General features: G+C 43.1%; 4 protein-coding genes across 8 annotated transcripts in view; 3 read left to right on the forward strand and 1 right to left on the reverse strand.

Annotated features, from left to right (window-relative positions):
- Positions 1–2,624: 2,624 nt before the first annotated feature.
- LRIT1 (leucine rich repeat, Ig-like and transmembrane domains 1) lies at positions 2,625–10,827 on the reverse strand. 2 transcript variants are annotated; one of them, XM_039343342.1, is made up of 4 exons: positions 10,507–10,827; positions 7,455–7,921; positions 5,673–5,978; positions 2,625–4,225 (listed from the first exon to the last, which is right to left on the reverse strand). In XM_039343342.1, the coding sequence occupies exons 1-4, from the start codon at positions 10,629–10,631 to the stop codon at positions 3,225–3,227; spliced, it is 1,899 nt and encodes a 632-aa protein (XP_039199276.1). In that variant the 5' UTR covers positions 10,632–10,827; the 3' UTR covers positions 2,625–3,224. The 2 variants fall into 2 exon arrangements, with proteins under 2 accessions (XP_039199276.1, XP_039199275.1); XM_039343341.1 differs by having other exon boundaries at positions 7,455–7,924.
- A 4,887-nt stretch (positions 10,828–15,714) lies between these two features.
- On the forward strand, positions 15,715–29,839 carry RGR (retinal G protein coupled receptor). 2 transcript variants are annotated; one of them, XM_039343343.1, is made up of 7 exons: positions 15,715–15,924; positions 20,937–21,093; positions 22,584–22,705; positions 24,084–24,237; positions 25,881–25,998; positions 27,685–27,798; positions 28,985–29,839. In XM_039343343.1, exons 1-7 carry the CDS (start codon positions 15,843–15,845, stop codon positions 29,126–29,128), a joined length of 891 nt encoding a protein of 296 aa, XP_039199277.1. In that variant the 5' UTR covers positions 15,715–15,842; the 3' UTR covers positions 29,129–29,839. The 2 variants fall into 2 exon arrangements, with proteins under 2 accessions (XP_039199277.1, XP_039199278.1); XM_039343344.1 differs by lacking the exon at positions 15,715–15,924 and adding an exon at positions 20,335–20,475.
- Positions 29,840–45,473: 15,634 nt separating this feature from the next.
- Positions 45,474–47,402, forward strand: SLC18A3 (solute carrier family 18 member A3). The gene has a single exon (XM_039343345.1). The coding sequence runs from the start codon at positions 45,607–45,609 to the stop codon at positions 47,212–47,214; it is 1,608 nt and encodes a 535-aa protein (XP_039199279.1). The 5' UTR covers positions 45,474–45,606; the 3' UTR covers positions 47,215–47,402.
- A 7,158-nt stretch (positions 47,403–54,560) lies between these two features.
- Positions 54,561–70,906, forward strand: part of CHAT (choline O-acetyltransferase) — a 50,136-nt gene continuing 33,790 nt past the window's right edge. Inside the window, exon 1 of one of the 3 annotated variants that reach the window (XM_039343352.1) lies at positions 54,561–54,972. The gene's annotated coding sequence lies outside the window, so the exon portion shown is untranslated. Of the gene's footprint in view, positions 54,973–56,016; positions 56,182–70,906 lie in introns of those variants that run through there. The other 2 variants (XM_039343354.1, XM_039343353.1) reach the window with 2 other exon arrangements.

A 70,906-nucleotide genomic window follows, 5' to 3' on the forward strand; every position in this document is an offset into this window, starting at 1 on the left:
GAGGATATGTGGTTTTTTTTCGAATATCTCTATCGAAAGAGCATCAAAGGTGTATGTGTCCATGGTCTCCACCTCCAATGGGTACCTCCACAGCAATCTTTTTATGAGAGAATCTCTGATGCTTACCCAGAACTTCAAATGTATCTGTTGTGTTTCCTCGCCAGCCCATGGATCCGGCAGCTGAGTCTAAGGACTCAGAGGAGGAGGAGGGGCCTGGAGTGACATCAGAGTCAGAGGAAGGCTCTGAGGAGCTCCAAGACTTATAGTCTGACAAGGACCCTGGCCCCTCTACTCGTGCTCAGGCTGAGACACAGCTGTGCTGGGAGTCTGAGTTGGACAGTGATGAAGAACAGCTGGGACAAATCCAGGATGCTTATAAATGCCAGCAGAAAAAGAGAGCATGACAAAGGAATGCAGTGGGGCAGCTCCAAAGGCAAAGGAGCAGGTGTTAGGAAGCCACGCCTTGGCTGCATAATAAAAGGGAAGGTGTGGGAGGTGCTGGTTGCTGAAGGCAACCGTTCGCGTGAACTGTGTTTGATTCAGGTCTGTGAATTAAAAAAGGGAGCTGGATTTTTCCTGCTGTTTCTGCCTGCTTGATTGGAAGAGGGGTTTCTCCTTGTGAGCATAGCAAGGACTCACGTGGGCTTGGACAGAACAGTATCCACCAGCCAAGGTCCTGTACATTAGAACTGTCTACCATAAATTCTCTACCTATTCATAACAAAGTGCTGACATTCATAAGAAATTCAGTCATGCCATGAGCAAAATCTTAAAGGGGTATCACTGTTTCATAAAAGGTCAGCTAGAATTCCAATTTCGTAAGCCGTTTTTATTACAAGGTATATGCGCCAGATTCAGTGAAACTCCATGTTCTATTTAATTTCTTTTTCTAAAAAAAATGTTCTTATATTATTCCATCACTCGTCAATTAGTAAAGGAAAACCACATGCATAAATAGAGCTAATCAAATAGTAGTGCATCAAAATGATACAATAGCGTTCCAAGCCTTCTGTCCACACTGCTAACATTGGATGTGCTTGCTTTGACAACATATGGAGATGCAGCCTTTTTCTTTCTTATGCTTTACTCTTAGAATTAGATGATAGTGAGGGAGGAGGAGGAATGTGATGGGAGTTAGTTAGACAACAATATTGTAATAGTGCGTGAACTCAGGATTCTTGAAATAAGAGCTGATAAGAAATGGCAGGTTGGAGTATAGGAGGGAAAGCCTGCATTTCGAACTAATTGGAGAATGTGATTTATGACTGTTAATTAGAGGAGGGAATTGTGCTTTGATACTACGTGCTAAGGGGAGGGGAATCGAATTTTGGCTTCGACTATGTACGTGCCAAAGCTATGCCACTCGAATAAAGATTCTTTAAGGTAAACAATGCCTTGAAGTTCTTTGAAGAGTTTCATCTGTCGGAACCATGACACCTTCAAAAGAAGGGGAGCACACCAGGGAGCGAGCAATGTCATCCATCCCAGTGAATGGTTGCAATGTTTCGTTAACAAAAACCAAGGTTGGTCGATGTTGTCAAGGAAGCCAACGAACATTCTTTAGCTAGACCAAAATGATGTCTGCCCAAGAACCAGAGGAATGTTTTCCTTTACCACTGACAGATAAATTGTTGAACAGGGTATGTCGAAGCAGAGCCACAAGAGATATGGCTGCTTGATCTCTCATCTTCCCTGAGGGATTGATAAGGCACTCAATTTTTTTATCGTTATTCTTATTTTCAGGTCGGAAACAGCCAACATGTCCATGAATCCTGGTGTAAAAGAAGAAGCAAATGGCCCTGAAGGACATCAAGAAGAACCATTACCAAGCTGTGATAAACAGGCTGGTCTGAGGACATATCTCAGATGGGACCTATCCAACTTTACACCAAAATCAAGCAAGGAAGAGAGGGAAGCACGTTGGGATTAGCAAGGTTCTGTTATTGTAGTTATGACAATATAAGTATTTTTCAACTAGATGGCATTGGATTCTTACTCTGGTCTATTTAATAGGGGTGACACCTGGTTTATAAGAAAGAAAATAAACTGAGTTGTCTAAATTTTGGCCTCGTCTTTAGACATCTTGGCTCGGTAACATCATCAGTGCATTAACCAATCTGGTAACAACCATCTGTTGGAAAATATTTTTTTGATTTATCTATGGAGATTCTCAACCATCCAGGTCATGGTTATTCCAAAGCTGCTTTTTCAAAAGTCTCCTGGACTTTCTTCTTGTTTTTTTTTCTTTTGTCTTCTTTTGCTTCTCATCATTTGCTTCTTGGATGAGGAGCAAAATGTGTTCAAAGGAAAAGAAGAAGGAAGTCCAGTTGCCTTTTGGAAAAACACCTCTGGGACAATTTTGGGTTTCTTTCTCTTTTTTTTGTCTTTAATATTTTGGTTTTGACCTCTTTGATTGTCATATTTTTATTGGGTATACCTGGGGTTTTATCTCTCGGTTGTGAGAAGTCCAAAGTTTGGTGCAAGAAGGGTGGCTATAAATAAACAGTTTCTGGAACACCTAGATCCAAAAGTTCATGTCTGAGCTAAAGAGATTCTCTACTGTCATGTAATGGACTTCAAAACTGGGCAAGGACGGGACACCACAATATACATCAGCATCATCATATATATGATCTGAATTTATTTTGTCAAAAGAAAAAAAAATCAGTCTAAGATGCCTGATGGGTACATATGATATTTCACTTCGTTCCCTCTGATCTTTTAGTTTACAAATCCCTTTTAAGCAACACACAACATTTAGAAACTGGTAGAGATAAAACAATTTGAGGCTGTGGAGGAGAACTTGAATTTACATCAGACCTCCAGTCCTAAAAATGCCATTAGTATATCACACAAAAGTAACTCCCTTCTATCCTCCAATGCAGCTCTACTCAGCCTTCGGGCCCTTAAGGCTTTGATTTAAAATCTATTTCCATCCTGAAATTTACAGAAAATATAAACAAGGACCTGTTCTTTCATAGAATATTAATGGAGCCATTATTGGATTATTGAAATCTCAGAACCAAAGGGGGGGGGGAAAAGTCCCAGGAAAGTTGCTCATCATATATTTACAGTATTGAGAGTTTAACTTAAAAAAAGAACTTCAGCAAAGCTATACATTGTATTTTTTGTACGAAACATGCATGTATGGCATGAGAGATCTCAGGCAAAAGAGGGATTGCCAAAGATAGAATTACATTTGTCAAGTTGTAAGGAAAGCAGTATCAGCAGAAGTACTCATTCAGCTGTCCATCTGCCTTTGTAACTGCTTCAGAGTCCACGCTGGACCTTGAAGACAGTAACCGATTGCACTCGTCAGGTATGTGGTGGGTCAAGTATTCTCCTTCTGTCTCCCTCGTTCTGGTTCCTGGAGAGAGGGCTTCAAAAGTGACGTAAGAGTCCTGAATGTCCTTGGGTTTCTGAACCAAGTACTTTTTGCAGCGTCTTTTTAGGGCCCCACAGCAGACCACCAGGGTGAGAGGGACAGCAATGACACAGGCCACGCTGATGACCACCACATTGATCAGTTTTTGGATTCCACCAGCGCTGGCAACTTCATCTGTGGAGAAAATGATGCATTGTTCCTTCTTGGGTATGAGTCCTTTCACGCAAATGCACGCGATGTACTTGGTCTTGGGCATTAAGCCGTTGATGGTGGCCCTCGTCTTCTTCGGCTCCACGTTGATTCTGCGCATGTCCCTTTCTCCAAAGATGGCATAAAGGATGCTGAACACAGTGCTAGTGTTGGCTTGAGGAGCTTTCCAAGCTAAGGAGACACTATGATCACTATCTCCAATTACTCGGACCGACCTGACTAGGCATTGGGATTCTTGATTAGTAGTGGGCAGACTTTCTAAGATAATTTTGGGGTCGCTTTTCATATTTAGGGCCTGATCCCGAAGCACCAGATTCCTCTCTGTGTTGGCCTGACCTGAAATGATACGCAAAGTCGGGAAAGTTGAAGTTGTCATGCTGTGTCCTCCGAGCAAATTGTCCTTGTAAGCTGCTGTTTCTATCCCCTTGATGTGTCCTTTCCACACTCCTTTCAGATCTGCCCCAGGGCCATCTATGCTCTTAGAATCGGTGACAATCAAAGAGATAAAAGCTTCCATGGCTCCAAGGAAGTTTGCAGCCTTGCAGATGTATTCTCCAGAATCAAAGTAAGAGACCACCGATAATTCTAAAATAGACCACCTTATTCCATCACTGGAAATTTCTTGATGGACTAGAGAGAGAAGAAATAAAAACAAAGCAGATAAAAGTTTGCAAAAAATAAACTGTTGAGAAATATTGTATTTGATGGCTTACATTTCTAACGGATTTATTTTTAATGGCATTTGTATTTTTAATGTTTTTGTTTCAGGGGATTGTTTCAATTCATTAGGGGCTAACTGATTCAAATAATTCTAATGGTGTGGTTTGGAAAAATGCAATCAATTAAGAACAGAAGTGCTTTTTCAAGGTCTACTAGTTTAATCTATTATATTTATATTGTTACGGAAAGGGACAAGAAGAGATAGTATAGAAAATAAGATGGTGACGCATCTCGGATTCAAAGTCAAAAAGGTGCTTTGGAACAAAATAGATATACCTGTGTAATGTTGACCTGCATTTCTTTAAAGCAAATGCATGTTTTTGTGGAATGGATTTGCAACTAATGTTCCCTTTCCTGGAAAAAGATGCAACTGCTTCAAAGAGTTGCAGACCAATCCTTGGAGCATGTCATCACATGTGACAGCCCCCTTCTCATAATCCTTGACACATTTTTAAAACATATTTTAGAAAGTTGTTTCAACATCCAGAATTTGTCAGGGACATGCAGGTAGTCCTCAACTTATGCCAATTTGTTTAATGATGGTTTAAAGTTACGACAGGCTCAGAAAAAAGTGTTTCGTGAGCTGTGTTCATTGCCAGCCCTGCAGCCACATGACTGCAATTTGGGCACTTGGCAATCAGGAGGCATTTACAATCGGTTGCAGCATCCTGAAGTCACATGATTTTGATTGGAATCTCTCTTTTTTTGCTGGTTTCCAGCAAAATGTATATGTATATGTGTTGGGTGAAGCACCCGGTCTAACAAATATAGGACAAAGCAATCTGCTATTGTGTTTTGTTCCAGTCTAGGAGCATTTTTTGCAGGCAGACGTCACTACTGTGAAAACTGTAAATTCAAAATGTTGTAGCTGACAAAGAGTTAAAGGGAGACTAGTATAGCTATTTCGAGCTCTTTAGCTCTCATCAGCTAACTTGCAAGCTGCCCAGGTTCAACCAGCCAATCAACCAGCCCAAAACCAGACCATGACTCAGAAACATCCAGACAAATAAAATCCATACCAATTTACATCACACAAAAAGGTATTTAAAGGCCAGTGTTCCAACAGGCAAGCACAACTGAAAATCCATCGGGGAAGCTGGATTTTCCTTAATGACTGTGTGGTTAACTTGATAACTGTGGTGATTCACTTTATAACCACTGTAAAATGATTGTAAATGTCATGTCCAGTCATGCGGTGACTCAGTGTACAACTGCACCAATGTGTTACCAAAATTCCAATCCCATTTGTGGTCATGAATGGAGGAGTATCTGCATTCATTTTGTCCTATGCCCAAGCATTATAATTGCTTCCCTCTGTCCTTAACTCAGGCAGATATGATGGAAGGGAAGAACCAACCTGTGCCATTGAACAGTTTTCCATCAGCTCTTCTCCAGCTCAGCTCTGGAACGGGCACCCCTGTGGTCCCACACCGCAGCAGAACTGTGCTGCCTAGGATACTCTTTACTTTAGCCACCGAGGTGTGCACAACTGGGCTCTGGCACTTCCTTAGTTCCACTTGACTGAAGAAGAGTCTAGTCTGCTTTTCAGGGTTAAAGCATCTCAGCTTTGGCTCAATGAAGGCTATGTTGGGGGACTGGAAGTTGAGGAAATGAGACATTTCATAGACGCTGCAGTCACATGTCCATGGGTTGTCCTGTAGGCCTGGGAAGAAAAGCCATTGGAAGGGTCAACCATTACATTATCAAAAGTGTTCCTCAATGGTTGCAGGAGACCTGTGAACATTCAAGTGGGGCTTCTATTTAGCTCATCTTTTTCCTTCATCTTGAACAGTACTATTCAGCATTTGCAGATGTACAACAAAAAGATTTTCTATTCAATTATTCAAAAATGGCTTGATCCTTCCACACAGAGGCCATGGGGAATGACCCTGGCTGCACAGCCTTTTCCATTGTGTCCCTGACCCTGTGGAACACTCTACCACTGGAGGTGAGAACTGCTCTGACCCTTTAGATACCATAAGGGTATCAAATCTTGGCTCTGCTAGTTGACTTTGAGCCCCAAGGGGGGCACTCACTATTGGAAGTGGTTGATGGGGGTAAGAAGACCTCATCCCCATGCTGTCCAACTTGGAGTCTTGATGTTTTTCTTTGTTTTAGAGCTTTAATTCTCATAGATTTAATATTACAATTTTTTTGTCTTTTTTATTATCTGTAAGCTACACAGACTTGCCTTATAGGGGAGATGATGAGATAAAAAGTAAGTAAATAAGAAGGGAAGGAAAGGAAAGGAAAGGGAAGGGAAGGGAAGGGAAGGGAAGGGAAGGGAAGGGAAGAAAGGAAGGAAGGAAGGAAGGAAGGAGAAAGGAAGGAAGGAGGAGGGAGAAAGGAAGGAAGGAAGGGAGGGAGAAAGAAAGAAAGGAAGGAAGGAAGGAAGGAAGGAAGAAAGAAAGAAAGAAAGAAAGAAAGAAAGAAAGAAAGAAAGAAAGAAAGAAAGAAAGAAAGAAAGAAAGAAAGAAAGAAGCTGGCTTAACAACCAAATCCTACTTAAATATTTTTAATAAAGCAGCATTTTTGACAGCATCCAAAACCAGCATGAGTTACAGAGTTTAGCAGCTAACCAATTCCCATCATTTACTACCCATCATCAACATCTGCTATGAAGACAGTTGCCTCAATATTAATATCAGGGTTGAATTGGATATCATCAATGAAATCTCACAGCTCCCATGGAACAAGACATTGATGGTTTCAACTGTCCAGTTGGCATTTCCAGAAAAAGAAACTCCTGGGGCATTGTCTTACCAAATAATACTTTACTGAAAATTTACATTGGCACAGAAGAAAGCAAAACCAGCTCTGGTTTTCCTGCTTGAAGGCTGCTTAGTTAAATGACAGTCTCCCTCACCCCCACCCACTAGGTGTTCACATTGTCCGATAGTCGTATTTCTGCACTGGCCTTGACTCTTGGTTGCCTAGACATCATTCCCCCCCCCCACACACACACACCTTTGCATTCTATTGTCAAGATTCGAGCAAAAGAGAAAATCTAGGTGAAAAGGTGAATCTTGAGAGATGGCCTTACAAGGAAAACAAATTCAACTAACTTCCTCTGGTCCAAACCCAAGGATCCATGAGTAGGCAGATGTCTTTTTCTTTTACTCATCCCCAGATGTCTTACCTAGGATGATCTTGGAGTTGTCATTCAGGAAGTATGGAACAGCCTGGAGATTCGACCACAGCACGATAAGTTCTTGAGGAAGCATCACCAGTTTATTGCTTGAGATGTCAAGATAAGTGATGTTCCGGATATACTGAGCAGCGTGAGAGGGTATGGAGGCAATCTGATTATTGTGCAAATCCAGCAGTCTCAACTGAGGCGTGTTGAGAAGAGTCTCCCACGGAAAAGAAGTCAGAACATTGCCAGCCAGTCTGAGCTCCTGAAGCTGGTCCAGGCCCCTAAAGTTAGTTACTCGGAGGCTTGTCAAGGCATTATAGGGCATCCAGAGGAACTCCAGGTTGTGAAGAGAATGGAAAGACTCCCCAGAAACTCTTCGGATTGCTGTTTTTTCTATCCTAAGTTTGAAAGTGTCTCCTGGGAAATTGACCGGCGTAAGGGTCATCTCCGGGTCATTGCACAAAATAGCCCTGCTGGGAAAAAAAAAAGATTTGTTGAAATTATACACGGAACATGCAGGAGATGACTAGGCTGAGTCCTAAGGGGAGGATCAAACATGTCATCAGCCTCGAGTCATTTCACACCCACAAAAGATCTAAGTCCTTGAATTCTGTTGACTTTTATCTATCACCTATTTACTTTGACTGTGAGGAGCAATGATTCATGTAGAGAGCATAAGCTCGCAATAAACCTTTATAATCATTGGATTGCTTGGATTTCCTGATTTTCACACAGATGACAGAACACTTTTAATCAGCAGTTTTAATTGTGGATGTATTTTGTTGTCTTTTCCTGACTATAAAACCTGGATCTCTCCTACAATTTTCCATAAATGAGTTCATAATCATTTAGTATGCTTCTATAGTAGTAGTAGTAGTAGTAGTAGTAGTAGTAGTAGTAGTAGTAGTAGTAATAATAATAATAATAATAATAATAATAATAATAATAATACGAAGAAGAAGAAGAAGAAGAAGAAGAAGAAGAAGAAGAAGAAGAAGAAGAAGAAGAAGAAGAAGAAGAAGAAGAAGAAGAAGAAGAAGAAGACCACATCTGCCTATTCCAGGTCCTTGGGAAGGACTCTATAGGTAGACAAAAATGCCAAATCCAGTCTGAACATCTGGCTGACTGTGCGATTAATAATAATAATAATAATAATAAAATTGGAAGGGACCTTGGAGGTCATCTAGTCCAACCCCCTGCTCAGGCAGGAAACCCTACACCATTTCAGACAAATTGCTCTCCAATCTCTTCTTAAAAACTTCCAGTATTGGAAGATTCACCACTTCTGGAGGCAGGTTGTTCCACGGTTAATTGTTCTAACTGTCAGGAAGTTTCCCCTTAGTTCTAGGTTGCTTCTCTCCTTGATTAGTTTCCATCCATTGCTTCTTGTCTTGCCTTCAGGCACTTTGGAGAAGAGCTTGACTCCCTCTTCTCTGGGGCAGCCCCTGAGATACTGGAACACGGCTATCCTGTCCCCCCTTGTCCTTGTCTTCATTAAACTAGACATACCCAATTCCAGCAGCCGTTCCTTATACGTTTTAGCCTCCAGTCCCCTAATCATCTTTGTTGCTCTTCTCTGTACTCTTTCTAGAGTCTCAACATTTTTTTTTACATCGTGGTGACCAAAACTGGATGCGGTATTCCACGTGCGGCCCTACCAAGGCATTGTAAAGTGGTATTAACACTTCACGTGAATCTTGATTCTACTCCTCTGTTAATGCAGCCCAGCACTGTGTTGACTGATCAGTCTTTGACTGAACTTCTGCTGTGTCAGTCTTGAAATGTCTTCCTTTTCAACCATGGCTTTCAGAGGTGTCCATAGGATGTCAAAAAAATTGAAAACACCCTACTCTCTTTAGCTTACTGGAATAGCCTGAAGAGCTGACTCTTACTCAAGCGCTAAACCAGGACATGAGTTGAGCCCAAAACCTATGTAATTGGTTAGAAACCTTGGCTGATTGAGGAATTCTGGGAGTTTGAAGGTCCATCTCACATCTCAAAGTGGCCATGTCTGAGAAACTCTAGACTAACCAATTTCTACAGCAGTAGTACATAACAAAAGCACATTTATATAACCTGCTGGCTTATCCGCAAAAGAGGTAAGGCCACAGTCCTGAATATTTTACAACAGCAGCTGCTTTTGAGTGGTCAAAGATTCTTACTGCATGTTAAGCGCCTGGAAATCTGTCCTTCATCTCATCTTTTTTTTTATTTTACTAGGAATGGGAGTATGTGTTTGTCTGGGTTTGCTGACATACTGTACATGTCGACAAAATCAGAAGGTGCAGAGGTGTGACAAGACTTGTGACGATTGTTTACATAAGCTGTTTTCAGTCGATCCTTGCCAAATCATGCCTCTTTCAAAAAAAAAAAGGATTTGACATACACAGGACCCAAACATTATATAAAACATACATGTCTCGCTCAGTTTAAGCAATATCTCTCTGTCTGTGAAGTCCTGCTGATGTGTGCGTATTATTGATGCTGTCAGAGACAACAAGTTTTATTTTGAAGTGCACTTTTAGTCAAACTCTACATGTAGCTTTTTCAAATAAACATAAACTTATCCAGTGCTTTTAATATGCTTGCCCCAGACAATTTCTCAGGGCTTGGAGTGAACTTTTATGCCATAGTTAACTTCCCAAAAAAACCAACCCCTCAACCAGCCAATAAACTAGTAGAATATATTGTCCATGTACACGGTTTTAAATTTTCTAAAATTCTGATGATTATTCTTTTCATATTTTAAATTATGTTTGGTTTTTTTACATGGTTCAGCATTGGTCGCTTTCCCCATAACATTGTGTAACATTGATTATATTGCTGCTGCCTTAGCGTGAGAGACCATCAAATGGCATTTCAGAAAATCAGATTATGCTGTACTCTCTTGTTAATCCCACAACACACAGAGCCCTTGTGCTGCCTGGAGCAATTGCGGAAATAACAACCCAAATGGCTGAAGTAGCTCTCTCTTCCACCAAGACGAATGGTGGATCAACCTGTCCAGAAAAACTTTCTTGGCACCCACCTCAAGAAAAAATTAGAGCAATTTTACCTGGCTCTCATCCTCTCACTGATGCTGTAGAACGAGCAGCTGCATTGAGAAGGGCAAAAACAGAGCATCCAAGGCAAACGTCCGAAGGTCAGGCAGCAAAGGAAGCTCACAGTGACCCACATCATGATCCAGTCGTGAGTAAGGCATCCAACTCCTGGTCAGAAAGAGCTGAGAGTTCCTCTCCGCTTACATCCAGGGAATCCTTCACATTGTCTTTCTTTCCTCGTCTGCAGTGATCTCCCAGCATCCTGCTGAAGTCACCAGATAAAATCGGATAGACAGAGGATTAAGAACAAGGCTACTTGCACAGAGATGCTTATGGCTTCCCGGAGCGATCAGCAGAAGGATATGCTTCCCTCCCCTCTCTGGATGGTTTCAAAACAACTGAGTAGGAGGTCCGCTTTTGCACATGGAGATTTCTCTTCTTCTTTTTTCACTGAGCAGAGTTTGAGTGATGTTTCAGCTTTTCCTCCAGAGCACTCAGCCTTCCTTGAAGTGACCTCTCTCAATGTCAAATGCCGGGAAGCATGAATTGGAAAAGATTATTAGGATACAGTAGATACAAACAAGATGCTGAGATCCTAGAAAATGTGCAGAGAAGAGCAATAAAGAGAACAATAACAATGACAATAGAGTTGGAAGGGTCCTTGGAGGTAATAATAATAATAAAGTTGGAAGGGACCTTGGAGGTCATCTAGTCCAACCCCCTGCTCAGGCAGGAAACCCTATACCATTTCAGACAAATGGCTGTCCAGTCTCTTCTTAAAAACTTCCAGTGTTGGAGCATTCACCACTTCTGGAGGCAGGTTGTTCCACTGGTTAATTGTTCTGACTGTTAGGAAGTTTCTCCTTAGTTCTAGGTTGCTTCTCTCCTTGATTAATTTCCATCCGTTGCTTCTTGTCCTGCCTTCAGGCGCTTTGGAAAAGAGCTTGACTCCCTCTTCTTTGGGGCAGCCCCTGAGATATTGGAAGGTTGCTATCATGTCCCCCCTCGTCCTTCTCTTCATTAAACTAGACATATCCAATTCCAGCAACCGTTCTTTATATGTTTTAGCCTCCAGTCCCCTAATCGTCTTTGTTGCTCTTCTCTATACTCTTTCTAGATTCTCAACATCTTTTTCACATCGTGGTGACCAAAACTGGATGCAGTATTCCAAGTGTGGCCTTACCAAGGCCTTGTAAAGTGGTATTAATACTTCACGTGATCTTGATTCTATCCCTCTGTTAATGCAACCTAACACTGTGTTGGCTTTTTTGGCAGCTGCAGCACACGGCTGACTCCTATTTAGGTGATTGTCCACTAGGACTCCGAGGTCCCTCTCACAGTTACTACTATTGACCAAGGAACCCTCTGTACTATACCTGTGCATTTGGTTTTTCTTGCCTAAATGTAGAACCTTACTTTTTTCACCACTGAATTTCATTTTGTTGCTCAGCCAGGAAACCGTGTATAGGCATATAGGGATCACCATCAGTGGCTATTGTTTCCATTGTCAAAGGAGGACCCTTCCTCATTGTTTGCAATCCTCTGTCTGCCAAGGCAGAAGCAGAACCACCTTATTCAGTAGAAGGAGTTTGGTAACACCTTTTCTGATTGATGTATTGCATTAACAGGCAACAGCTTTCTGATCAAGCTGCAGCTCCCTTCACCTTATTTACTGGTTTGAACTTCTTAATTCTCTTTTGCAGTTGATAATGAAAGAGTTCGTTACACAAGAGAAACGGAAGGATATTAGCCCATCAGGGATTAGATATTCTGGCCAGGAACGCCAGGAATGGAAAAAATGATTATTAATGATGTCCCTTGCCAAAAACACAAGCAGGAATCTGTTTAAATGGACAGCCATGTGCTGATTTGATATCATTTGTGAGTCAACATTAAAAACGCATCTTGCTGGTAAAGTAACAAGTCCAATGCTTTAATTGGGCTCTCCTCTGCTAATTAATGATAGCAATTCCTAGTTTTGTTGTACAAACACTTGGCTAGTGGATGAGTCTGTGCACAATCAAAGGAAACAATTCAGTCATCAAGTTCAGTTGATCACAGAAAAGAAAATAGATCTTCTTTTCAAGAGAAAAGAATAGGAGGATGAATCGGTTCATATATTAGTAAAGTAGTGAAAAAGGAAGTTTGTCACTCCTGTTTCTTCTCTTATTCTTCTTATGAACAACATAAGAAGACAAACTAGAAATGACAGAGCAACTCAAACTTGTTCCCCACATGATGTCCTTATTATATGTGTGTGTGTGTGTGTGTGTGTGTGTGTGTGTGTGTGTGTGTGTGTTTGTGTGTGTAGGTCTTTGGTTATTCGGGTTTTCTCCCGCATAAAATTGGAAGTGTCTTGGCGACGTTTCGACGAAGTCCCATTCGTCATCTTCAGGCTGGTGTTTTCGGCTTCGTGCTTTTAGGAGCATTCTAGGAACATTGCTCCTAGAAGCATGAAGCCGAAAACACCAGCCTGAAGATGACGAATGGGACTTTGTCGAAACATCGCCAAGATACTTCCAATTTTACACGGGAGAAAACCCGAATAACCAAAGACCTACATAAAACACCCGTGAAAACCTCAGAAAACATATATATATATATAAAACCAGTGGAACGGAAGTTGCCTTCAGAAGTTATGGGAGCTCCATCACTGGAGGCTTTTAAGAAGAGATTGGACAGCCATTTGTCTGAAATGGTATAGGGTCTCCTGGTTGTGCAAGGGGTTGGACTAGATGATCTCCAAGGTCCCTTCCAACTCTGCTATTCTGTTATAACTTGTGGGACTTGTGGATTACCTTATAAGAAACATTGTAGATATTGGTGGAGGAGACTCATGTAATAATCATAATCATAATCATAACCATAATCATAATCATAATAATAAAGTTGGAGGTCTTCTAGTCCAACCATCTGCTCAGGCAGGAAACCCTATACCAGTGATGGTGAACCTTTTAGAGACTAAGTGCCTAAAACCCTCCCTGCCCTGCCCCTCTTCTGCCCCCACCCCAACTCCATCCCACCCACCCACAGGGAGATCTACCACCTCCACGGCCCACCACAGCAAATTGCCTAGGTGGTTCTGCAGCACCATGGCGGCCATATCCTCCGCCCGCACCCCGCAGCATCATCTGCGCACGATGGGGCTCAAGGGAGGAGTCTTGTCCCTGCTGCCCGGCTGCCATGTCCTTGGCTGTGCTGCTCCACGTGGGCTGCGCCCGGGGGTGACTCTCCTCTGGGGGGGCTGCTGGTGTGGGGACCACAGAGGGAGGCGGGGCTGGGGCGATGGCGCACGTGCCCACACAGAGGGCTCTGAGTGCCGCTTCTGGCACGTCCGCCATAGGTTCGCCACCACTGCCCTATACCATTGGTAGCTAAATGGTGGTAGCTAAAAACTAGGAGGAGTCTGGAAGCATCTTTTCAGACTAACACATTTTATTCATGAGCATGAGCTTTCTGTAGGGAAGATTTTGCAAAGGAATTGGAGAACATTTCCCAAGGCGCCAAGACGCTCACCAACCTCCCTATCCCGGGCATTTCTCATAGACCTTCTCAGAAAATTGGTTTCAGCTATTCCTGGAAATGAGCCTAGCACAGGACTTTTATCTGTGATGACCTTTTATTTTTCTCTCTGGATTTCCCTGCTAGGAAGGTCTCAAAAATTGGGAGTTATCTCCCTTTTGCAGCCCGTGTGACATTTTCACTTCACATTCCATTCTCTTTCAGCAGCTTTGAGCACTAAGAAGCTTACATGGATTGACAGAGTGGCTCACATCACATGCTCTGACTTTTGCTAGCGTAAGAATTTTGTGCAAAAAATAAAGTGACTGCGCCAGCTGTGGACTTGATGATGATGCTTCTATTGCTCTCTGGCTACAACATTTTATTTTATTTTATTCTTCTAGTCTCTGCCAGGCAGTCTTCCTTGAGAAGAAAGAAGAATGATAATAATAATCACTTGGAATAGCTTAGATCCTGCGACAAAGCCTTTAACACCATCAAACAACCACATCTGCCTATCCCAGATCTTTGGGGAGGACTCGACAGGTAGACAAAAATGCTAAATCCAATCTAAACATCTGGCTGATCATGCAACCAAACCTTATAATAATAGAACTATTAGGACCACAAAATAGACAACGTTACAGTAAAGACTGCATTAACAGAGGGATAGAATCAAGACCACTTGAAGTGTTCAACCAACTTTATCATCCCACACTTGGAACACTGCATCCAGTTTTGGTTGCCATGATATAAATAAAAAAAAACCAATGTTGAGACTCTGGAAAGAGTGCAGAGAAGAGCAACAAAGATGATCTCAAACATATGAAGAATGGTTGCAGGAATTGGGTATGTCTAGTTTAATTAGAAGAAGGACACAATAGCAGTATTCCAGTATTTGAGAGGCCGCCAAAAGGAAGCGAGGGTCAACCTGGAGGCAGGACAAGAAGTAATGGATGGAAACTATTCATGGAGAGAACCAATCTATAAAACTAAGGAGACATTTCCTGACAGAACAATTAATCAGTGGAACGACTTGCCTCCAGAAGTTGTGGAAGCTCCAACACTGGAGGTTTTCAAGAGTAGACTGGACAATCGTTTGTCCAGAATGTAATAGTCTTCTTCTCGAGTAGATGGTTGGATTAGAAGACCGCCAAGGTTCCTTTCAACTCTGTTATTCTGCTAAGAAGAAAACAACACCTCTACCAACACTAGGGAAAGCTACTGCATATAAACAAGGATCATATTCCACATGCAACAAGTACTGATGATGTTATCTACTTGGGTGATGAAAGGTCTCCAAGCAAACAATCAAGCTCAGAGAGTACCAAAGACTCCAAAGCATTTTTTTTTTTGCTTTGTGTCACATTAGGAAAGGAATGTCTTCACCCCCATTCCTTTTTCTCCTTTGTTCCCCAGATTAGTGATTTAATCATGTTTGTTTATTTCCGGTGTCTCCCTGATTACATAGTATTTGCTTTGGCTGCCATTCCTGTATTCTTTAGTTCTTTTTTTTTTTCTAGAATTAGCAGTGTCCATTTTTAAAAACTGTCTCTACAAAAGGCTTCGTGAGATCGCACAGAATATTCCCTTTTGCTTTTATGCAGTTCCAGGCATGGGAGGGATGTGAGGAAGAATTTTGCAGGGATTGTTGGGTTAGGATTAATACATAAAGCTTTTCTGTAAGGATTTCCACGTGGCCAGGCCCTTTAAGAAGGTGAGATTTGTAGGTGACTGGGCAGAAGAAAGAAAATTCAGGACAAAGAATTGACCAGGGCAGACAGCTGGAACAGTTGGAAAATCCAGACATTGGGGGAGGCTGGGGGCCTTTGCCTTTTTCATTGCAAACATGGTTAATTCGGCATATCCTATTCCTGGTGGTTTCACCGAAATTGAAGTCTTCGCCATTGGCACAATCCTGCTGGTTGAAGGTAAGATGGGCTGCTTTAAAGAGTCAGGTTTTAAGAATGTAAGGAGGAAGAATTTAAGACAGAAGGTACATACATTCTTTGACTATGTCTCTACTTCCAAGCCTTCTGCTTAAGGACAACCCTGGTCGGTTCTGAGCTTAATTTTAGTACAGGTGTTCAAGGCTCAAAAAACTATTGAGCAAAGTATCTGAAGAAGCATCTCTTCCTACTCAGAACTGCTCAAAGTATTTGTGATACGTTGCGGTATCAACGAAGAGAGGGGTGTCATTCTTCTTGTAACTCTTAATAATAATAATAAAGTTGGAAGGGACCTTGGAGGTATCTAGTCCGACCCCCTGCTCAGGCAGGAAATCCGATACATTTCAGACAAATGGCTGTCCAGTCTCTTCTTAAAAACTTCCAGTGTTGGAGCATTCACCACTTCTGGAGGCAGGTTGTTCCACTGGTTAATTATTCTAACTGTCAGGAAATTTCTTCTTAGTTCTAGGTTGCTTCTCTCCTTGATGAGTTTCCATCCGTTGCTTCTTGTCCTGCCTTCAGGCGCTTTGGAGAATAGCTTGACTCCCTCTTCTTTATGGCAGCCCCTGAGATATTGGAAGACTGCTATCATGTCCCCCCTCGTCCTTCTCTTCATTAAACTAAACATACCCAATTCCAGCCACTGTTCCTTATATGTTTTAGCCTCCAGTCCCCTGATCCTCTTTGTTGCTCTTCTCTGTACTCTTTCTAGAATCTCAACAACTTTTTTACATTGATTGTGGAACCTTCACCATCTCTGCCTCCCATGCATGCAAATACATTAAATAGCACTAAGTAGCACAGTACAGGAGGCTAAACCGTACAATGAACTATTCAGAGAACAGAGTATGTCTAATCTAATGAAGAGAAAGTCTAAGAGTGATATGATAGGTGTCTTCCAGTCCTTGAGAGCCTGTCAGGGAGAAAAGGGGATCAACCTGCTCTGCAAAGCACCTGAGAGTAGTAGATGAAGCAACGGGTGGAAGATTATCAAAGAGAGAAGCAACCTAGAAGTAAGGAGAAATATCCTGACAGTGAGATCAATTAATCAGTGGAATGGGTTGCCTCTGGAAGTTGTGGGTGCTCCATCACTGGAGGCTTTCAAGAAGAGACTGGACAGCCACTTGTCTGAAATGGCATAGGATCACCTACTTGAGCAGGGAGCTGGACTAAAAGATCTGCCCCAAAGAAGAGGGAGTCAAGCTATTCTCCAAAGCACCTGAAGGCAGAACAAGAAGCAATGGATGGAAACTAATCAAGAAGAGAAGCAACCTGGAATTAAGGAGAAACTTCCTGACAGTTAGAACAATTAACCAGTGGAACAACCTGCCTCCAGAAGCGGTGAATGCTCCAAGACTGGAAGTTTTTAAGAAGAGACTGGAAAGCCATTTGTTTGAAATGGTGTAGGGTTTCCTGCCTGAGCAGGGGGTTGGACTCGATGACCTCCATTTTGTTGTTGTTGTTCTTGTTGTTCTTGTTCTTGTTACTTCCAAGGTCCCCTCCAGCTCTATTCTATTCTATTCTATTCTATTCTATTCTATTCTATTCTATTCTATTCTATTCTATATTCTATTCTATTCTATTCTATTCTATTCTATTCTATTATTTCACTCCATATTCTATTCTATTCTATTCTATTCCTATTTTCTATTCTATTCCTATTTTCTATTCTATTCTATTCTATTCTATTCTATTCTATTCTATTCTATTCTATTCTATTATTTCACTCCATATTCTATTCTATTCTATTCTATTCCTATTTTCTATTCTATTCTATTCTATTCTATTCTATACTATACTAAATAATCTCAACTATGTTATTTCTACTTTCCTTAACAATAATTTTCCTTTCCTTTTGCTAACAAGCAACTCGACCTGTCTACTTCTGTCCAAGCCATTAAAGGTGTTCTCTCTGTGAATTCATAGAGGAGATATTAAGTGGTGCAGCAACAACAAAAATCCAATTTCTGAACAGATTTTCCCCGAAGGCAGAGAAAAAAGTACATGAAACAGAAATAGTTCAACTGACGGCAAAGGAATATTAGAGCATCGTTGACTTGTGTAAAAGCATTTAGGTTGGGGGGGGGTTCTGAAAATGAAATAAAGAGATATTTCTGTCTAAGACATATAAATCCTGAAGGTTATACTTGACCTATCCTGCCTTGTGCCTGTATATGTTGCATATAAAAATTATTTGTTTATACCGCATGTTTATTTACCAAAGCTTTATTCCAGTGTATTATCTGAAGATTGCTGATGGTCTATAATGAAAATCTTCTTTGTTCTTTCTGTATCTGCAGTCAAAGTAGCAGCCTAAGCTACTTGGGTGAAATATTCAGAAACAGGTTTGAAACCTGTAGTAAGCTACCCTAAATCCTAGAAAACTGTCAACGCTGCTAACATCGGATGTTCTTGCTTTGACAATATATGAAAATGCAGCCATTTCCCTCTTAACTTGTGTGTTACTTTTAGAGTTAGAATTAGATGATGCTGGGGGGGGAGAAGGAAGAATGTGCATGGGAATTAGTTAGACATAACCTCGTAGTAGAGTGTTTTTTCGAGGCTGTTTGAAATAAGAGATGAAAAGGAATGGTGGGTTGAAGAACTGGAGGGAAGGTCGGGGTTTCAAACTAATTGGAGAATGTGATTTATGCCTGTTAATTAGAGGAGGGAATTGTGCTTTGATATTATGTGTTTAGGGGAGGAGAATTCAGATTTTGGCTTCGACCATGTACGTGCCAATGCCATGCAACTTGAATAAAGATTCTTTAAGGTAAACAATGCCTCAAAGTTCTTTGAAGAGTTTCATTTGTCGGAACCATGACAAAAACATGCTAAACCACAGAACTTTGCATTATACTGTACAAAACAGTCCTTTATTTTGAAGCTTGCTTGAAGGCAGTCTTCCTTTTGTCTGGCATCTAATTCCTAGAATCACAGGGCTGAAAGGGACCTTGGAGGTCCTCTAGTCCAACCCTCTCTCCAAAGGGAGCTTTAAAGCCACAATACTTAGAACGGGGGAGGGCAGTCAGAGAAATATACACCTGGATAGCAAACTGAGCAATTCACTCTTGCTCTAGTGAGATGCATTATTTTTAATGTTAAGCTATAAAGATTTTCAATTTAAATATCATGTAAATTAACACCTGTTCTTTTTTAACATAGATATGACCTTTGTGGTTCATCTCTTTCATCTCTTTGGTCTATTCTAACGCCCTATAGAAGGGTTTTTTTTTCCTTTTAACAGAAACGTTGCATGATATATCAGATGCAGTTTTTGAAATTCAGATGGCAACCTTTGGCTGATCTTGTCGATCTCAGAAATTAAGGAAGGTTGTCCTGAATGGGGAACCATTGAAATCCCAGGGTCTTGACCAGGCCTGGAAGTCAGGAAATTAATTCCCAAGAGCACAAATTACTTTTATAAGACTGGCAAGAAAAATGTATGGAATCAGTAAAGTTGTGTTTCATTCAAGAAATCTTTCTTTCGAAGTCCAAACTCATGCTCAAAAATATTTTACCCCTAATAGGATGTTGAAGGAAAAGTCTTCATTGTGGTTCAATCCAAACCAGGAATAAACAACATGGCGACTGCTTTAGAAAGAAAGTTATAGTTTATTGAAGAGGAGAGCCAGACAGAAAGATGGCTCTGGAAGAAAAGAGAGCGAGCACATGTAGGGAGTGGGTTTTTATACCCTCTGGAGCCTTTTGTTTGGAGTTGTTCCTGTGGCATGAACTTTGATTCGGGGCTATTAAGAAAACTGGGCATGCTTTTCTGCCTCTTTAAGTTCCTTTGAGGAAATACATTTTTCTGCCCTTTTAATATTTCCTTCTCTGTGGAGGGGCTGAATTCTCACAAGGGGAAAAATGCTGTTCAATAAACAGTGAAACATACAGATGAGATCTTCTTCTGTATCCCCTTTCTTTTCAAACAAACCACTCAAAGATGTGATCAAAAAGACACGCGTCTACATCCATGTCAGAAATACCTTTCTGAAATGAAGTGATTCTGTGACTCAGTCACACCGTGCTTGTTTCAGATCATCCAAGCTGTTTTTCTCTCTTTCTGACATTCTTTTTTTTCGTGAAATGATAGACACTGGAGGAGTGAAGGCAGACATATAGTTGCTGCTGCTGCTTTTCAGGAGAGCTAAATTTGGCACTGGCCAGACACTTTAAGAAGGCAATTGTCTTGGGCTTTTGAAGAGCAGAAAGGCAAAGAGAAGGGAGGGGAGGAGGGGAGGGAGAAAGAGAGAGGAAGAGAGAGAAACAGAGAGGGAGGGAGGGAGGGAGAGAAAGAGGGAGGGAGGGAGGGAGAGAGAGAGAGAGAGAGAGAGAGAGAGAGAGAGAGAGAGAGAGAGAGAGAGAGAGAGAGAGAGAGAGAGAGAGAGAGAGAGAGATAACATCAACAGAGAAGATACAGTCTAGGTTAGTCTGGTTTTGCAGCTCCAAAGATGTCGGCACCTGATTCTCTTCCGGAAGGATTTACTGAGTTTGAAATGATTAGTTTTGGCACAATGATGCTGGCTGAAGGTAAGTTGGGATTGTTATGCAACCAAGATCAAGCTGGATCAGGTCTTCTTCTTGAGATGACATGGCTTCAGAAATTTTTTTAAAAAAACTTTCAGAAGTCTGACAATTGGACTTCACAGAATTTATAGTAAGGACTTCATCTACTGTAGTCATGCAGCCTGGATTATTATTATTGTTGTTGTTGTTGTTGTTGTTGTTGTTATTATTATTATTAAGAACTTGACCAGATGGAGAATTCATAAAAGGTTCGTGAGGATAGTGACAGAAAAATGTATATTTTCCATACTGTTTTGCCTATTTAATCTGTAGAAGATATCCAAGTTGTTGTGGGTTTTTTTGAATAAATAAAGCGGCAGTGTTTTACACCTTTGTTGTCACTTGAATATGTGATCATCAACCTTTTGTGAGGGTCTGAGACAACATGATAAATCGCCATAAAATGATTCTCTTTCGTGTTTTAGCTTTGTTTGGGTTCTCCCTGAATGTGTTGACCATCGTTGCATTCTGGAAGGTCAAGGAGATTCAAACACCTGGCAACTTTCTGATATTCAACCTCGCCTTGTCTGATTGTGGCATTTGCATCAATGCTTTCATCGCTGCTTTCTCTAGTTTCTTAAGGTAGGTTTTATTTACTTGTCCTTCCGCTTAAAAATAGCACTGAAAGCAAAAAGAAGAAAGCTGAACGCCCTCTGGGCATACACACTGTCTCCCGACCTATGCTCACTCAGAAAAGCAGAGAATAATTTTCACTACCTAACTTCTCATTCATGGCACCTTTCATGCAAATATAGGTCTTTGGCCATTCTAATTGGAAGATATGTACTTCCTGTCTGGGGCAGAAGGCAGGTAGGAAGGTCAGAGTAGAGCAGCTCTATTGACAAGGAGAAGTCACCACCAGAAAGGGCTTGCTTAGTCTTAAAAATGCTAAGCACCAGGAAATATGTAGATGGGGGATCGCCAGAAAGAATGGTGAAGTGGAAAACCAAAATATACCCAAAGAAGGCAAAAAAGCGAATGATCTCCATGTTGAAATGAGAAGGAAAAAAATAGAAGAAACAATATCGACAGAAATGGAATATGCCTCAAGAGAGTCATGCTCTACCCAACCCTAAAACCACGCTTTATAAAGCCTTAGTAAGGCCACACCTGGAATACTGCATCCAGGTATGGTCACCACATTACAAAAAAGATGTTGAGACTTTGGAAAAAGTGCAGAGAAGAACAACTAGGATGATTAAAGACCTGGAGAGTAAAACATATGAAGAACGGTTGCAGATTTGGGAATGACCAGTCTAAAGAAAAGAAGGACTGGGGGAGGGGACATAATAGCAGTGTTCCAGTATTTGAGGGGCTGCCACAAAGAGGAGGGGGTCAACTTATTCTCCAAAGCACCAAAAGGCAAGACAAGAAACAAAGGATGGAAACAAATCAAGGAGAGAAGCAACCTAGAACTAAGGAGAAACTTCCTAACAGTGAGGACAATTAACCAGTGGAACAGTTTGCCATCAGAAGTTGTGGGTGCTTCATCACTGGAGGTTTTTAAGAAGAGACTGGACAACCACTTGTCTGAAATGGTATAGGGTCTCCTGCTTGAGCAGGGGGTTGGACTAGAAGACCACCAAGGTCCCTTCCAGCTCTATTCTGATTGATCTCCTTCAATAGCACATTCAGACATTCAAGCGTGGCTCAAGGGAAGTAAACAGAACTGGCAGGAAGCAGCATTTGCAAAGGAGAAGATGGAGGTAGCGAAAAGAGTTAAGGACCCTTTCTTGTGAAGTGCCTTACATGTCTCAGGTTAGGAGGCATCTCAGAACCTTCCAATAAAGGAGCTCTGACTTTGTCTCTTGGTTCCTATGTGTAGAACATGCTTCCTAACGCTCAGAAAGAGAGAAAATCATTGACCCGTTTTCACATTACCTTATATAATTCATGACTCTCTTCGTTTTAGCAGCGCCAGCTGTGAATTTTGGATGCTGTCATCTGAAAGTCATCCAACACGGCCAGGAGCAATCTTTAGAGTGTCCATTTTGATAACATTTAAAAAAAAACAAATGCTCAAGTCCTTCTTCTGACATGTTTTCCCACCGTGTCATTGCTTCCTTTTTCAGATATTGGCCCTATGGCTCTGACGGCTGCCAAATTCATGGGTTTCAAGGATTTTTAACGGCCCTAACAAGCATTAACTGTGCAGCTGCAATTGCGTGGGACCGATACCATCAGTATTGCTCCAGTAAGTCCTCTGGGTGGTTATTATTATTATTATTATTATAATTATTATTATTTAAAATGTATTAGTTGCATAATTTAGGGATAGCTTCACCTAAAGAAAATGAGAACTGTGACCAAAAGGAACCCATATATTAAATGATAGAATAGAATAGAATAGAATAGAATATGGAATGAAAGAATAGAATAGAATATGGAATGAAAGAATAGAATAGAATATGGAATGAAAGAATAGAATAGAATAGAATAGAATAGAATAGAATAGAATAGAATAGAATAGAATAGAATAGAATAGAATAGAACAGAGTAGAGTAGAATAGAGTAGAATAGATTAGAGTAGAATAGAAAAGAAAATGAGTAGAATATAATAGAATAGAGTAGAATAGAGTAGAGTAGAGTAGAGTAGAGTAGAGTGGAATGGAATGGAATGGAATGGAATGGAATGGAATGGAATAGAATAGAATAGAATAGAATAGAATAGAATAGAATAGAATAGAATAGAATAGAATATGGAATGAAAGAATAGAATAGAATATGGAATGAAAGAATAGAATAGAACAGAACAGAACAGAATAGAATAGAATATGAAATGAAATTAGAATAGAATAGAATAGAATAGAATAGAATAGAATAGAATAGAATAGAATAGAATAGAATAGAATAGAATAGAATATGGAATGAAAGAATAGAATAGAATATGGAATGAAAGAATAGAACAGAACAGAACAGAACAGAACAGAATAGAATAGAATATGGAATGAAAGAACAGAACAGAACAGAACAGAACAGAATAGAGTAGAGTAGAGTAGAATAGAATAGAACAGAACAGAACAGAACAGAACAGAATAGAATAGAATAGAATTTCTTCTCTCCCAATTTGCAGCTCTACTCTACTCTACTCTTGAGGGAAATCTGGAGAGGCTGTCCTTCTATCTTGCATGGTAATCCCACTGCAAGTTGGTTGAACATCATGTCAATATCCAGTTCGAGAATCCAACTAAAACTCCAGATTAATTCTGTTTCTGGAATTCTTTCTGGTTACTGAATACACCGCATGGTTTTGTCGAAGCAAAACTAGCTCTGAGGTTTCCACACCAATTCATAGACTTAAACAATAAGTTTAAGACCCCCAACGTCTTACATAATCCCCATCAACAAGTCCACTTTGTTATGGGAACTGTCTGCTTCAAATCCACACCTGTTTTGGTATCCTTGACAAGGCTTCAGGCTCCCACCATCTGTAGCTGAATCAAAGTTTCATTTCTCCATCTACCCACTTAAAAGTAAAACCTCCCCCCTCTCCCTTTATCTAAAGGCAAGTTGAAATGCAGAGGCAAGTAGCTGTCAGAGTTTCATCTTGACACTTCAATTTTCTCTTGTAGGACGAAAATTGCAGTGGAATTCTGTGTTCTTCATGGGACTGTTTGCCTGGTGTTTTGCTGGCTTTTGGTCCGCAATGCCCCTTTTGGGATGGGGGGCATATGATTATGAGCCTCTGAGGACCTGTTGCACTTTGGACTATACCAAAGGAGATAGGTAAGTGCTCCTGAGGCCTAATTATAGGTTCAGGGCTCTTTGGGAAGGGAGGTTGAACCAGCTCAAATGAAAAACAAGTTCTTATGGTCTTCCTACTCTTTTCGATAGAAGATTCTTCGCATGACAAGGAGAGTTGGGTTGTGTGTTTTAACGGTAGAGTCAATGCAGGGCTGGAACATTTTCCATTCCTATATATTCATTCTGCCCTCACATCACCTGCCATGAACAGTCTTTGGGTCACATTATTTTTTGTCAGGGCAAAACAGTCACTGGGAGTTTCTAACGGATGCTGCTCCAACTAAGTTTCCATTCTTTTACTTTACCATTCAGAGTAGTAACTGCGAGAGAAATCTTGGGATCTTAGTGAACAGTCACTTGAATATCAGCCAGCATTGTGCTGCAGCTGCCAAAAAAGCCAATGCAGTTAGGCTGCATTAACAAAGGGATAGAATCAAGATCACGTGAAGTGTTAATACCACTTTAGAATGCCTTGGTAAGGCCACACTTGGAATACTGCATCCAGTTCTGGTCACCATAATATTAAAAAGATGTTGAGACTCTAGAAAGAGTACAGAGAAGAGCAACAAAGATGATTAGGGGACTGGAGGCTAAAACATATAAGGAACAATTGCTGGAATTGGGTATGTCTAGTTGAACGAAGAGAAGGACGAGGGCGGACATGATAGCAGTACTCCAATATCTCAGGGGCTGCCACAAAGAAGAGGGAGTCAAGCTATTTTCCAAAGCGCCTGAAGGCAGGACAAGAAGCAATGGATGGGAACTTAAATCTAACCTAGAACTAAGAAGAAATTTCCTGACACTGAGAACAATTAATCAATGGAACAATTTGCCTCCAGAAGCGGCAAATGCTCCAACACTGGAGGTTTTTAAGAAGAGATTGGACAGCCATTTATCTGAAATGGTATCAAGTCTCCTGCTTGAGCAGGGGGTTAGACTAGTAAGTCTCCAAGGTCCCTTCCAACTGTTATTCTCTTGAAAGAATAAGACAAGACCTTTGCCTTCACCATTTCAATCAATGGCTATACATCACCTTTGGGGTAGTTGGGAAGAACACCCTCATTACCATCAACTGCTATGGACGTCAAGGTGCTGTTCCCTACCTCAAAAGCCAACATGGCAAATGATCTGGATAACCTAACTTGAAGGGCTAACCTCCAGTGTGACATCCTTTGTATCTAGATAGCTGAAAGCTCTTTTCCTGCCCATTTGCACTTAAGAGACAGAGACACAATGAAGCAGATGAGCATGTCTCAACCTTTTCTTTACACAGACCCCTTTTAGATATATTTTGTGGCCAAGGACCATGACCACAGAACCCCAAAACTTAAGATTTAAGCCATAACATTTCTTCAAGCCTTTGTAGGCCCCCTGTGATGACATCACAGACCCCCCAGGGGTCTGCAGACCACAGGCTGAGAACCACCAGATCATCAATCGGGGTTTGGCACCATACAAGGAAGCTTTTGACCAAATCATTTGATGCAGCTTTCATTGACCACAGCCCCCAATGGAGGTTTTAGTTTTTTGCTATCTGTTTATATTCTGAATATTGACTATATCAGCATTCATCCAATAGAATAATTCACCACCAACTGTTTTTCTCCCTCCCCCCCCCCCACCAGGAATTACATCACATTTCTGATTCCTCTGGTGCTATTCAATTTTGTGATCCCGATTTTCATCATATTAATGTCCTATCAATCCATTGATAGCAAATTCAGGAAAACAGCCCAGCTGAAGGTAAGAAAACATCCTAACGTGGAATTGTTTCCAGCAAAACAAAGCTGCATCTTTTTCAATTTGAGTTTTCTGATTTTCATAGTGTTTGTACAGTGTCTATCCTGTACAATGTGGCATTTTCAGTTATATCAAGCATAAGGAGACAGTAATGCAATTGGTTTTATCCTTATTGAGAATCGTCAGAAGTAGGTAGATGGATCCTATTCTACACGTCTATGGAGATTCTCGGTTATCCAGGTCATGGTTATCGCAAATATGGTTTTTCACGAGACAACTGGACTTTCTTGTTTTTCTTTGAAGACGTTTCGCTTCTCATCAAAGAAGCTTCTTCAGCTCTGACTGGATGGTGGGGAATGGAAGGATTTATACTCCTGGCAGACAGCTGGTCATTTAGTCCAAAATAATGCAGATGACCAGCTGTCTGCGAGGAGTATAAATCCTTCCATTCCGCACCATCCCGTCAGAGCTGAAGAAGCTTCTTGATTGAGACACGAAACATCTCCAAAGAAAAACAAGAAAGCCCACTTGCCTCGTGAAAAAGCATCTTATTCTATAGGATGTCTACAGAGATTCTCAATTATCTAGGTCATGGTTGTGCCAAAGGCACTTTCCAAAAGACAATTTGACTTTCTTGGGTTTTTTTTTTTCTTTGAAAACATTTTGCTTCTCATCCAGAGGACCGGAAAGTCCAGTGGCCTTTTGGAAAAGGCACTTTTGGGATATTCTGTGGGATCCAAACATTCTGTGAGGAATTGATTTGGTAGACCGTTGAATTGGACATTGAACTTTAAATGAGCATTTTTGTTAAATTAGGAGCTATTGAGGACCTGATACTCAGCCATGCTAAAATGAGTACAAAAATGAGTTTTTGATGATCAGGAATTTTGCTCTCCAGATACGATGATATGGATTTCTATAACCCAGTCGGGCATCTACAAGCAGGCTGGACAGAATATGATCATTGAAGAGACACCTGTCTGTTTTGGAAAGCCCTGGAAAAAGAGACTCGTGTCTTAGCAAAAAAAAAAAAAGCTTGTTTTAAATATATTGGTGGAAAAGGGTAAAACCATGGCACAGTAAATGAAGGAAGCCAGGATGTGGATATAGAGCAGTGTTTCTCAACCTTGACAATTTTAAGGCATGTGGACTTTAACTCCCAGAATTCCACAGCCAGCAATGCTGGCTGTGGAATTCTGGGAGCTGAAGTCCATATGCCTTAAAATTGTCAAGGTTGAGAAACACTGATATAGAGAAAGTGCTTTTGAAAAAGTGTTTTATGGCTTACATGATGAGTCATTTAGGGCCAATGTGGTAGAGGGAGCAATGTCAGTTTGAAGGTCTTGAGAACCTCAGTTTACTAATCCCTAGGGTGGGAGATCAGATACATCCCACCCACAGTAGTTTCCCTTACTATACATACATTAGTTGACTTTCTCCAGGGGGAAAGCTCTGAAAAGTCCCAAGTGAAGAGTGTCCAACCCTCACCCCTGTATAAGAATTTTTTTTTTAAAAATGGCACCTATAGGAAGAATTAGGACTTAATTCTTAACTCTTCAGAACTGGAAGGGCAACCAGAAACACAGTGACGATCCATCTAAAATCCCATTTTGCTTTTTTACAGCTGACTTAATTTTTTCGATGTTGACCACGGTTCATAGACTACTCTAATCTTTGTTCTTTTCCCAGTTTAACACTGGTTTACCAGTGAAATCTTTGGTCTTTTGCTGGGGTCCGTACTCACTTTTAAGTATGTATGCTGCAGTTGAAAACGTGGCACTCGTTTCGCCCAAAATCCTAATGGTAAGTAAGAAAACATATGAGGTCCCATCACACGGACATCTCTCCTGAAGCTGAAAGAGAATCCGTTCCCTCTAAAGTGTGTCCCTTTTACAGTTGCCTTCAAATTTGCTTTGTTGGTGTGATTTGGGATTTCCATTTTTGGTAGGAGAGAGCACAGGGTGTCCCAAGTGTTCTTATTTATTTATTTATTTCTAACATTACCTGCTTCTCCATCTCTTTAGAGCACCCTCTCAGCCCACCTTGGGAATGCCTTTTTCTGAGGTTTTACTGAAAGGGCTAAAATGGTGCCTGGACAAGAAGGAGGGCTGCCAGACCTGCAGTTTTGATATGAAATTGATGGTGGTGGTGGTGGTGGTGGTGGTGGTGGTGATCAGGAGGATCAGGAGCATGAGCAGTATGATCGTGATAATGATGATGGTGATGATGATGATGATGATTGATGAGGATGATGGTTAGGATGGTGGTAAGAAGGTGGTGGTGGTGAGGATGATGATGATGGTGATCAGAAGGATGATCAGGATGACCGTGATAATGATAATGGTGATGATTGGTGAGGATGGTGGTGAGAATGGTGGTGAGGAGGAGGATGGTGGTGATGGTGAAGATGATGATGATAATGAGGGTGATTATGGTGATCAGGAGGATGATCAGGATAATCATGATAATGATGATGGTGATTGATGATGGTGAGGATGATGGTGAGGAGGAGGATGGTGGTGGTGAGGATGATGATGATGATGATGATGATGATGATAGTGAGGATGATGATCATGATGATAATGATTGATTGATGAGGAGGAGGAGGGTGGTGGTGGTGAGGATGATGATGATGAGGATGATAATAGTAATGGTGATGTTGATGATTGATGAGGAGGAGGAAGATGGTGAGGATGATGGTGATGATGAGGATGAAGATAGATAATGATTCAGGAGGAGGAAGATGGTGAGGGTGATGGTGAGGATGATGATATGAAGATGATAATGATAATGATGATTGATGATTGATGATGATGATGATGATTGATGAGGAGGAGGAAGATGGTGAGGGTGAGGATGATGGTGAGGATGAGCATGATGAAGATGATAATGATGATTGATGATGATTGATGAGGAGGAGGAAGATGATGATGATGATGATGATGATGATGATGATGATGATGATGATGATGATATGACTTTCTCACAGATTCCTGCTCTTGTTGCCAAGACTTCACCAACCGTGAATGCCCTCATTTACGCCTTGGGGAATGAGAACTACCGAGGAGGGCTGTGGCAGTTTCTCACAGGAGAAAAAATGGAGAAACCCAAAACTGATGACAAAATTAACTAATTCATGTTCCGCACATGGATTGGAGGTGTGGAGGTCAGGCCCGACCTTCAAAATGTCACCTGTGACAAAGAGAGCTGGACGCCTCAACATCCCAAGGAGAGCCAGAATTGGCTCCTGCTCCCTCTGGTCTATCAAATACGGACATCTCACTACATAATGTGTCATGTGATCCTTCATTGAGAACCCCCCAATACAGGTAGTCCTCAACGTACGACCACAATTGAGCCCAAAATATCCGCCGCTAAATGAGATACTTGTTAAGTGAATTTTGCCCCATTGTATGGCCTTTCTCACCACACTGCAGCTGTTCAGTTAGCATCACACTTGTTACGTGAATTCTGGCTTCCCCACTAACTTGGCTTGACAGAAGGTCAAAGGGGAACACACGACCCTGTGCAATGTGGGTCGGTCTGGAAAATGACCCTCAGTCGCTTTTTTTTCATGTAACTTCATTGTAACTTCCCACTATCACCAAGTGGGCTGTTGTCAGGACCAGCGGTCGCTTGGCACCACAAACAAGGGCAACCTCACCAAAACAGGATCCACAAACAGGCCACCCACATTTTCCCCATTGTCTGCTACGTTGTTAAAAGAGTTGCGTGGTGCAGATGCTCCTTCCGGCGCTTGTCACTCAACCTGTATGTCACCACCCTCTGCAGCTGCCTTTCCGTCCATCTGTCGCTGCAAATAAATGGCAACCTGTCAACAGTCTGGCTGCCTTCTTTCTATGGATGATGGGTCTCAGTTCAGAAAGAGGAAGGCAAATTACTGGAAGGGAGGAAGGGAGACAGCTGGGCAAGGCTAGATTTCCCTTTGTGGTTTTTTTTTTCTAGGTTATTCAAGAGATTAAAATAGTATCGGCTAGGGCAGTCATGTCAAACACAAGGCCCAGGGGCCGAACTGGTTTAATGTGGCCCACGAAGCCATCCTGGAAACAGTGAGGGAACGGCCCTCACTTGCTTGGCCCAGGCCGGCCGGGAGCCGATATACAATTTTGTGGTGGCCATCTATGCTGAAATGCATTCAGTCTTAGCTCCACAAGGCCGTCCGGAAACAGCGAGGAACCAGCCCCTGCCGCGTTGGCCCCAATCCCTGGGTGCATGCTGGGGAGGTGTCTCCCTTTGTGAGGAATGAAGAAATGGACCATGCCTTGGTGCTTGCCCCGGTCCCACCCCCTTCTGCCAGAGACCCCCAGATCTGTCCCACTCCTGCCCAGGCCCCCACAGGCACCCTTGACGCGAACGATGTAGAGCTGGCCATGCCCACTCAGTAGGCCACACCCACTCCATCCACACCCACCCAGTAGGCCGCACCCACCCTGGCCACACACCCCGCCCACCCCCGCCCCTGAGGGCAACTGCAATGCTGATGTGGCCTTCAATGAAATTGAGTTTGACACCCCTGGGCTAGGGCTAACGCATAAAGTAGAAATAGGGGTGACATGATAGCAATATTCCAGTATTTGAGGGGCTGCCACAAAGAAGTGGGGGCCAAGTTGTTCACCAAAGCACCAGAAGGAAGGATGAGAAACAATGGACGAAACCTGACCAAAGAGAGAAGCAAACTGGAATTAAGGAGAAAGTTCCTCACAGTGAGGACAATTAACCAGTGGAACAGCTTGCCACCAGAAATCCTGGTCGCTCCATCACTGGGGGTTTTTAAGAAGAGACTAGACAGTCACTTGTCTGAGATGGTATAAGTCCTCCTGCTTGAGCAGGGGGCTGGACTAGAAGACCTCCAAGGTCCCTTCCAGCTCTGTTCTATTCTAAATGTGCTTGGCCTGCCTTTGCCATATTTACCCAGTGGATCCGTGCCTGCAAAACTCATATATTCTTTTAACAACTCTCCAATCCCTTGCTTTGGGGTGGGGTCAGGCTGCTTGGAAGCTGAGCCTTTACTGACCAGATGCCCTTGTTTACGTTATATAAATATAATTAACCCAGTCCTGTGCAAATTAAATGTTCTGTAAAACAAAACAAACAAACAAAAAAGCAGTTTCTCCCACACCGCTTTCTCTGTTTTGAACTGCGGAGAAAAGGACTGGAAACATCAACCCCCCCCCCAAAAAAAATCCACCCACCCATTCAGTCAATCCAAACGAAGGCCTTAAGAGAATCACTTATTAAGGAATGATCTGTGCTCTTGTTTCCTGCATCCATTCTGCCTTGTTTAATCCTCTTACGCAGCTCTTCACTGACGTCGTAGCAGCCATATCAGGCCATTCCTTCAAAGTCTCAGCTACTACGAAGGAAGACAAATGAGGTCTTTTCTTTCCATCCCTAACTTTTAACGTTGGGGGGAGGGGGGTTGAGGGCACTAGTCTTCCTATTCTGAGCCTGTTTTGGGTACGTGGGGGCACTTTTTATTCACACATGCAATAGGAAGGGAGGAAACGGATGGCTAATGTTAAGTTTAATTTTATGGTGAATTTTGAGTCAGCCCCGACGGAGTGAACTGACCTGCAGACTCGACAACTGACCTCGATAATCCCTCAAGGCCGATCCTGCATCCAGTATACAATTGCAGGCTGGATGTCCCTTCTGCTTTCAGAAATTAAGCCAAACATCTGGGCAGCTACGAGAGAGGGAAGCCGCCAGCGCTGCATCTGCCAGGAGCAAATGGGTTTATTGCCCAAAACATGTGCATTCCATTCCTTAGCAGACCAGCGCTGTTTTTTTTTATTATTATTGTGGATCAACACATTCAGCATATACCAAGCTGAAAAAAGAAAAAGAGAAGAAGAGGAAGCAGGAAGGAAGAGAGGGATAGAGATGAAGAAAGAAAGAAAGAAAGAAAGAAAGAAAGAAAGAAAGAAAGAAAGAAAGAAAGAGAGAGAGAGAGAGAGAGAGAGAGAGGAGAGAGGAAGGGAGGGAGGGAGGGAGGGAGGTGAGAGGGAGGGAGGAAGGGAGGAAGAAAGGAAAGGGAAGGAAGGGAGGGAGGGAGGGAGGGAGGGAGGAAGGAAGGAAGGAGAGGGAGGGAGGGAGGGAGGGAGGGAAGACGGAAGGAAGGAAGGAAGGAAGGAAGGAAGGAAGGAAGGAAGGAAGGAAGGAAGGAAGGAAGGAAGGAAGGAAGGAAGGAAGGAAGTTAATGCTCATTCCACATCATCTAAAACATTTCAGTTTTGAGCACCATACCTAAATCTGCACACCAAAAACAATCCAACTTTTGCTGCCAATTGGTCTTTGAAAATCAAATTTGAATGAGAGAGAGGAGAGACGAGACACGAGAAGAAAGAGAGAGAGAGAGAGATGTGTTAGAAACATCTGGAAAAAGAGGGAAAAGCTATTTCTAAGATGCTTGATTGATTAGATTATCCAAGTAGTTGATTAAGGACGTAAACCATCCTTGCTTCTGTGACGCTTAGAGGCAAACTGGAAAAAGGATCCTCCTGGAAAAGGCCACGAGCAGGTTACCATGTTTGGAAAAGGTAAAAAGCTTCCTCCAAATCCATCTTGAAGCTTGCACTGTTTGTTTCGGAGCCAGTTCTGTCTGGAAATGGGATTTGGTCATCTTCGTGTGCCTAACGGGTGGGTAACTCACAGTGGCCTTTTACTTACTTTGCTTGCCCTGGATTTCAGCCAACAGTTGGGTGGTTTTGCTGTCTTCAGAATCAGAAAGGAGAACACCACAATCTACTTAAAACATCAGGAAGAACAGTCTGTGGATTTGAGGGCAATCCACCTTGCAAAGATGCTTTAATCAGAAAGAGGGACAAGCTCTCATGAACCTATTATGCCTTTATGTGGTTATCAAACCATGCTGATACACCATGGTTAACATAAACCCAACAACAGAATATGCACAAAGAACACGTACATAAGAATTCACATACTAGATGGCCAATAGGCTCATTGTCCAAACGTTGCTAGCAATACACATTTCTCTTCCTATCTAAACAATCTTTGAAATATTTGTGTTCTCAGTTTTCAGTCTTCCATTGATAAGGACATCCATTGGACAGAAAATCTAAACCTAATAGGAGGTTCTTGCTTTGACAACAGATGGAAATGCCACCATTTTACTCTTTTGCTTTTAGACTTAGTTGATGCTGGGAGGGGGGATGTGGATGAGAGTCCAGTTAGTCATAACAATAACTCAGCCGTGAGAACCCAAGGTCATTGCGCCCAGAGTTGATAGAGTTTTGGCGGGCTGGAGAGTTGGGGAGAAAGCCCATGCTTCAAGCTAATTGGGGAATGTGATTTATGACTGTTAATTGGAGGAGGGAATTGTGCTTTGCTACTTTGTGCCCAGGGAGGGGAATTCAGTTTTTGGCTTCAAGTATGTAGTGCCGATATTTTGTTTCTCGAATAAAAGATTCTTTAAGGTAAACAATGCCTCAAAGTTCTTTTGAAGAGTTTCATCTGTCAGAACCATGACACATGACCTACCATAACTACAATTCAGTGACACTTATTCTTTGAGGGGGGAAAAATTGTCATTTTTTTTATTTTGTCCTGCCTCATTGAATGCCACAATGAAAGGATGTCTGTCATCTCAAGGGAGCATAAACTGCAAATGTGAAAAAAGATAATTTAGCCTATTGATCACAGGCATCTGATGGTGGTGGTGATGATTTTTGGAACCAGTGCAAATTTTTTCTCACTTAAATCATGGGTGGGAAACTTTTAACCTGGAATGTAAAAACATTCACATACATCCAAATGAATATTTTCTTTATTGGCACATAATAAATATTCTGATTTTTTTTACAGAGATAGATTGATTCATCAAAAATATCTTAGTGTCTGAAGTCAAGATGCTTTACATTTTGAAGAATATATCTGAGAATAATTGTTTTGTAATTAATTGTCCATAGATATTTTATTGAATATTGCACACAACATATTTATAAATGTAGGTAAGGCTAAATGCCTATTTTGGATAAACACTTAAAATATCATTAAAACCAGGCCCATTTGTAGGTAGTGGCATAAATGTTCTCTGTGTGTGTGTTTAACTTAATAAAAAATTCAAAATATATATATTTGAAAATAAAGTATGAAAATTGATATTAAAGATTATCAGGGCAAACAAGCAAATTATGTAATCATGTACACTGTGATATCTAAGGACTTTCAAATGAGCTGTATTTAAAAGAATCTGTAAATGTTGCTGTTTTTTATAGAGAATACCTAATTTACAAAAGGTAACATGGATTTAACTGTAATTACATTTCTCTACCACGAGGTGACGGTAGTTCACCACAGATAATTCTGGACCTTTTTTATTTTAAAAAATGCGCTGTCCATTTGTTTGTGGTTCTGAAGTTGCTTCTCGTCTACAGTTGATCATTATGTCTGGTAACAAATGTGGATTTGCCATTTCATGGAAACATTATTAGAATGAAACTCAGTCCTAGCTCGCTGACGTTATTTGCACACACACACGCACACACAAACACACAAAGACACGTACACACTTCAGACATGAAAGACAATACTTGGAATAGCCCACTCTTTAAATTAATCCATCTAAAAAAAACAAGGCATCTCTTATACTATGAATTGGGGAATGAATGAATGAATAAATGAATGAATGAATGAATCCATCTCTTCTAGAGTTTCTGGGCTGTAAACTGTCCTTTGGGAGAAAGGATGTATTGAGCCTATTGTTGGCAAAGTGGGGATGGGAAGTGGGGATAGGAAGTGGGGATGGGGAGGAGGAGGAGGAGGAGGAAGAGGAGGAGGGAGGAAGGAAGGAAGGAAGGAAGGAAGGAAAGAAGGAAGGGAGGGAGGGAGGGAGGGAGGGAGGGAGGAAGGAAGGATCTTATTGCTAAGGGCATAATTCATCCCACCTAATCTGAGATATATTTCAATTTTGAACAACATACATCAATTTGTGCACCCAAAGTGATTCAATTTTTGCTGCCAATTAGTCTTTGAGTCAAATTTATTGCCACAAGAGATCTAAAGGAACAAAAAAAAAAAACAACCCAGAATTCAAAAGCTTCCTGCCATTTCCCCTTAGCGCACCAATCTATATATTAATATAATTTTATTGATCTTCGCTATCCAGTTAATTCTTTTAATTGTCTCTAAGCCTGATTTCCCCTTGGACACGCCATGTGCCTTAAGTGCCCTCCATTTGAATTACAGCAATCTTCAAGATATTAATCACAGTGCTAGAGGTCAGTTGATGGCTGACGGTTAGAGAGAGGTCAAAATAGAGAATTATGTCAGCATCTGCTTCTTCGATGCTCAGATCCAGCACTGAGTGTGTAGACTGGGATGAATTCAGAGAAGAATAATTCTGCTATAAGAATAATTCTTCCTTATTTGTCTCATTAGCGTGGCCCAATCAACTGATCACTATCTTAGGATCAGCACTATTGATTTCCATCAGATTTTAGTGGGTTGACTGTGCGATTATCACAGCAGTCAAATTCACGCGTTCTACATAATTTCCTACACTGCTGAATTGTCTCATCGCCTGCTGGCTGGCCCTCTGTGGGGTTGTCTGAATGATTTCTGGAAACCAGGCTGTTGGAAATTCTTTCTGTGACAATATCATTATATCTAATCACCAGCTGGGATCAAGGTACTTTCAGAGAGAAATCTGTCTTCCACAGTTCAATTAAAAGCAACTTTTCAAAATAATTTCAAAGTATGTCTTTTTTTTTTTTCCTGAGGAAGGGAGAATTAGAATCTAACTCTATGTTTGCTCCTGGGGAGGAAAGCTATGGAAAATCTAGATAGCATACTAAAAAGCAGAGATGTCACCCTGCCAACAAAAGTACGTATAGTCAAGGCCATGGTTTTCCCAGTTGCAATGTATGGCTGTGAAAGTTGGACCATAAGAAAGGCTGAGCGCCAAAGAATTGAGGCCTTTGAACTATGGTGATGGAGAAGACTCCTGCGAGTCCCCTGGATTGCAAGGCGATCCAACCGGTCAGTCCTAGAGGAGATCAACCCCGACTGCTCTTTAGAAGGCCAGATCCTGAAGTTGAAACTCAAATCCTTTGGCCATCTAATGAGAAGGAAGGATGCACTGGAGAAGAGCCTAATGCTGGGAAAGATGGAGGACAAGAGAAGAAGGGGACGACAGAGAAGGAGGTGGCTGGATGGAGTCCCTGAAGCAGTAGGCGTGAGCTTAAATGTACTCCAGAAGATGGTAGAGGACAGGAAGGCCTGGAGGAACATTGTCCATGGGGTCACGATAGGTCGGACATGACTTTGCAACAAATTCTATGTTTGCCTTCTAAGGCACGTGAAATTTTATTTTGTTCTGCTTGAGTCTGGGAGAACCCAGTAATTTTAAGGGTGCATCTCTTTCCTATTATTGGTCTTTGGACTTACATCTGAGCTAACTTCTAAAGGCTTGTGTTTTATAATTGCCAAATCAGAAATATGGAGATTCAAAAGACTGAAGAATGAGACCCACTGAAAACAGAATGCATTATCTCTGAGAAAACAGGCCTAGATTTTTTTTTCCTTATTTTTGACCACAGAGTTCCTCTTCTATTCCTGGTTTCCATTTTTTCATCGTCCTCCAACTGAGTGTTCCTGGCACAATTATGTTTAATATCATTCTTTCTCCTCCCCCCTTCCCCCTCACCTCCCAACTGGGGTGGAAGAAAGCCTTACCCAAGTCTTCTTGAGAAAGGAGAAGTACACTCTTGACGTGAATGCCATCAAGTACAGCCAAATTCTTAAAAGGATGAAATCTGTCTTAAAACCATTAACTCCAGAAGCTATTAAGGCAATGAGCATTAAGACCTTAACCTTCTGGACATCGTTCGTTTTCCTTGCGGCAGCTTGCAGGCTTGGATCTTTAGCAAAAGTTGAGTCACTTTGATGAGTAAGCTGTGCATGATCGTTGCCTGTTGTGCTCCTCCAAAGCCCAAGAGCATTGCTCAAAGAAGTAGTTGGCAATCTTACAGGTCTGCCTTGCATTCTTAAAGCTCAGGTCACCTCTGTTAGTGTCTGATCGCAGTTATGAACGTCTTTAAAACTGTGTCATAGTCACTTTGTAAAGAGAAATTAAGGATCCTTCTTCCCTGTTTGAGATTTAACCACTACTGGGGCCACCACTGCTACAGTTCTCTCTAGGTTGAGCCTCCAAACACCTCATTAGCTATATCTTACTGTAGCTGTCAGATGCAAACAAGCACATCCATAGTATAGAGTTCAAAGTAGCTACTTTATTGCTCTGTGCCTCTTTCGCAGGAATCTTCCCAGACTTTCTGTTTTCACCTGGGAAAGGTCACATAAGGCTCATGCTTAAGCTCTCCTCCTGACGGGGCGGGCTGCCCTCCAACAACAGCCACCCAGCTCAAGAAAGCAAATGTCAACTGTCTGATTAGCGAACTCAAACTCAGGGAATCTTCAAGGCTTTGAAGTGCCGTGAAAGATAAAACTTTATTGAGTACACATCTCAGCACTGAAGACGCAAAATCAGCTCTGGTTTTCCCGCATGAAATTTTGCCTAGATAACAATGTTGTTAGTTGCGAAGTCATGTCCAACCCATCACGACTCCATGGACAACATTCCTCCAGGCTTTCGTGTCCTCTACCATCTTCTGGAGTCCATTTAAGCTCACGCCTACTGCTTCAGTCACTCCATCCAGCCACCTCCTTCTCTGTCGTCCCCTTCTTCTCTTGCCTTCCATCTTTCCCAGCATTAGGCTCTTCTCCAGTGAGTCCTTCCTTCTCATTAGGTAGCCAAAGTACTTGAGTTTCAACTTCAGGATCTGGCCTTCTAAAGAGCAGTCAGGGTTGATTCCTCTAGGACTGACCGGTTTGATCGCCTTGCAGTCCAGAGGACTCACAGGAATCTTCTCCAGCACCAGAGTTCAAAAGCCTCAGTTCTTTGGCGCTCAATTCTTTGGTGCTGACCCCATGGACAGTACCAAAATAGATAACAATAGCTTCTCTTAACCTCCACCCATCAAGTGTTCACGTTGCCCAGTCATATATCTTTGGTTTGTTATGGAATGGTCTATTTCTCTGTCAGACATCTGCATTGGTGACCTTGGCATTCTGGTAGGCTCTCTGTGGTCCATGGATGGTTTCTTAGAATCCTGTTCCCTCCCTACACTTTCTACCCCTTCCCCTTACTTCTATGGCAAGTTGAATACCAATAGAGGTTAGCAGGTCGCATCGTGGTTCAATGTTGACAGTAAAAAAGGGACAAGGGACCATTCTCATCCCTGCCTGGGTATTGCTGGGAGGACAAGTGGTTTATTTATCTTGATTTACCCTTCCTATATATAATTATATTTCATAAAGGTTTCCGGTGATTAATAACACAATAAAAGACACGTGTTCAATGTTCCTGATAAATCCAGCAGACACAATGAAAGCATCTGTGGTAATAAAAAAAAACCCATAAAGCCATCTCTGAAGGCACCACACCACACAGCTAAAACAGAGACCAACACCAACTGTCAGTCCTTCAAAGTAGTACAGGCAAGATGCATTTTGCATGATGGTTGATGGTAGTTTTTCCTTCTGTCTCCCAGGGTCATTCTCTCATACCATGGGATCAACTAATCACCCAAAACTTTCAGAAGGACCCCATCTTCTCCAGCTCCTGAAAAATGATCAGCAAGGAAGCAGAATTAATTTCTGCATGTAGACAGAGGCAATCCACAACACCTGGGCTATAAGAGGGCAATCTGGCATCATGACACTAGGGCAGTGGTTCTCAACCTATGGGTCGCGACCCCATTTGGGGTCGATCGACCATTTCACGGGGGTCACCAAGCAAGGCTGTCTGCCATTTTTTCCCCTTTTCCGGTGGGTGCCTTACCTCCCTTGGGCTGGGCCAGCTGGTGGCCCAGCCAGTGGTCAGCCTGCTCCGTCTCTGCCGCTTGCCAGCTACGCCTCGGCCGGCGCAGGGGGCGGCACCACACATGCACGGTGCTCCCGGGCAGGGAAAGTCCTCGACTTACAACCAGTTAGGTAGTCCTCGACTTACGACCGGTTTAGTCCTTGACTTACGACCGGTTTAGTCCTTGACTTACGACCGGTTGGGGGTCGCAGCATTTAAAAGGTTGAGAACCACTGCACTAGGGAATACCAAATTGTTTCACAGGACGAGCCTACTGGACATGACCGTTCCAGGTGGAGATGAGAGAGCAGATAAGGCAGGTTGTAAGCATGAAGAGTCAAGCCAGGAGGCCTGTGTAGATCTTTGGCTGGCTGGGATGAACACAATAGAAATAGCACCTAGACTTATATACCACTTTGCAGGGCTTTACCGCCCTCTCAAAGCGGTTTACAGAGTCAGCATATTTCCCCCCAACAATCTAGGTCCCCCTCATTGTACCGACCTCAGAAGAACAGAAGGCTGAGTCAATAACAATAGCAATGGCAGACTTATATACCACTTCAAGGGCTTTATAGCCCTCTCTAAGAGGTTGACAGAGTCAGAATTTCGCCCCCAACAATTTGGGTCCTCATTTTACCAAACTCGGAAGGATGGAAGGTCGAGTTAACCTTGAGCTGGTGAGGATCGAACTGCCAAACTGCTGGCACCCAGCAATCAGTAGACGTAGCCTACGCCGCCATGCCTCCTATGAGACAAGCTGAAAGACAACCTGAACCCCAGGAGAAGTAGGTCAAGAATAAGCAGACAAGTGTTAGCAGTGAAAGGAAGCCAGGCCATCAAAGGACATGGTGGCTGGATACCCTTAAAGCTGACACCAACTGTGATGACACAGGGCCCCGAACGGAGGCAAAGCACTTAGCTGGTCTGAAATTATTGTCTTTGTAAGCAGTGCCAATGTTCACCCAACAGCCCCCACATATGCTGGCACAAGCTCAATAAAACAGTCACCGGAGTTAAACAGTTCTTTAAAGTAAAACAGATAACAAACAAAGTATGATCTTTTCCACGCGCAGCTTGCCTGTAACCTGCAAACTGCAAAACTGAGGACAGCAAGGAGAACTCAGCAGGAAACAAACTTGATCCACAATACAAAGAGTCCAGGTACAAGAGCTCACATCACAAGAGTTCACGTTTGTTCCCGGCAAATGCCCCACCCCACAGCGTCTCCTTAAATACCTACTCCCCAGGTGTGCCTTGTGGAGTGGGGCGGGACGCTCTCCTCCCGAGCAAGTGAGCCTGCCTCCATTGTTCCCTCCTCCTCTCTGCTCTCCTTGCTCTGGGATCTGGTGGGGAGGAGCCTTGCTCCTCGCCTGAGCTCTGCCTTCCCTGTTCCAAACTTGAAGGGCCCTGGCCTGCTTCAGCCTGTTCCCTCCCCACAGTCCTCCGAAGCCACAGACACCCCCTCCGGGGCCTCCACAGGGAACTCCATGTCGTCCTCAGAGTCAGGCTCGGAGGGAGGCATGACACCAACCAGAGCATAGAAAAACTCAAAGAAGCAGTGCAATATTGGAAGACGTGGAGTGATCTGACCCATAGCATCTCCAAGAGTTGGACATGATTAAATGGATAACATCGTCCTCCATTAAATAGCAACATAGTTCTCAGGACATACTTTGCAAGAGACACCACAGCACAGTCCCAGCCCTACACGAGCTCCTGACCCACGGGCTGTTTGGGTAGCCATGAATCAATGTCCCAAGGTCCCACTCAGCGAGGCCAACCCATGACTTCCCCTTGAAAAGTCTCTGCAGTTCCGCTGCCTCCCCCAGTCAGCTGACTTGGCTGAATAAGGTTAAATTTATTACAAAGCTCTTAGCGAAAATAACCCCTGCTTCTCCTTGCTAATAAAAGGGATAACAAATGTTCCCCCGGGGTGAAGGAAACAGCCTCCATGTTTTCCAGACAGGGCCTGCCCTCCACCCACTCACTCCCCCAAGTGAGACAGATTCCATTTACGTGACGGGAAATGGCTTTTAGCTTTGATTAAAAGAGAAATTTAATCAAATAGAGTGCAGTGATGACCAAGGGCCAAGATTCCGGTGCTGCTACTGCAGCATGGCGATAAAGCTGAGATGGCGTCTCCTCCACTCAGCCCCGCAAGATCCAAGAGGCCCTTTCCACCCAACGCTGCCATGATGTGCATCTCAAGTAGGAACGTGGCCTTCACCTCTCCTGCTCTTGGTGAGGTGCTCATGGCTTCAACTCAGGGATGCATTTTTTTTTTCGAAGCACCTCTGTCTGAAGTCCACCTGTCTACAGATAGTCCTCAAGTTACTTTTGTTTAGAATAGAATAGAAATAAGAATAGAATAGAATAGAATAGAATAGAATAGAATAGAACAGAATAGAACAGAATAAGAGTAGAGTAGAATAAGAGTAGAGTAGAATATAGTAGGATAGAGTAAATAGAATATAGTAGAATAGAATAGAATAGAATAGAATAGAATAGAATAGAATAGAATAGAATAGAACAGAATAGAATAAGAGTAGAGTAGAATATAGTAGGATAGAGTAAATAGAATATAATAGAATAGAATAGAATAGAATAGAATAGAATAGAATAGAATAGAATAACAGAGTTGGAAGGGACCTTGTAGGTCATCTAGTCCAACCCCCCCCACCACCACCACCACCACCCAAGCAGGAATCCCTACACCATTTCTGACAGGTGGCTGTCTTTTAAAAGGACATACTTGAAACTAAGTGAATTGTAGATAGACTATTTCAGATAATAACAATAATAATAATAATAGTAATAGTAATAAAGTTGGAAGGGACCTTGGAGGTCATCTAGTCCTGCTCAGGCAGGAAACCCTATACCGTTTCGGACCAATGGCCGTCCAGTCTCTTCTTAAAAACTTCCAGTATGGGAGCATTCACCACTTCTGGAGGCAGGTTGTTCCACTGCTTAATTGTTCTAACTATCAGGAAGTTTCTCCTCAGTTCCAGGTTGCTTCTCTCCTTGGTTAGTTTCCATCTGTTGCTTCTTGTCCTGCCTTCAGGTGCTTTGGAGAATAGCTTGACTCCCTCTTCTTTGGGGCAGCCCCTGAGATACTGGAAGAGTGCTATCATGTCCCCCCTCATCCTTCTCTTCATTAAACCAGACATACCCAATTCCAGCAGCCGTTCCTTATATGTTTTAGCCTCCAGTCCCCTGATCATCTTTGCTGCTCTTCTCTGAACTCTTTCTAGAGTCTCAACATCTTTTTTACATGGTGGTGACCAAAACTGGATACAGTGTAAGAATCATTTCAATCAATGCATTCATAGGACAGTCAGATTAATTCAGCCCTCACTAGAAAGAACCAGGGCTTGCTGGATCAGACCAAAGATCCATTGAGTCAAGGATCACCGTTTGGTGACCATTCTAAGTTACAATGACACTGGAAAAAAGGGAGTTATGACCGTTTTTCACCACTTGTTCGTATTTATGACAGTTGCGGCGTCCCGGGATCACGCGATCACTTCTTGTGACTTTCTGAGAAGAAAAGTCAAGGGGAAAAACCAGGCGTTACTAATTGGACCACTACTGTCATTCACTTCACAAAAGTGGCAAGAAAAGTCGTAAAACGGGGTCCCAAAGACGCTTTTTTCAGGAGGCAAGTGGACCTCCCTTCTTTTTCTTTGAAGACCTTTCGCTTCTCATCCAAGAAGCTTCTTCAGCTCTGATTGGATGGTGGGGAAGGGCAGGAGCCAGGACACTACTTATCCCAGACCAGCTGACGTCCCTTCCAGGCCACGACCTCGTGACAATTCCCATCGTCTCATCCCCGACCCAGTAACCCCTCTGTTGACTTTAGCTTTTCCAGGTTTAAAGTAGGGCGCCCTCTCTCATCCTGGTGTCCTGGAGGCATCTAAAATCAGTTAGGTATTGTCTCTTGTCAGCTTGGAGAGACATCAAGGGACTGGAGAGGGACCGGGAAGAGAAGCAGGAGAGGAGAAACATCTGCATAGCAGCAGAATCCAAGCTGGAGGGATTTCCTGACAGTCTGAACAATGAATCCATGGAACAGCTTGTCTCTGGGAGTTGTGGATGCTCCATCGCTGGAGGTTTTCAAGAAGAGATTGAAGAACCATTTGACCAGGATGGTGTAAGGAGGGGAGAAGGGGGGGCTGGACTAGAAGACCTCCAAGGTCCCTTCCAGATCTACGATCCTATGCAGGCCAGTTCACAAAGCCCTTCAACCCAGCCAGCACTTGAGGGAGACTCTTAAGCTTAAAGGAGGATATTTGTAATTCAGATTTGAAATGAAGGGGGGTCCTTGGCGTTAACTGAGCTTGGTTGTGTTCTTGCAGATGTTTCATGACCCAGGTAATACCATCAGTGCTGTGTTGCACACAGAGGATGTTACCTAGCTGGGGTCATGAAAGGTCCCCAAGAAAACAGTCACGCTCAGAGACCACCAACTCTTAGCTTTATATAAAGAGGTCCTTCCTTTCGTTGGGTCTTTCACCACCCTCTAGCATTAACAGGCTCCCCCACCAAGCCAGCCTCCTGAACTGGGAAAGAGGGGAGGAACTGGACCAAGTGATTTCTGTGTCAATTTTGTTGTTGTTAGTTGCGAAGTCGTGTCCCACCCATCACGACCCCCTGGACAGCGTTCCTCCAGGCCTTCCCGTCCTCTACCATCTTCTGGAGTCCATTTAAGCTCACGCCTCCTGCTTCAGGGACTCCATCCAGTCACCTCATTCTCTGTCGTCCCCTTGTTCTCTTGCCTTCCATCTTTCCAAGCATCAGGCTCTTCTCCAGTGAGTCCTTCCTTCTCATTGTTGTTATTAATTGCGAAGTCATGTCCGACCCATCGCGACCCCATGGACCACGTTCCTCCAGGTCTTCCTGTCCTCTATCATCTTCTGGAGTCCATTTAAGCTCACGCCTACTGCTTCAATGACTCCATGCAGCCACCTCATTCTCTGTCGTCCCCTTCTTCTATTGCCCTCCATCTTTCTCAGCATTAGGCTCTTCTCCAGGGAGTCCTTCTTTCTCCTTAGGTGGCCAAAGTCCTTGAGTTTCGACTTCAGGATCTGGCCTTCTAAAGAGCAGTCAGGGTTGATCTCCTCCAGGACTGACCGGTTTGATCTTCTTGCAGTCCAGGGGACTCGCAGGAGTCTTCTCCAGCACCACAGTTCAAAGGCCTCCATCCTTTGGCGCTCGGCCTTTCTTGTGGTCCAACTTTCACAGCCGTGCATTGCGACTGGGAAAACCCTGGCCTCGACTATGCACCTTTCCAGATTGCCCTGCTTTGACAAATCCAGACGTGCCTCGCCAGCAGGGCCAGTCCAGGCGCTCCAGACTCCAGGTGCAGCCTCGCACGCCTGCTGGTCCCCGGGGTGTGTGTGTGTGTGTGTGTGTGTGTGTGTGTGTGTGTGTGTGTGTGTGTGTGTGTGAGGATGGGGGGGGGCAGGCTGCTTGGAGGCAGCCATTGGCTCCGAGTCCTCCATGTGTTAAATTAGCCGAGAGAGGCGCAGCCGGGCCAGCCACCGTTTTGGAAAGGGGGAAGGGAGGGGGGGCTTCATTCTGCGTCATCGGAGCGGTGGGGGGGGGGAAGGAGGAGGGAAGCCAGCCCGCGTGGGGAGGGAGGGAGGAGGCGGAGGGGGAAAGAAGAAGCGCCCTCAACTTTCCAGCGGCGCCGATGGCAGCGAGACGCAGCTTTTCCCCAGCCGCGCAGGTTGCGCCTCGGGGCGCTCCGTCGTCGGAGCCAGCCGGACCGCAGGATCCCGACCAGCCGCCTTCCTCTGAACCGGCCCGAGAAGGCAAGGGCGGCGGGCTGCCAACCTCGCCCCGCCGGGCCGGTTGAGGGGCAGCCCCCCAACGCCTAGCCTCGCCGGCCGGCTAGCTGAGACGACCCCGGGGAGCGCGAAGCTGGTGGCGGCCGAGCAGGCGATCCAGAGGCGATCGCGCCTGAGCCGAGCGGGGCCAGAGGGAGAAGGGAGGCCCCGCGGCGACCCAGAGACCCCATCCAGAGCCGGGAAGCAAGCAAGCAAGGAAAAAAGCAAGCAAGGAAAGAAGGAAGGAAGAAAGGAAGGAAGGAAGGAAGGAAGGAAGGAGGGAGGGAGGAGGGAGGGAGGGAAGGAAGGAAGGAAGGAAGAAGGAAGGAAGGAAGGAAGGAAGGGAAGGAAGGGAAGGAAGGGAAGGAAGAAGGAGGGAAGGAAGGAAGGAAGGAAGGAAAGAAAGGGAAGGAAGGAAGGAAGGAAGGAAGGAAGGAAGGAAGGAAGGAAGGAAGGAAGGAAGGAAGGAAGGAAGGAAGCCAGGCGTCCCCTTCCCCGGCCCGACAGGAGCGCAATGGGGGCGCGCCCAAAGCGCAGCGGCGGGGCAAAAGAGGCGCAGCGAGCCGAGGCTTAGCAGGATAAGACCGCGCGCCTTCTCCGCAGTTCCGAGGAAGGCTGAGAGAAGTGCGGGCAGCCCGGGCTGGACGGCCGGGCAAGCGGGACCAAGAAGCTCGCTTCGGGAGTGCCAGGAAGAGGGATTGAAGGAGGAGGAGGAGGAGGAGGAGGAGGAGGAGGAGCTGGGGAAGCTGAGATAGCGCGCGGAGGAGGAGGAGGAGGAGGAGGAGGAAGGCTGCCAGACCCCCACGCCCGCCCTCCAGCCTCGCTCGCCCGGCTCCATGCCCCTCTAGCATCCCTGAGCCGGCAGTGACAGGAGGAAGGATGCAGGAGGCGGCCGGCGACTCGGTGGGTCCCCGCCGGGCGGTGGAGAAGCTGTCCGAGGCGGTGGGGCTGCGGGCCAAGGCTCTGGGCAGCGCCCTGCAGGAGACCCACCGCCAGCGGCGCCTCCTGCTGGTCATCGTCTGCGTGGCCCTGCTGCTGGACAACATGCTCTACATGGTCATCGTGCCCATCATCCCCCACTACTTGGCCAACATGCGCGGCAGCGGCGGCGGCGGCGTGGAGCAGACCCTGGAGGCCAACAGCAGCGGAGCAGCCGGGGGCTGGCCGGGCAACGCCACCACGACCACCGGGATGGTGCCACCCCCCCTGAAGGCCGACAACCAGGACATCAAGATCGGGGTGTTGTTTGCCTCCAAGGCCATCCTACAGCTGCTGGTCAACCCACTGACCGGCACCTTCATCGACCGGGTGGGCTACGTCTTGCCACTCCTGATCGGTCTGGTGATCATGTTCCTCTCCACGCTCATCTTCGCCTTCGCCGAGAACTATGGGACCCTCTTCGTGGCCCGCAGCCTGCAGGGGCTGGGCTCGGCCTTCGCAGACACCTCGGGGGTGGCCCTCATTGCCGACAAGTACACCGAGGAGTCAGAGCGCAACCGTGCCCTGGGTGTGGCGCTGGCCTTCATCTCCTTCGGCAGCCTGGTGGCACCCCCCTTTGGTGGCATCTTGTACCAGATTGCCAAGAAACAGACGCCCTTCCTGGTGCTGGCCTTCGTCTCCCTCTTGGACGCTCTGCTGCTGCTGGTGGCCATCAAGCCATTTGCCAACCAGACCCGGGAGAATATGCCAGTGGGCACGCCCATCCATCGGCTGATGATTGACCCTTACATTGCGGTGGTGGCCGGGGCCCTCACCACTTGCAACATCCCCTTGGCCTTCCTGGAGCCCACCATTGCCATCTGGATGAAGAGCACCATGAACGCCAACCAGTGGCAGATGGGTATGGCTTGGCTGCCGGCCTTCTTCCCCCACATCTTGGGCGTCTTCATCACCATCAAGTTGGCAGACAAGTATCCCCACCTGCAGTGGTTTTACGGGGCGTTGGGCATGGTCATCATTGGGGCCAGCTCGTGTGTGGTGCCTGCTTGCCGGAACTTTGGCCAACTGATGGTCCCCTTGTGTGGCATCTGCTTCGGCATTGCCCTGGTGGACACAGCCCTTCTGCCCACCCTTGCCTTCTTGGTAGACGTGCGCTATGTGTCAGTCTACGGCAGTGTCTATGCCATTGCCGACATCTCCTATTCAGTGGCCTATGCCCTGGGGCCCATTGTGGCTGGAGAGATTGTCCATTCCTTTGGCTTCACCCAACTCAGCTTGGGCATGGGCCTTGCCAATGTCCTCTATTCCCCAGTGCTGCTGGCCCTCAAAAACATTTGCCAGATGAAGCCCTCCCATTCAGAAAGTAACATCCTACTTGACGAGGAGCCCAAAGGACTCTATGACACCATCAAGATGGAAGAACGCAAAGCCAAGGGTAGACATCTCCACCCGGTGGGGGATTTTGAAGAGAATAGTGTAGTAGATCCTTACCGTAGAGACTTTAAAGGGGCTTTTGAGGATGATTCCTCAGACTATGACTATACTTAGAGTTTGGCTAGAAGGTCCTGTAGGAAGATGGACAGTGTCTCAGCTATTGTCTCCATATCTCCAATGTGCTACACATTAATCTTTCTCTGAATATGACAGTCTTCTTCTTCTTCTTCTCCTTCTTCTTCTTCTTCTTCTTCTTCTTCTTCTTCTTCTTCTTCTTCTTCTTCTTCTTCTTCTTCTTCTTCTTCTTCTTCTTCTCTTCCTTCTCCTTCTTCTCTTCTTCATCTTCTTTCTCCTCCTCCTCCTTCTTTTCTCTCTCTCTCTCTCTCTCTCTCTCTCTCTCTCTCTCTCTCTCTCTTTTCTTCTTCTCAAGTTAGGACTTAAACCATCCTACTGAGATTGAACCTGTCTATCCCAAATAGCCTATTTGCATAGATGTATTGGTCCTTTCTTGTTACAAGAAATGGGGTGCACCTCCCATGCTTTCTGCAGTTCTGCCAAAGGTTTGGGGGCAGGAGTGTTGTGTGTCACTTAAGACTGGTTCACACATGCATGTATGTATCCCTTAAAGCATCTGTTTGGTTGGCTCCATTTTTCTTTGTTTTTATACCCAGCTCCATCGGCACGCTTTATCTATACTTGATTAAAATATACTGAAGTGGGGAACCCACCGGGAGCACATGTCCCATCCCCCCCCAGGTCTGTTGTGCATGTGTGACATGATCTGAGTGTTCTGTCTGTGACATTAGATTTGGGGGTGTTCTCATTAGAGATACTGCAGTTATGCATGTGTGAACCAGCTTCACTTTTATCAGATGCTTCGAAAATACACATCCAGGGTCTCCGTAAATATTGTACATTTATAGATTCATGTTTTAATGGCAGCTGTGGAAATTATGTTGTGTTATTTTTCCTCCCAGAGGAGAAATAAAAAAACAACACGAAACAGTAACCTCTTTTTTATTTTATTTTACTCATTTTTTATTTTTTATTATTTATTTATTTATTTGTTTGTTTATATCATCTTGTGTTGCTATTCTGATCAATGAAATATGCTATACTATATTTTAGACTGAAACTATTACATTCATATAGGTGTGAATAAATAAGGTTCCAGGGAATATTTGTCTTGGTTTTATTGTGTGCACGTTAAGAGGAAGGGGGTCATCCTAAATACACAAAGAAAATATACAAATTAAAATCCAATCTGGATTTTATGAAATCATTCCTCTACTGCATACGCTGAGATTATTTTCGTGGAAAACTGCGTTAGATCAACTATTTTAATCTACTTGGATCCCTCTGTAATTTAACGCTTAAGTTAAAAAAAATCCATAACTTCCAGTTGCAAATAGCATGCAGGCAGATTCTTAGCACTTTTATTTCCATTCCTGTAGGGAAAAAAAATCAGCATTTTAGGATATCCAACTAGTTAATGAATTATTTTTCAAACAACAGATACAATCATTTAATCCTTCCCAATTTGGGGGGGGGAGAAAAGCAATAAAATGGGGACACACACATACCAATAAAAAGTAAGGATTTTTTTAAAAAAATCCACTGTCATTAATAAACAAATGCGAAGCATAAAGTCTGCCAGGTAATGTTTCCCAAGAAGTAAAATATTCTTACAAATATTTGGATTGAGTTGGCTCACCCTGGCTTACTTTTTAATTTGGATCGGAATGAGTCTCTCTTAAGACCAGCTCCGTTTTTTGGGATTTTCTGTTTATTTGTTTGCTGGTTTGTTTTAAACCACGATTAGTAGAAATTTTTCAAGAATTGTTTCTAACTAGTAGACCACTTGCCACACCCATTAGACAGATGCGGTTATTTGCCCCCAGTGTCAGCAGGAATGTATACAAACTAGATGTAGAATCCAGCTCTGTAATTTCATTTATTTCCCCAAAGTTTAGATGGCTACTTAATTGGGTGGAAGCCAATTAAGGGAAGGGAATAAAACTCTTTTGAACTTGGGCTTTAGCTACCTCCGAGTAACTTCGTGTAGAATTCTTGCTACACTGTGAGTATTTTACATTCCCTTTAGGCTCCCGCTGTGTGTTTCCTATGCTATTTGTGTAGGGTGATTGGCAGCTGGTTTCCACTGGGGATCAGTGAAAACGTAGCCTCCCCAGTCTATTTTCTTCCCAAAATCTCATCCTTCCAACGATGTGGTCAATTTCACTACGCGGTGTGTCAATTTCATTCTGCTTCCCAACGGCTGGGCGACAACAGCCTTGCCTGCTTTTTTAAACACTTTCGTCCCGAAAGTGAGCAGTGGCTACGTCTCCGATTCGCTGCCCGCTCTCTCGAGCAAGTTTGGGGGAAGCTCGATTTCTCTCCGCCCGAAAGCTGTGGATTATGGGGACTGTCATCCAAGCTTCCTGAAGTTCTCCATTGTTTTTTTTTTTTTTTTCCCGTCTCTGGCCGGAGGAAATGGATTCACGGACCGTTTCCAAACCGTTTCTGGTTTGGTTCGGTTTGTCCTTTTCCCCTTTTGATCTTCTCCGTTTCCCGGAGGGGAGAGAAGAGGAATCAGGACTCCCATGCGGCGCAGCGAGGGGGGAAGGCTTCAAGATGACCCATCTGCCTCTCCAACGCAGGACTGCGCAGGGCTGGCCGCCCCGCATTTCTGGATATTCTTTTCGCCCGCTTTAATCTCGTTTCCTTTTCCTTGGCTGCGTCTCCGCACAATCCTTCACGGAAGCCTCGGATTCTTGACCCGGGAACGAACTTGCACGTGTGAACGGGCGCCTAAGGCAGCCGTGCGTGATGGGGAAGAGGGAACGAAAGAGAAGAAACTTCATTCAAATTCACTCCGGTTCACTCCACAGACTAGGTTGGGCGACAGACTGGGTTCTTAACTGCCCGGAGTCGATTTGGTTTACAGCCCCCCCCCCCGCCCCGGCCAAGCCCAAGAAGCTGGAAAACTTGGCTTCCGATCCTAACTCTTCCTATCCCCCATTTCTCCAGCCTGCCTCCCTGTGAGACGAGCGGGTCTAACCCGATCTTACGGGCTGCACTTCGCTTCGCTTTGCTTTTTTTTTTAAAAAAAAAAAAAATCGACTTCGGCGTTAAATTCGAAGGCTGACCAGTTGCAACGGACCTGGAAAAGAAGGGGTGTTATTTCAGACAAGAGGTTTCTTCTGAATATTCCGCCTAAAAAAGGGAGGGAGGGAAGGAGGGAGAGAGGAAAAAAGAAAAGAGAGATGGAGGGAAGGAGAGAGGGATGGAAGACAGAAAGAAGGAAACGGGAGGGAGGGAGGGAGGGAGGGAGGGAGGAAGGAAGGAAGGAAGGAAGGAAGGAAGGAAGGAAGGAAGGAAGGAAGGAAGGAAGGAAGGAAGGAAGGAAAGCACCCCTCCCTGGCCCCACAGGAGAATGATGGAGTGAATGGAAGGAAGGAAAAAAGGAAGGAAGGAAGAAAAAAAAGGAAGGAAGGAAGGAAGGAAGGAAGGAAGGAAGGAAGGAAGGAAGGAAGGAAGGAAGGAAGGAAAGCACCCTTCCCTGGCCCCACAGGAGAATGATGGAATGAATGAAGGAAGGAAAAAAGGAAGGAAGGAAAAAGGAAGGAAGGAAGGAAGGAAGGAAGGAAGGAAGGAAGGAAGGCACCCCCTCCCTGGCTCCACAGGAGAATGAATGAAGGAAGGAAGGAAAAAAGGAAGGAAGGAAGGAAGGAAGGAAGGAAGGAAGGAAGGAAGGAAGGAAGGAAGGAAGGAGCATTAGGGAGAGACAAGAGAGAGAGAGAGAGTGGGGGAAAAGATGGAAGATGGATAAAAGGGAAGGAAAGAAACAGGAAAGAGGAAATAGCAGGGAAGAGAGACCTACGTTTATTCTTCATTGATTTAATTTTCCCTTTCAACCCACACCCTGTGAATATCCTCCCTTAGTCAGAAGGGCATCCCGTCCAAAGCTGCAAACAAAGAACCACGCCTGGAGGAGGACACCAGAACTCTCTTCCTGCAACTGGCCCAAGAGATCCAGAAGCCCAGATGATTTGGCAAAGGCCTTCCGCTCTCTTTCCTATTTCTCTTCCCTCGTTCTGATCTCATAAAATAGCAGCACTCTTCCTTATTTATGTAAGGGAGAGCAAGCAGATCCGGGTTGCACGAGTCCTGGCATCCAGAAGGGGGCAGCAAAGAAACACAGGCCCTGCTCCTTATGAGATGCTAGTTAGGGGGTCTCCTGCATGGTTGCAGACTGGTGGGCTCCCCCCTTAGGAAAGATGGAGAGATGGGTTGAAAGAATATGGGGGCAGAGGCAGGAATGACCTGCTGCCATGTTGAAACTGACTTGGACATTAGTCAGAGTATTTATTTCCTTATGGTTGTTGCTGTTGTTAATTGCAAAGTCTTGTCCGACCCATCGCGACCCCATGGACAATGTTCCTCCAGGTTTTCCTGTCTACCATCTTCTGGACAAGAGGCTTATTCATTCAACATCCAGGTCCTTGAAAAGGCCCACCTGGAAACCATGGTTTGCAAATTCAAGAATTATTTCTGCAGGAGCAGATAAAAGGAGGGAGACCCAAGCAACACAGTATTGAATAACTGGAGGTTGTATAAATATTTATAGAAGTATATACCGAGAAGGTTAGATAAATAGAAGTATTAATGTAAGAGAAAATTAATCTTATTGTATATAATACAGATAGGGAAATTTGGAGTTGCTGGGACATTACCCCTGAATTGTATCTGAAGAGGGATGAGAGGGAAGAAAGGAGAGGAGAGAGCAAAGAGTAAAGGAGGGGAGAAGGAAGTAGGAAGGTTGGAGGAGAAGAGGAGAAGTGGGGAGAAAGGGGAGGAGAGTGGTGAAGGAAAGAGGAGAGGAGAGGAAGAAGAGGGAAGTGGGGAAGAGAAGAAAGGGAGGAAGAAGGTAGAGAAGAAGGAGTGTGGATACAGTGAAAGGGGAAATGGGCGAGCAACACCAAAAGTCCCGTGTATGTATTTATTTCATTTTATTAAAAGTATCTTATATAGGAATGTAAAAAGAATGTATGTTAACATCTGGTAAATATCACGGTATATGTTTGGGGGAGAGTTTGGAAAAATAAAAAATTATTTTTTAAAAAAAGAATTATTTCTGTATGAGAAGAATCAGGAGCAGCATGGTAGCACTTTTGTAGACTATCAAACTTCCTCAGATCGTGACATCCCGATGCCTGGTGCAGGCTGCAGAGGTAAGTTCCCTCCCCCCATAAAGTAGGACCCATTTGGATTCCAGAGATCAAACAGCTTGAAGCATCACACCAAGTCAACAAAGATTCCCATATTCTTTTAACAGACGTTGTTCTGAATGCCCTATTACAACAGGGCCAAAGACTGACTGACTGACTGACTGACTGACTGACTGATTTACTTACTTACTTACTTACTTACTTCTTCCTTCTCTCCCTTCCTCCCTCCCTCCCAACACGTCACCTTTTCTTATTTCTTAAAATACCAGATCCCGGGATGGACTTGAAGCTTCAGTTGCTGCATTCACACAATCCCTTCCCCTAGGTCATTGATGAATCCAAAAGGTTGCGCAACCAGCTAAGCTTAGTTAGTTTGATCCTGGGTAAGGAGGGGAGTGGTGTTGTGGATAGATTTCTTTTCCCTTCTCTGTCCTCCCTCCCCCAGTGGTTCATTAGAGAACCCTGGACTATTTACAAGAGCGAATTTATTTATTATCCAACGTTACCCTGTTCATCTCACTTGATTGACTCCGAATAATGTTTGTTTTGAAAAGGAAGGCTGTTCCTGTGATGAAACACACACACACACACACACACACACACACACACACACAGAGAGAGAGAGAGAGAGAGAGAGAGAGAGAGAGAGAGAGACTGGCCCTTTCGCCTTTGTATCAAAGCAGGGTGTCAACTCCAAAGGTCTTTTCATTGAGGAATTAATCTACCTATCCCTCCTTATTAATTCAAAGAAGTTTTCAGAATGGCCAAAAAAAAATATGAAAGGAGAGGAGAGGAGAAGAGATGATAAGACAAGACAAGACAAGATGATGTAAGATATAAGATGTAAGATATAAGTTACAAGATACAAGACACAAGATACAAGATACAAGACACAAGATGCAAGATACAAGACACAAGATACAAGGTATAAGATATAAGATACAAGATATAAGAAAGTGGGGGGCTTTGGTTTCCCCCTCTTTTAAGAAAGGAGATCAAGTGTGGACTAGAAGTGTGTCTTTGGGGTGTGGGGAGGTGGGGTCAGCCCTTTCTGGATGGGGGGAGGGGAAAAGTCCACCCTATCATTGGTCTGGAAGAAGTTGACTTCCAACCCAAGGCACAATGAGCCTTCCATCAGCCAAGCGCTAATGGAGGCTGGCTGGAAGGGCCAATCCAGGCAATCCCATTCATGGTGGCCCCTCTCTTGACTGACCCAAGCAAGGGCTGTCAGAACACGAGGAGTGGGCGCACGCTCTAATTGGCACAGACCCACCAAAGGTTTTGAAATAGAGGTATAACACGGGGAAGCAGATGGAGGGAAAAGAGAGGGGACACGTTGAGTGTTCGTCTGAACGGGCCCTTCCAGCCTCTCCCGTGTCGGTTTCCACCCTCTCAAGCGACTTCACCTCTAACCTGGCGGGAGCCGTAGTCCACCCATGCCTCCGGAGGGCGCCATGTTGGAGACGGGCCACCCTGCAGCTCTCTCTCTCTATCTCTCTCTCTCTCTCGCTCTCTCTTATCTCTCTCTCTCTCTCTCTCTCTCTCTCTCTCTCATCTATCTATCTATCTATCTATCTCTTTCTCATGTCTCTCTCTTTCTCTCATCTCTCTTTCTCTCATCTCTCTCTCATTTATCTCTCTCTCTCTCATCTCTCTCTCATCTCTCTCTCTCTTATTTATCTCTCTCTCTCTCATTTATCTATCTATCTACCTATCTCTCTCTCTGTCTCTCTCATCTCTCTCTCTTTCTCTCATCTTTCTCTCTCTCATTTATCTCTTTCTCTCTCATCTCTCTCATCTCTCTCTCTCTCATCCATCTATCTATCTATCTATCTCTCATTTATCTCTCTTTCTCTCATCTCTTTCTCTCTCTCTCTCTCATTTCTCTCTCTCTCACACACACACACACATCTCTCTCTCTCTCTCTCTCTCTCTCTCTCTCTCTCTCTCTCTCTCTCTCTCTCTCTCTCTCTCTCTCTCTCTCCCCCGCACCACCCAAGGAGGCGCGGCACGTGTCAAGCTGCCACCCAGAGCCTCCCTTACCGCGGAGTAAATCCCAGGGTCGGGAGGAAGGACTATCTGTCTCCGAGGAAGCCCACGCCACGACTCGCCTCGCCGAGCAGGGGTCCGCTTCTCCAGGCTTCCTCCCCAGAGCCAAACGCTTGGAGAGCCGCGGAGCGCCTGGGGGTAGGGTAGGTGGGTGGGTGGGGGGCACTCCTGCCCGCTTTGGCCAACTTGTGCCCCCGGGAAGGGGGAAGAGCGATGCCCGGCCTGGGCGCCCCTCCTTTGCCTGGCACGACCGACCCCCCCTTTGCCCGCCCGGCTGGCCAAGAAGTTTGCGGAGTTGCGGAGACGCTGCGCTCTGGCGCGGTGAAGAGCCGGAGCGAGAAGGGGAGGCGGGCAGACGCCGCCCAGCGAGGGAAGCCCCTTCTCTGCCCTTGACCGGCTCTATCCCCTCGCCCTTCCCGGGCTGGGCAACAGGAAGGCGGAGAAGGGGAGCCCGGCACCCCAGGAGAAGGCAGGGCAGGAGCGCAGGAGGCACCATGGACAGCTCCGCGGAAGGCTTGAACGCTTGACCCGCTTCCCCGGCCGAAAGAGACCCTTCCCCACTCCGCCGGCTCCACGGGCGCCCCGCTTCCAGGTAAGGAAGGGAAACTGGGAAGAGCCGGTCTGCAAGCTGTCCCGCTTGCCGGCCAACACGCGTCCAGGAAAAAAAAAAAAAAAAAAGAACCGGCGGCTCCATTCGCACGACTCTCGAATCACGGGTTTTGGTGTCCCTTTGCTTAAAGGGCGCTTTGGGGTTGGGGCTGAGGGGATGCAACTCTGCGTGTTTGCGAGCATCCAGCCCGCTTGGATCCCTGAGGGGGGAGGGGTAAGCGTGCACTGGAGGACTCAGAACTCGAGTTCATTCGGTCGTGTGAACGGTAGCGAGCAACTTCCTGACAAGGGCGCGTTTGGAAAACATCACTAGGCTGTCTTTTCCTCTGTCGTTGGGGGGGGGGGGGAGAAAGAAAGAGGTACATTTCCAGTTATGGTTAGATGCACGCGTTTGGGTTAATTTGAAGGCATTTTGTGTTCACTTTGGTTTTTTTTTTCTGTTCTGGTTTGTGTAGCTATGCTTAATGGCTAGGAGAGAAGCCATTAATACCCAGGCTGTGGGTGAGGGCAGCCGGGCAAATCTTTTGTAGGGCAAGCCCCCCCACCTACTCAGAAGTTAGCCCCGTGCGTGCCAGTAGGGTTGCTCCTGACCTGTGCTTAAAACCTTCAGTCTTAACTCCATGTCTGAAACCCTGCTGAGTTTAAGGAGTAACCCTGCCTAGAAATTTCTGACCCAAAGCCTTCCATTGCTGGGGTCTGGGACAGTTGAAGGGTGCGATCCTCAAGGTTTGCACATCACAATATAAAAAAGAGGTTGAGACTCTGGAAAGAGCACAGAGAAGAGCAAGAAAGATGATGAAGGGGCTGGGGGCTAAAACATATCAAAAACTGGAACTGGGTATGTCTAGTTTAACAAAGAGAAGGACCAGGGGGGACAGGATAGCAGTATTCCAGTGTTTGAGGGGCTGCCCCAAAGAAGAGGGAGTCAAGCTCATCTCCAAAGCGCCTGTGGGCAGGACAAGAAGCAACGGATGGAAACCAATCAAGGAGAGAAGCAACCTGGAACGAAGGAGAAATTTCCCGACAGTGAGGACAATTAATCAGAGGTGATGCATAAGGTGGCAGGCAGTTGGCAAATTTGCCACCATGCATCTTTTTTTATAAAGAAAAAAAAAGTGTGCCCATCCACCAATGTCCAGCATTCCAGAATGTTCTTCGTTGCAGTTAGTTGATTTCCCAAGTAAGGGTCAACGTAAGTACGTAATGATTTATGTGCACCCCTCTGCTTTTGTCCTGTTTGCTCATTATCCCCATCCTTCCATCCACCTGTAATGCTGTTCCCATGGCAGGCATGCCCGTCACCTGTCCAATGTGGGGAGTGTTCACCTGCTGCGACTCAATTTCTTTCCGATTTCTTTCCATCAATCAACACTTGCATCTATCCCAGCGGAAACGCGCAGGCGGGCATTGCAAACCAGATGGCTGCCGAGAAAACCTCAGCAATCCTATCTCTCCATCACAACCTTGTTCCCTTTGTTTCTGCGGAGCTAAACAAGCCGCCTTCATTGACCGCAAACCATAGGATTGATTTAGGATTAGAAATTTCTAATCCCCTGGAGGAGGGCCTGGATGTTGGTGTGGAGCTTTGTTGCACGTGTGGGTTTTTTGTTTTTGTTTTTTGATACGTGGATAATATGATTTGTAGGGTGTTGTATAGTTTGGTTCTGTTTTATTTCCATTCACCACTTAGGGTTCCATGAGTGTGTGGGGGGGAGAGAAGGTGGGGGGAGGGAGAGTCAGACAGACAGATAAGTTAGGTAGGTAGGTAGGTAAATAAATAGAGACACAGACATGTAGGGATAGATAGATAGATAGATAGATAGATAGATAGATAGATAGATAGATAGATAGATAATAGTTAGATAGTGAGATAGCTAGGCAGATAGACAGACATAGATATAGATATAGATGATATAGATATAGATGATATAGATATAGATGGATGGATAGATAAAAAGATAGATAGAGATAGATAGATAGATAGATAGATAGATAGATAGATAGATAGACAGACAGACAGAGACAGAGACAGACAGACAGACAGACAGATAATAGCTAGATAGCTAGATAGACAGATAGATATAGCTATAGCTATAGATGTAGATAGATATAGATGTAGAGATACAGATAGATAGAGATACAGATACAGATACAGATAGAGAGATAGATGAATAATAGCTAGATAGTTAGACAGAGAGAGAGAGAGAGAGATAATAGCTAGACAGACAGACAGATAGAATAGCTATAGATATAGATGTAGAGATAGAGATACAGATAGAGATAGAGATATAGAGATACAGATAGATAGATAGATGAATAATAGCTAGATAGCTAGACAGAGATAGATAGATAGATAGATAGATAGATAGATAGATAGATAGATAGATAGATAGATGAATAATAGCTAGATAGCTAGATAGACAGACAGACACAGACAGACAGACGGATGGATGGACAAAAAGACAGACAGGTAGACAGACAGACAGTATTTTACTATTGCATCACTTCAAGATTTCAACATATAACCTCTAGGATAAGACCCTGATGACTTCAAGGCAGCCCTTCCGAGCCATTTCTTTTGAATGACTGTCAACTGCTTTTCAAAAGCTCCTTGCCCCCTTGTACCCAATCCCAGCCCTATTGGTGAACTCTCTCTTTCTTTCTTTCTTTCTTTCTTTCTTTCTTTCTTTCTTTCTTTCTTTCTTTCTTTCCTTCTTTTTTTTTCTTTCTTGGTTTATCTTGCTCCCAGTCCATGGGTGAGACTGGCTTAGATCGTCTGTAGCTGCATTTCATAAAGGAAAACTTATTCCCCTTATTCTTACCTGGTTGAAGTCTTTATCCCCTGTTTACCATGGGGGGAAAAAATCCCCAGGGACAAAGAGAGGTTGTGGAAGGACCAGGAGTGTGGCAATTTCATAGCTTGCTTACTGAAGGCTGGGTACAGAGCTTTCAGCCCAGCCATGGAAAGAGCTCCCGGGGTTACTGCTGCCTAATGCTTGCAATCAAGCTTTAAATTAACTCTTAGCCCTGGCTTAAGCCCTGCATTTGAGAAACAACAGGAAAGCCATCTTAAAAGCTTGCTATTTCCTGCTAAGGTTGGGGGGGGGGACATTCAGTTATGAAGGCCAGGCATTCTGTATATGCCCAAAGGAATCTCCCTTTTCAAACTATTGGTAGGCCTTAAAGCTAGGACTTAGCTGGATGAACGAACTGGATGCTTAGAGTTTCTAAAAGATCGCCAGGATGTGCAAACATCTACTTTTGCAATGCAGCTGGTGCTGCTTATTACTTTTTTTTTTTTTTTTACTTAAATTGCTCCATTGTTGCATATCCCATCACAATTGGAGAAAGAGGGGGGGGGGGGAGAAGAGGGAGAGAAAGAGAAAAAGGAGAGAAAAAGAGACAGAGACAGAAAGACACACAGAGAGAGAGAAATGAAAAAGAGATTAAAAACAGAGAGAGAAAGAGAGAGAAAGATGAAAAAGACAAAAAAGAGAGATGAAAAGACAAAAACACAGATAGAGAGAGAGGGAAAGAAAGTGTGAGAGAGAGAGAAGAAAAAGAGAAAAACAGAGATAGACAGACAGAGAGAAAGAGAGAAAGACAGAAAGAAAGATGAAAAAGAGAAAGAGAGATGAAAAGAGAGAAAAACAGAGACAGATGGAAAGAGAGAGAGGGAAAGAAAGCATGAGAGAGAGAGATGAAAAAGAGATAAAAACAGAGATAGACAGACAGAGAGAAAGAGAGAGAATGATGAAAAAGAGAAAAAGAGAGAGAGATGAAAAGAGAGAAAAACAGAGATGGACAGAGAGAGAAAGAGAGAGAATGGTAAAAAAGAGAAAAAGAGAGAGAGATGAAAAGAGAGAAAAACAGAGAGAGCGACAGAAAGAGAGAGGGAAAGTGTGAGAGAGAGATGAAAAAGAGATAAAAACAGAGATAGACAGAGAAAGAGAGAGAATGGTAAAAAAGAGGAAAAGAGAGAGAGATGAAAAGAGAGAAAAACAGAGAGAGAGACAGAGAGAGAGGGAAAGAAAGTGAGAGAAAGAGAGATGAAAAAGAGATAAAAACAGAGATGGACAGAGAGAGAAAGAGAGAGAATGGTAAAAAAGAGAAAAAGAGAGAAAGATGAAAAGAGAGAAAAACAGAGACAGAGAGACAGAAAGAGAGAGAGGGAAAGAAAGTGTGAGAGAGAGATGAAAAAGAGATAAAAACAAAGATAGATAGACAGAGAGAAAAAGAGAGAAAGATGAAAAGAGAGAAAAACAGAGACAGACAGGAAGAGAAAGAGAGGGAAAGAAAGTGTGAGAGAGATGAAAAGAGAGAAAAACAGAGAGAGAGAGTGAGAGAAAGAGAGAGAGAGAGAGAAAGAGAGAGAGAAAAAAAAAACAATAATATTTGGGGGATTTGCCATTGAAACTGCTCTTTTCAAAATGTGTTTCCTGACTCTAGTGTGCAACAGGAGCAAAAGACCAGCCAGCAAGTCTCAAGTCTCGTAAGATTGTGGCTGGTTAACAGCCCCCTCCAAAATCCTTGCCCCCCCCCCAATGCAGGAACTTTGCTCCATTCTCCCGTCAAACATTTGGCTTCCATCAGATTTGTGTGAAAGTGCAGCCCTGAGACGCTCCCTCTAGCATAATGTGGCAACAGATGGTAGGGCGCCAGGCTCCATGTGGCCAAGAGCAGAGGAATTCAGGTGCAAGCAAAGGCCACCGCCAGGGAACAACACCGCGCAACAGAAGACCTAGGAAGTTAACCTAGGTTTTATGTTTATGCGCTTGTGGGTTTATTCCTCCCCAAATCCCCCCCTCTCTCTTTGGTTCAGGATGAATTAGAGATCCTCCACCAGGATTCCCCTTCTTCTTCTTCTTCTTCTTCTTCTTCTTCTTCTTCTTCTTCTTCTTCTTCTTCTTCTTCTTCTTATTCTTCTTCTTCTTCTTCTTCTTCTTCTTCTTATTCTTATTCTTCTTCTTCTTCTTCTTCTTCTTCTTCTTCTTCTTCTTCTTCTTCTTCTTCTTCTTCTTCTTCTTTTTTATTAAAAGTTTTAAAGATTTTATACAAGATATATCCCAAATCCCTCCCATCCCTCCCCCACTTCCCAGAGCTGATTGCAGGGTTGCAAATAAACAATCATAATCTAACTAACATTACCCAACTATACTAACAATCAAATCCGTAGCGTACTTTAACTCCTTGTCAAGATAAATATTAACAAATTAAAAACGAAAATAATAATATAATTAAACCACAATACTATAACTAATACAAATTCAACCATATTAAACTATGAATAATAATCTAAAATTTACTCATAAGCTAGATAATACTCTTTAGTCTCATATTTATTCTGAATATACTCTATCCGTCTTCTCCAAACCGAGATATATCTTTCTTGTGAATAGTCCTTCAAATAAGCAGAGATTTTTTTGCCATTTCTGCTAAATTAGACACCTTGAGTAAAGGATTCCCCCTTCTTCTGATTAGAGAGCCAGAAGTGATAAAAATAAAAGAGAATATTTGTAGCCCAGGGTTGACATGACGAGCTTGGTTGTGTTCTTGCAGACGTTTCATTACCCAACTCGGTAACGTCAGCAACGCTGCTGGTGTTACCTAGTTCGGATAATGAAATGCCTGCAAGAAAACGGTCAAGCTCAGCGAGCACCAAAGACCCCTCACAGACAGAGAGAGGGAAGTAACAGCATTCCTAAGCAACCAGCGGTCCCTGCCTCCAAGAAAAAGCTCAACAAAAGAATGAGCTGGGAAAAAAATCGCACACTACAAAGGCCCGCCAACAGAAATAGGATGACTGTGGCAAAAGAGAGCCAAGAAGAGGACCAATAGCAATAGGCAGCTTGTGTGCAAACCCAAAGCATCTGAAACACCCCTTGGACACCATCTCTAGTGACAAAATCAACATTAGTCAATTGCGGAGGGCAGCTTCGCTTGGGACAGCTTATATCCGGCAATGATACTTTAAGACCATCGAGCAATAACATCTGCCTATCCTAGGTACTGAGCACCAAAGAATTGAGGTTTTTGAACTCTGGTGCTGGAGAAGACTCCTGCGAGTCCCCTGGACTGCAAGGCGATCAAACCGGCCAGTCCTAGAGGAGATCAACCCTGACTGCTCTTTAGAAGGCCAGATCCTGAAGTTGAAACTCAAGTACTTTGGCCACCTAATGAGAAGGAAGGACTCCCTGGAGAAGAGCCTGATGCTGGGAAAGATGGAGGGCAAGAGAAGAAGGGGACGACAGAGAATGAGGTGGCTGGATGGAGTCACTGAAGAGTAGGCGTGAGCTTAAATGTACTCCAGAAGATGGTAGAGGACAGGAAGGCCTGAAGGAACGTTGTCCATGGGGTTGCGATGGGTCGGACACGACTTTGCAACTAACAACAACAATCCCAGGTCCTTGGGAAGGCCTCGGTAGGTGGATCAAAATGCCAACTCCAGTCTGAAAATCTGGCTGACTGCATGACCAACTGTCATAATAACAATAACAGGAATACAATGGCAAACACTTCCGTATTATCATGAAAATTCTTATGGACATGGAATCACCAGGAGTTGAGTTCAGGTTTAGTTTTGCCCTCCATCAAGCACATTTTCCAGCATCTCCATAATGGCAACCTTACTTCAAAATGGGGGGAACTTAATTTTTATGCACGCAGAAAAGATTAACTCAGGCAGGTTCACCGAAAGACAGCTCCAACGGCGTTCACTGCTCTTTAGTGTGCTGCAGTAATGGAAATCCTTAACAAAAATAAATGTTTCCAAGCTGGAGCCTGGCACTGATCCTGGCACTTTCACTGAGCTCTGACAGCCCCGAAAAAGCGCCGATCAGCTGGAAAGCGGCACTGATCCTGGTGCTTCCGCTGAGCCCTGACAGCCCTGCAGCTCCAGTCGTCTCTCGCTCAGGCTTGTGCGGTGCTGCCACCGGTTCAACTCATTCCCCCTCCCCCACTACCACTTTTCTGCCAGGTGCCAATGTACCACAGGTGGTACCTGTACCGCTGGTTGAAAAGCCACGATCTAGTCTCCATTCTCACATTTTGGGATGAAGCATGTCTCTGTGGTTTTTTTTTTTAATCTAGAAACCTATCAAAACCCTGAGAAGCTATCAGATTAATAAGGGTTGAACCTTTTGAGCTGCAAGGTTCAGCAGACTCTTTCCTAAAATGTTTTGAGTTTCTCCTTCTTTTCCTGGTGGTGCTCTGGGGAAAACGGCCATAGAAAAGCGATTTTAGGAGACAGTGAAGCGTGCGTCGTTTTTTAAGAACTGCACAATGACAAAGTTGAACCCTCTCCCAAAGGAGCTGGTCTCAAGTCATGTGTTTCAGTTTGGAGAAGACAAATGACCGAAAAGATAAAGGACAGCAGAGCAAGCCGACGGAACCTGGTGACTTGCAAACTCAAGGAAATGTTGTTTCCCCCATATAGTCTTAAGGAACGGCGCCCTTGAAGGAGAAGCTTCTTCTTTCTTTCTTTCTTTCTTTCTTTCTTTCTTTCTTTCTTTCTTTCTTTCTTTCCTTCCTTCCTTCCTTCCTTTTTTCTCCCTTTCATCCATCCTCCCCCTCTGTCCCTCCCTCCTTCCCTCCCTCCTTCCTTTCCTTTCTTCCTCCCGCTACCCTCCGTCCCTCCTTCTTTCTCCCTTCCTTCCTTCCCTTCCTCCTTCCTTCCTTCTTTCCTTCCTTCCTTCCTTTTTTCCTCCCTTTCATCCATCCTCCCTCTCTGTCCCTCCCTCCCTCCTTCCTTTTCTTTCTTCCTCCTTCCACCCTCTGCCCCTCCCTCATTCTCCCTTCCTTCCTTCCTTCCTTCCTTCCTTTTTTCCTCCCTCTGTCCCTCCCTCCCTCTTTCTCCCTTCCTTCCTTCCTTCCTTCCTTCATTCATTCCATCCATCCCCTTCCACCCTCCCTCCCTCCCTTCCCTCCTTCTCCCTCCCTCTTTCTTTCTTTTCTCAATCTAAAGAGATTTTCACCTGTCCTACCACAGAATCACCCAGTAATCACTCATTCATATATCTGAAGACATAATATGTAACCAACCCCGACATTAGAAAAAGGACACCCTATTTCTCCTCTTTTCTTCCACCTATCTTCATACGAACACATTCTCCAAGGAAGGGCACAGATTAATTATCAATAATTATCATAATTTATTAAAATTAATTAAATAATAAATAATTATCATAATTAATTATCATAATTATCAATAATTATCATAATTTATTAAAATTAATCAGATAATTATCATAATTAATTATCAATAATTATCATAATTTATTAAAATTAATTAAATAATTAATCATAATTTAGTAAAATTAATTAGATAATTATCATAATTAATTATCGGTAATTATCATAATTAATTATCGGTAATTATCATAATTAATTATCAATAATTATCATAATTTATTAAAATTAATTAGATAATTATCATAATTAATTATCGGTAATTATCATAATTTATTAAAATTAATTAAATAATTATCATAATTTATTAAAATTAATTAGATAATTATCATAATTAATTATCGGTAATTATCATAATTAATTATAAATAATTATCATAATTTATTAAAATTAATTAGATAATTATCATAATTAATGAGAAGGGAAAAATTAATCAGATAATTATCATAATTAATTATCGGTAATTATCATAATTAATTATAAATAATTACCATAATTTATTAAAATCAATTAAATAATTATCATAATTAATTATCAATAATTATCATAATTTATTAAAATTAATTAAATAATTATCATAATTAATTATCAATAATTATCAATAATTTATTAAAATTATTATCAATAATTATCATAATTTATTAAAATTAATTAAATAATTATCATAATTTATTAAAATTATTTAGATGATTATCATAATTAATTATAAATAATTATCATAGTTTATTAAATTTAATTAGATGATTATCATAATTAATTATAAATAATTATCATAATTAATTAAAATTAATTAAATAATTTAATTTACTTCTTCTTAACTTCCTGGGGTAATATCGATCATCGTACAGTCAGCCAGATGTTCAGACTGGATTTGGCATTTTGTCTACCTATCGAGTCCTTACCCAGGACCTGGGATAGGCAGATGTGGATGTTTGATGGTAGTACAGATATCGTTGCAGGATGGAAGCAGTTCCTAGTAAGGCTGCCTTTTGCAATTGACTAATAGCGAATTTGTCAATGCCAATGGTGTTCAAGTGGTGCTCCAGTTGTCTTGGGATTGCACCCAAGGAGCCTATTACTATTGGTACTACCCTTGCTTGCTTTTGCCACAGTCTTTCTATTTCTATTTGTAGGTCTTTGTATTTTGTTATCTTCTCCAGTTCTTTCTCATCTATTCTGCTGTCTCCAGGAACTGCCACATCCACTATCCAGATGTTTTTGTCTTTCTTATCGACAATTGTTAAGTCTGGGGTGTTATGTTGCAGGTGCTTGTCTGTTGAATTCTGAAGTCCCAGAGCAGTTTAATTTTATCATTTTCTATGACTTTCTCTATTTTATGATCCCACCAGTTTTTGCTTACAGGCAAATGATATTTTTTGCAGATCTTCCAATGCACCATTGTTGCTACTTTGTCATGCCGCTGCTTGTAATCAGTTTGTGCAATCTTCTTGCAACAGCTTACCAAGTGGTACACTGTTTCTTCAGCTTCTTTGCATAGGTGGCACTTACTGTCTGTTGCTGTCTTCTCAATTTTGACTTTGTATGCATTTGTCCTTAAGGCTTGGTCTTGTGCAGCCAGAATTAGTCCCTCGGTCTCTTTCTTCAATTTTCCTGCTCTTAGCCATTGCCAGGTTTTATTGTTATCTGCTTTCCCAGCTATTTTTTTCATGTATTGGCCATGTAGTGCTTTCTTTCCCATGCCTCTATTCTGTTCTTCATTTGGTCTTTCTTGTAGGCCAGTTTGGTCTCTCCAGTAGTTAGTAAGCCTTCCTGATATACTAATTTCAGTGCATCTTCATCATTGTTCTTCAGATATTCTTCCAAAGCCATTTTTTCTTCTTCAACCATCTGATGTACTTGTAGCATTCCACGCCCACCTATTTGCCTTGGTAGATAAAGTCTATCAATGTCACTGCGTGGATGAAGGGCATGATTCATTGTCATTATTTTTCTGGTCTGCCTATCCATTGCTTTTAGTTCTGCTTGAGTCCAGTCCACTATTCCAGCTGTGTACCTAATGACTGGATTGCCCAGGTGTTGATTGCCTTTATGGTATTTCCTCCATTGAGTTTGGATTTTAAGATCTTCTTCACTCTCTTGATGTATTCACCTCTAATCTTTTTCTTGACTTCAGTGTGCTTGATGTTGTCAGCTTGAAGGATACCCAAGTATTTGTAGTACTCTTCCTCATCCAGACTCTTAATGTTATTTTCGTGGGGCATCTTGATTCCTTCAGTTTTCACTATTTTTCCTTGTTTGATAGTAAGTGTGGCACATTTGTCCAAGCCAAACTCCATTACAATATCTTGGCTATATATACGGACAGTGTTGAGCAGCGATTCTATTTCAGATGATGTTTTTCCATACAGCTTCAGATCATCCATATAAAGGAGGTGGGATAGTCTGGCAGATGTTTTTGATGTTTGATAGCCATGTCCTGAGTTATTCAGTATTGTTGACAGAGGAAACAGTGCAATAACAAATAGTAATGGTGATAATGAATCTCCTTGAAATATTCCTCTCTTGATATTAACCTCTCCCAGCCTCTCACCATTGATCTGCAACTGTGTCTTCCATTGTGCCATCGATCTTTGCACAAATTTTCTGATGTTTCTACTGACTCCTGTTATTTCTAGGCACTTTATTATCCAATCATGTGGCAGAGAGTCAAATGCCTTTTTGTAGTCAATCCATGCCACATTCAGGTTGGTCTTCCTTCTCTTGCAGTTTTCCAAGATCATTTTGTCTATTAGGAGTTGATCTTTTGTTCCTCTGCTGTTGGGGCGGTTTCCTTTCTGCTCAGGTGGAAAGAGATTGTTTTCAACTAGATGCTGTTGCACTGCATCAGCTACTACACCAGTTAGTAATTTGAAAGTTGTTGGTAAGCAGGTAATTGGCCTGTAGTTACCTGGTGTTGCCCCTTTTGCTGGATTTTTCATTATTAGGTAGGTTTTCCCAGTTGTTAGCCACTTTTCAATTTCTCCTCCTTGTAGTATATTGTTGAATTGTTTGGCAATGAGTGGGTGTATAACAGTTAGATGTTTCAACCAAAACCCATGCAGTTCATCTTCACCTGGTGCTGACCAATTTTTGATTTTCTTTGCTCTTTTTTCTACCATTTTTGTTGTTATTACTAGTTCTTTCATTTCAACTTCTGTTTTATTTGCATCCACCTCTTTTAACCAAGCCGCATCCTTGTTGTATTTCTTTGGGTTATCCCATATCTGCTTCCAGAACTGCACTGTTTCTTCCTTGTCAGGTACTGACTGATTCTTGCAGTTTCTCCATTGATGGATTGGTAGAAACGTTTCTGATTGGATTGAAATTGGAGGTTCTGCCTATAGTTTGCAATTCGAGCTTCATATCTACTGATTTTCCTGGCTATAGCTGTTATTTGTTGCTTTATTATTTCCAGTGCTTCCTTGATCTTCCTTGTTTCTAAGTGGTATTTCTTGATTAGGTATTCTTTGGTCTTCTTGTTCTTCAGCTTCTTTTCTTTCATCTGTTCTAGCTTGCTTGCATGTGATCTTAACTTGCTGATCTTATTTTCTAGTCTAACCTTCCATTTTTCTGGTGCACTGTTTGTTTGTTTTTCTTCTTTGTTGATTTTGCATCCCAGGTATTCTGTTATAACTGCAGCTGTGCTGTACATTAGTTGGTTTGTTTCTTGCAGTGAATTGGTGCTTATACTTGATATTGCAATATTTGCATCTTTTAATGCTTGTGCTAGCTGTTTCTTTGGAACAAGCTTCAATGCAGGTAGCCTTATTCTGTTGTTTTTGTGCTGTTCTAGATGCTCAGTTATTCTTTGTTTCAATTCTTTTATTTCTTTAGTTAGAGGGTTTTGTTCTTCCTGAGGAAGAGGTGCCTGGTTTCCAAATGAGAACAGTTGTATATCTCTGCTGGATTCCTTCACTGCCAACTCCCCCTGGTTTGCCTCTACATTCTGAATTACTTCTGGTAAGGCTTTGATTTCTTTGCCCTGGGTAAACCTTTGCAGTTCGTCCAATTCTGTTTCTGTGAATACTTTATTTCGTGTTATAAATCGGCGTTGATCTGCTAGTCTCTGTTCTGTTATTTCTGATTCTGGATGTTGTTCTTTCCAGAACTGGTGCATTCGTTTTAGATATCCTCTTCTTGTTGGACTTGATCTGTAGTAACAGATCATTATTTCTTTGTTTTCCATCACTGTGTATCTGCGACAGGTAAACACCTTTTCTTCCAGTAGTTCTGCAGCTGCTGGCCCTGGTTGCTCAGCCAACAGTCCTGAGTCCTGTAACCCATTTTTCACCAGATATCCAGGAACTCCAATATCTAGTGCGGACCTTGTTAATCCGGGCGACGTCTGAGCCGGTATGGCATTCTGCAATTTACGTCTCACCATATTTTTTATGGGAGAGACACTCTTTGTCTGACTCCTCTGATGAGACCTGTCCAGTATGGTTGAACCTCTGGCATAGCTCTCATCTTCCTCAGAGTACACAAGCCCCACAACCACGTCAAGGTAGTGCTCTGGGGTATTATTATTATTATTATTATTATTATTATTATTATTATTATTATTATTATTATTATTATTATTATTATTATTATTATTATTAACTAGGATTTCTCCTTTTCCTTCTCTAAAACCTCCAAGATGTTTGACATTGAAAATAAGAAATGCCCCAGCTGGAATGGCACAATTATTTATAATACCGTTTATTTCCTTTCCTTTCTCCATCTTAAACTCCTGTCTTTGGCAATACATCCATTTCTCTCTCTCTCTCTCTCTCTCTCCCCATATCTCTCTCTCTCCATCTCTCTCTCTCCTCTCTCTCTCCCCCTCTCTCTCCATCTCTCTCTCTCTTCCTCTCTCCATCTCTCTCTCTCCTCTATCTCTCCCCCCTCTCTCCATCTCTCTCTATCCATCTCTCTCTCTCTCCATCTCTCTCTCTCCATCTCTCTCTCTCCCTCTCCCTCTCCCTCTCTCCATCTCTCTCTCTCCTCATATCTCTCTCTCCATCTCTCTCTCTCCATCTCTCTCTCTCTCCATCTCTCTCTCTCCCTCTCCCTCTTTCCATCTCTCTCTCTCCCCATCTCTCTCTCTCCATCTCTCTTTCTCTCCATCTCTCTCTCTCTCCTCTCTCTCCCCCTCTCTCCATCTCTCTCTCCATCTCTCTCTCTCTTCCTCTCTCCATCTCTCTCTCTCTCCTCTATCTCTCCCCCCTCTCTCTCCATCTCTCTCTCTCCATCTCTCTCTCTCCATCTCTCTCTCCATCTCTCTCTCTCTCTCTCCCTCTCTCTCTCCCCATATCTCTCTCTCCATCTCTCCATCTCTCTTTCTCTCCATCTCTCTCTCTCTCTCCTCTCTCTCTCCCCCTCTCTCTCCATCTCTCTCTCTCCATCTCGCTCTCTGTCTCCATCTCTTTCTTTCTTCTTTTTATTCTGCAAACCATAAATAACTGTTTCTTCCCACTGAAGCCTGCATAAAATTGTTTCCTGTATCTACTGTATTAAGGTTTTCAGAATGTCTTTTTTTTTTTTCCTTTACAACTGGGGGACTAATGCAAACCAGCCACACTGAATTGAACTAGAGCCGTGATTTAAAGTCCGATCAATCTGCCCTGTCCCTAGTGGGAAGGTCCCTCTTCCTTTGTCGCAGATTACTCTTTGCTTTTGAAGGACTGCAAAGGCCACGGGACCCCATAAATGTCAATCTCCCCATGGCGGGTCCACTGGCAGGATGGAGCATAGGAAGTTCAATGTAATCAAATCGGTCAGCATTAATTTGATGCCTAGGCAAATGGCCTGACCCCTTAAATCATCTGGGCAGAAGTGGCCATAAAGCCCTCTGTGGAACATTTGGCATAATTAAGTCTTCTGCAGCATGGCATCCTTGAGAAATAGGTCCATGTTGTATTTGACATTTGGCTGGGAGGCATTCGACGCAGCAATTAGACAGTAATGGACAGGTCTTCTTCTCTTTTTTCATAGAAGGCTCCACCTTCGCTTCCCTACTAGCCTGTTTTGCAGCTCAATGCATCGGTTTGATGGCTGCTGATTTAGACCTTGGCTTTTGTGTCAACGTGGTTGTCTCTTCTCTTTCAACAGAAAGAGCCAAAAAGAAGGGGGAAAAACTGCACGTTGGAGTTAAGATAACAGGGGAGGGGAGGGGAGAGGGGAGAGAAGAAGAGGACGAGGGGAGAGAAGAGAGAGACGATGGGATGAGAGGAGAAGAGGAGAGTGGTAGGGAGCAGAAGGAGGGGAAGAATGGGAGAAGTGGGGAGGGAGAGAGGCAAAAAGGGGAGGGGAGATGTGGGGAAGGGAGAGGAGGAAGAGAGGAGAGGGAAGGGAAGGGAAGGAGAGAGGAGAGGAGAAGAGATGATAAGACAAGACAAGATGATGTAAGATATAAGATATAAGATACAAGATACAAGATATAAGATATAAGATATAAGATACAAGATATGATATAAGATACAAGATACAAGATACAACATATAAGATACAAGATACAACATACAAGATACAAGGTATAAGATATGATATAAGATAAGATATAAGATACAAGATACAAGATATAAGATATAAGGTGAGGTGAGGTGAAATGAGATGAGATGAGATAAAATGAGATAAGATGATATAAGATATAAGATACAAGATATAAGATACAAGATACAAGATATAAGATATAACATACAAGATATAACATACAAGACACAAGATATGATACAAGATACAAGATACAAGGTATAAGGTACAAGGTATAAGATATATCATATAAGATAAGATATAAGATATAAGATACAAGATACAAGATACAAGATACAAGATACAAGATATAAGATATAAGGTGAGGTGAGGTGAAATGAGATGAGATGAGATAAAATGAGATAAGATGATATAAGATATAAGATACAAGATATAAAATACAAGATACAAGACACAAGATATAAGATATAACATACAAGATATAACATACAAGATACAAGATATGATACAAGATACAAGATACAAGGTATAAGGTACAAGGTATAAGATATATCATATAAGATAAGATATAAGATATAAGATATAAGATACAAGATACAAGATACAAGATATAAGATATAAGGTGAGGTGAGGTGAAATGAGATGAGATGAGATAAAATGAGATAAGATGATATAAGATATAAGATACAAGATATAAAATACAAGATACAAGATATAAGATATAACATACAAGATATAACATACAAGATACAAGGTATAAGGTACAAGGTATAAGATATATCATATAAGATAAAATATAAGATATAAGATACAAGATACAAGATACAAGATATAAGATATAAGGTGAGGTAAGGTGAAATGAGATGAGATGAGATAAAATAAGATGATATAAGATATAAGATACAAGATATAAGATACAATATACAAGATACAAGATACAACATATAAGATACAAGATACAAGGTATAAGATATGATATAAGATAAGATATAAGATACTCGATACAAGATATAAGATATAAGGTGAGGTGAGGCGAAATGAGATGAGATGAGATAAAATGAGATAAGATGATATAAGATATAAGATACAAGATATAAGATACAAGATACAAGACACAAGATATAAGATATAACATACAAGATATAACATACAAGATACAAGATATGATACAAGATACAAGATACAAGATACAAGGTATAAGGTACAAGGTATAAGATATATCATATAAGATAAGATATAAGATATAAGATATAAGG

Source organism: Crotalus tigris, unplaced genomic scaffold (genome assembly GCF_016545835.1).
Source record: "Crotalus tigris isolate CLP2741 ecotype Arizona unplaced genomic scaffold, ASM1654583v1 scf7180000017847.2079705, whole genome shotgun sequence".
NCBI lineage: Eukaryota > Metazoa > Chordata > Lepidosauria > Squamata > Viperidae > Crotalus > Crotalus tigris.

Coding starts and splice junctions, on each gene's coding strand:
- LRIT1 (XM_039343341.1), bottom strand. CDS start 10,631: ATGATGTGGGTCACTGTGAGCTTCCTTTGCTGCCTGACCTTCGGACGT. Junction 5,979..7,454: donor CAACTCCAAGATCATCCTAG/GTAAGACATCTG, acceptor TTTTCTTCCCAG/GCCTACAGGACAACCCATGG. Junction 4,226..5,672: donor AAAACTGTTCAATGGCACAG/GTTGGTTCTTCC, acceptor TTCTCTCTCTAG/TCCATCAAGAAATTTCCAGT.
- RGR (XM_039343343.1), top strand. CDS start 15,843: ATGGTTAATTCGGCATATCCTATTCCTGGTGGTTTCACCGAAATTGAA. Junction 21,094..22,583: donor GCTTTCTCTAGTTTCTTAAG/GTAGGTTTTATT, acceptor TTCCTTTTTCAG/ATATTGGCCCTATGGCTCTG. Junction 22,706..24,083: donor ATACCATCAGTATTGCTCCA/GTAAGTCCTCTG, acceptor TTTCTCTTGTAG/GACGAAAATTGCAGTGGAAT.
- SLC18A3 (XM_039343345.1), top strand. CDS start 45,607: ATGCAGGAGGCGGCCGGCGACTCGGTGGGTCCCCGCCGGGCGGTGGAG.